The sequence below is a fragment of the Pinus tabuliformis genome, chromosome 5_2 (genome assembly GCF_031772625.1).
Source record: "Pinus tabuliformis cultivar Carrire ecotype Pingquan chromosome 5_2, CPIR1, whole genome shotgun sequence".
NCBI lineage: Eukaryota > Viridiplantae > Streptophyta > Pinopsida > Pinales > Pinaceae > Pinus > Pinus tabuliformis.
The window spans coordinates 449,746,061-449,818,149 of NC_142306.1; positions in this window are offsets into that span (position 1 = coordinate 449,746,061).

Genomic DNA, 72,089 nt, shown 5'->3' on the forward strand with positions numbered 1-72,089 from the left:
GCAGTTTATCTTCAGTAAATGCATCAGGACATTATTAACCATGATAGTAAAACAGATGCAGTATAACAGAACAGATCATCACACAAAAACCACACACATGAACACCAAGATATAAGGTGGAAACCCAATGTGGGTGAAAACCACCTGCTGCAAGTTGTCTCTATCTTTCTTTAATATGAAACTTCAGTTTACAATCTTTTTGTACTGGTGCAGCCTTATACCAGTACGCAGGCTACAACCTGCAGAAGGCTACAACCTTCTCTCGTTCTCCAAACTTCCTTGGAAGGGAGCTCCAACCCCCTTTGCTCTTGTACTAGCTAAGATACTAGTACGTAGGTGCTGACCTACAATCTTCTTTCTTTCAGGTACCACCTTTCATACATTTTCAGACTGGATATTCCTGAAGCACAACATTACAATCTGAAGACCACAATTCATTCAACTTTCACAACAGATCATTGAAGCACAAAACAACCAATACTAGCATCATCAATCTTTGAATCACTGAACCACTGAAAACCCTGTCAACACCAGTCACAAGAACACAGAGCAGATTACAGAACTCTGCAATAGCAGTCAGATCCAACTGCAACCCCAAAATCAAACTTCAAAAGATATACGCTACTTCAATGAGAGAAACCCGCGTATACACGCGCTTTTACCGAAGGCAAACAGCGTACAGATCTAAAAATAAATTCTCTTAACTTGCAGCTGTACCAGACATCAGTTAGACCCAGAACATAACATTGCGTCAGTATGCAGATCTAGAAATACGCATGATCAACCATATCATAATAGTGCATTTCAAACCAATAGACCTCGATCTATCCTTAGATCTAGACTTCCATCAACCGATGTGATCTCTCCTTAGCTTAGATCAAGCAACCCAGAACCTGCATACCAGATCTCTTTCTTTTTCAGATATTCAAGCCTTTTCAAGATGTTCTTGCCTAATGATCTTCTTCTCCTTATATAGCCTTAGGCCTTGCTCAATACCAAGAGCCAAAACCATAGAAATCCAAAACCATCAACTTCAAAACTAGAGATCTACACGTCTGTCGAGGTACTTTGGTCCAAAGACATGGGCACAAGTACCGAGGACTAACTACCATGGACCAAAAGGAAACTTCCCGACATATACGCCCTTTTCTGTTCATGCATCTGCGTGTATACGCGCCTTCGTATATAGATCTCCTGCGTATACGCGACTTAGTATGCATATCACCAGCGTGTATACGCAACTTTGACTTAATTAACCTGCGTATATGAGATGAACGGAGATCTGTCATCAAAGAGAGTTGCCATCAAGGACAACACCTGTATCATAGCGCCACACCTGAGCCAAAATGCCAACATCATTATTACATGATTTCTTGATTAAGAAAAGTTACGAAATGGTATAATTTCTCTCACATTGATTCACACCCCTCTCAGTGAGACCTTTGGGCCAACAAGTGGTTTTAGAGTAGGTTACCTTCAGAATAATTAACTACTAGAAGGTTGAATTCAAAGGAAAATGGCCATGACTAGAGTAGTTAGTAATTCCCCTATGTTTGATGGGTCCAACTATGCAATTGGAAGATAAGGATTGAGATATGTCTCATCCCAAGTTTGAGAAATTGCAGAGAGTAATTATAAAGTTCCCAATTCCATTCCAATGGATGTAGCAGAAAAGGTAGTCTACACTTTTAATGCACAAGATAAATATGTTATGTTAAGTGGTTTGGCATAATCAAATTTTTTTAAGGTAATGCAATGCAAGTCAGCCCATGAGGTATGGAATAAGTTCAAAACTTATTATGAAGGGGATGCAAAATTTAAAGAAGTCAAGTAACAAGATCTTAGGGTCCAATTCAAAAGTTTGAAGATGGAGGAAGATGAAAATGTTTCTTTATATTTTCTTTGAGTAAACTTTGTCAATATTGTGAATTCCATTGAAAGTATCTATGGAGATGTTAAGGAAAAATTTATTGTTCAAAAATATTTAAGACCACTCTTGTCAAGATTCAATCCCAAAGTATCAGCCTTTTAGGAATTATCAAAAGTAGACAAGATGTCGATGGATATAATTCATGGAACTCTCTTTGCATATGAGCTAAGAATCAAGGAAGAAAAATCAAGATTCAAGGAAGAAAAAGAAGAGAGAAAGAAAAAGTATCAAGAAAAATATAACCCTGATGAAGAAGAAGCCAAGTTTTTATGAAAGTTGAAGAGATGAATTGGAAAGTTCAAAGGTAAGATTCTTTTCAAATGTTTTGAATGTGGAAGAATAAGCTATTATGAATCTAAATGTCCTTGTGCCACGATAAATGATAGTGATGATGAGTCAATATTAAAATCCAAGCATCAAAAGAAGAAGTAGGCCAGCAAGAAAAATAATTTTGAATCAAAGAAACAAAATGATAGTGAAAGCAATGAAAGTGTGACCGATGAAAAAATGAATGAATTATTATTCATTGTTGAGGCCGAAAAACCTCAAACAAAAGTTGATTATGAGGGAGAACTAAGGAGTGTAATAAGATAAATAAAGATCCTTAGAAAGAAGGAAGGTCAGCTAATGCACCGATTTCAAGACAAAAACCTGAATGAAGACATCGCTCTTGCTCTCAAAGTTGAACTATAAGAAGAAAAAAGGGTAAAGTAATTTATATTTGAAAAACTAAATGAGAAAGATCAAATTTGTGAAAGAATAGATGAAGAGGTGGTTCTCTTGAGAGAATAATATGAAAAAATCAATTCAAAGTTCCATAAAGGGATTGAATCCCTAGATAACATACTTAGCTTGCAGAGGTCCCCACTTATTATGATAGGACATCGTTATCAAGGAAATTATGAAGAATTGAATAAAAATGACCCTCCAAGATCATCTAATGAATATCATCTCAAAGGGATTGATTATACATTTGTAAAATCTAGTAATAACTTTCTTAAGTATGGACTTAGGCAGTCTCTAAGGCCTAACAACTCCATGGAACTCACTCTAGTGTGAAAAGGGGTCCTTTCCTTTATTAAGAGTAATAAGAAAAGGTAGAATGGGAGAAATCCTTAATATATACATTCGAACAACTGTTGGTCGTACTCGTTTCAATCAAGAAATGGAAGAAGCCATACAAGGCCATCCGAGGTATAGCCATCCGAGGGAATGGGAGCCAAAGCCAGGGGAATGGGATATAAAGCCAGCCAGAACAAGAAATCTATACTCCCAGGATCCAAAGCAAGTGATGAACCAATCCAAGTGTTGGGCCGTACAATGGGTACAAGTTTACTCTTGATTACACTGTTTTTTTCCTCCTATTTATGAATTTGTGCTCTGATATAGTAAGATGTTGATAAAAATTCGATGAGAAATGAATAAAATTGCTTTTGATACGGTTCACCTAAGTAAATCTAACTTTCATTTTTTTTTTTTTTTTTTTTTTTTTTTTTTTTTTTTTTTTTTATGCAGAAATTGGCAAAGGGAACAACTGTTGTTCAAAAGATTGAACAACAAATGCTCAACAAGGGAAAAGGAGTGCATCTTATGTGGACGAATCAAGGAGTGAATCAAGAGGATCAACACAAGTTGGAATGTTGTTTGATAATATCATTTAGTTGTGAATTCCTCAGGATCAGGAGATCCTGAGGAATCACTTTTATCTCTTTTACTTCTTGATTATAAAAGGGAACTTCTCACCCTTTTGAAGGGGGTTGTAATTTTAATATACGAAGTGTAATTTGGAAGAAGACAGCGCGTTGTAATGACATTTGAATTTGATGATTAATACATGAATTGAGTTGCTGTTCACTCATGATATTCTGAAGTAGTTAAGCAGTATTCGCTAACAGCTTGGGCCTGGTCACTAGTGGATTCCACTGCTATTCCCTGTGTTTTTACTTTTCCTTTACTGCAAGTTTAATTATTCTGCTTTACAGTTTTACAGACGATTTACTTTCATTGGTGTGGAATTCATGTATGTATTTCATTACTTCTTAATTCTGCCAATTGATTTCATTTATTTATGTTGTGGATTGAATTAATCATTAGAAGAGAGTTATTTCCAGTTCATTAAAAGATAGAGTGTTATTGATTGGATTGGATGCTTTATTCTTTTGCAGTAGTTTAGATTCAACTGGAAGAGCTCTGTTATTGCTACGGTGCACTCAGTTGATGTGATTGCAATTAGAATATCTTGATTAAGATTGAGTCTTGGTTTTGATTAAGGTTGAGTTTTGATGCTTAGATAGATTATTTTCCTTTAAGTTACAAGCTTGAGATTTATGATTTGATCTATTTACTCTTGTATTGAATTTAATAAATTATCTCAAATCATTACTCTCCGTAGATATAGTGTTTTCACATATTGTGTACACTCTTGGAACAGAAAGACGTACCTACATTGATGATTAATGTGAGGCAATTAGGAGTTTTTAAAGACACATTATAGCACCCAACACCAAGCATGTACATTTCTATGTATCTCAAGGAAATGTGAGAAATGAGGAAAATACAAGAAATTGGAATTGAGGAAAATGATCCATAAGTAAGAATAATAAAGGTATTGGTAATTAGCCAATGAATATGGTTCATTACAAAAAATCCACAAGAAATAATGAAGCAGATATTGGAAATCAACCAATGAATATGACTCATCATAAAGCATCCACACGAAAAATTGAAGCTAGTGTTGAAAATCAACAAATAAGTATGGGTCCTCAATGAAATAACTTCAGAAGGTTAAGGTCTACTCTATGTTTAGGTATCAAAATAATTTTTTTGGTTATTGTTTCTCATGCACATGGTTTGGCCACAAAGCACAAGATTCTAGGAGCTATGATATTATGAGATAGAGGATATTATCAAATACCTAGATGGAAACTTTTGGACTAAATTAGAAGAATACCTAAACAATTTACACAAGTATTGAATCTTGATGTTGAATGTCACGTATGTCACAATGAAGGTCATATAACACGAGACGATAGACTCAACTTGCAGGTCAGAGGTTGCATGTGAGGAGGAAATTGAAGGAAAATAATGGAAAATTAAATAAATTAGAGGCATGAATAATAAAAAGACCTCAGAGCATTAGTTGGTATCTTTTGTCAGCCTTTCTTCAATTCATTTTTAAAATTAATCTCAGAGAGGATAAGAGCACCTGTTAGAAAATTATATATTACGGAGCAATGGAACACATAAAATATTGCAGAAATATAAACACAGAAAACGCGCAAAACAAGAGAGACACAGATATACGTGGTTCACCCAGTTTGGGCTACGTCCACCCCGAATAATCAGTCCTTCCTTTCTATTATCCAGCAAAATGAAGAGATACAACCTATAGCAAAACCGCTGTAATATCCTCTGTTTTCTCTCACAGTCTCACCTCTATGTTTCTCGCTCACCGAATACACATCTATCTCACAGCCTCAAATACAATGCCCTCATATAAAGAGAGGGGTTGCCTTCTAGGGCAAAAAACCCTAAACTAAACATAAGTTCTACCGTCAGATCATCCGCCTAATGAATGGCCCAGATTGACTAGAAATTACTATACTTTTACAAGGCAATTTTACAGCTGTTTTTAGCTTCGGGGGCACTGCCCCCCGAAACCCCCCGCCAGGGGGGGCTCCCAAAAGTCGCTGCCGCCCCCCCTGGACCCCCCACGGCAGCGATTATTTTACGGGCAGCATTGCCGCCCCATTTTGAACTGGGGTCCAATATGTCGGTACTATAGAAGATAATCAGGCTCCACACCCAACAGCACCAATAGGAGAAGAAGATCAAGCAAGAAAAGGAAGGAAATCAAGCAAATAAAGGACAAGGAAAGGAATGGAAAGAAAACATCAAGCAAGGAAAGGTTGGCTCAAGTAGCTTCAATAGGAATACTTGCAGGTAAAAGATTGCATGTATGATTTCATAGCTAGTTTTGACATGCATGGTATGTGCATGTTGGTATTTTGTTCTCTTGTTATTGGTGGCATGGTTTTGCTAGGTTTTGACAGTGGTTCTCATCCTTTCCTTGCCATTTCTGGATAGCCATGGTGTGATGGGATTGTTATCGATTTTAAGCTCTAGAATAGCCTGATGGTTTTGAAATCCGAGGAAGAGGTGGTCTCAAGAAAATTCCCAAAGGCCTAGGAATCCCTTGACCGGTAATAGTGAGATACACGGTAAAGCCTGAAAGTGGAGATAGGAAAATTCCTCAATGATGGTGAAGGAATCCGGAATCATTCCAAGCTCTGTTTGGTTTGTTGATCTCAGGACTGGTTTAGATGATATCACGGTATGGTGAGGGTGGAGGTGGTTTAACCTATGGATTCCCTTGGTTGTCTTTGGATTGGTTTATCCATGAGATCCCACAATGATGGTTGCAATATGGCATAAGGGTGACTGGAAAAAAGAAATATTTGGTTCATCCATGTCTATGGTCAGGTGGTACGTGGAAGTCCCAAACCTGGTTGGCTCTTGCCTATGTTTAATGAAAGCTAAGTTCTCATGCTTTTGATTGCTAAATGTACTTGCTATTATGTGGCTTTAATGGTTGTTCTCTTATTGATATTTATATGGTTATATGTTGGTTATAAGCATGGTTATGTGATAGTTCACAATCATGTCTCTTTTCATGTTTTTACTTGTAATTGAAAGAATAATGGATGCAAGACCTAATTGATGTTAATATGGGGAATGTGAGAAGGTGGTGACCCTTCTTGTTAAGTCTCAAATGAGTTTTCAGTCCCTTATATTCATACTTGCATTCATGACTTGTAGGTTGCATATCTACCAAGTGTTTGAAGGAACGTCAGTCCCAGTTGGGGATGGTCAGGTCTAGTCCTAGTGTCGTCTTTTGGTTTACAAGAATTTTCCTTATGTATTTTATGAATTATGCAAGTCACATGCATTTAAGGTCTGAGGCTTCACCACAGCCCTCGAAAATAGCCTTAAATTCTGCAGTCACTGGCATAGAATTGGAAGGAAAATTCTATAGTTGTTGGGTGCAGGAATTACACTTAAGTAAAATCCTCAACACTTAAATTGTCAACTCGGGGGATTTGTAAACTTAGAGATGAATCATAGGTAATTCCAGAGATGGTATGAATGTTTCTAATATCAATTCCTACTTTCTTTAAAGGAAAGATTGCAGAATCAAACTATAGAGAAAAAGGCAACTTGAACCATCAAAATAATCTAAGGCTGGAACAAGAAGAAATGTACTTGCAAAAGAGATTCAGAAATAAAAGGGGAAATTACTCTAGCTGACTATTGATTAACTATTGAGAGTGTGTTTTCTTTAGCAAAGACACTTTAGCAGTCTTCAACAGATGGGCCCTTCAAACCTGCTTATGTAAAGATTTCCTTCTCGCAAGAATCGATCTTGCACTAGTGCAGTCTGCTTGCACTAGTGCAGGAACAACGATTTATGCAGAGGGTGTAAAATGATGTCTGTACTAAAAGTGCTTTTTTTTCGTGCAAGGGCTTGAACTTTCTCAAGTCTAGAGCACTCAGATCTAGTAACAAGAAACTGGTTCTTGTACCTGATCAGAGCTTCTTACACTTTAACTTTTAATTCTTGAAATCAATGCTTAATTACTGCAAGTGTTATGAAGCCAAATTGCATACCAAAAAGATGAATGTTTCTGAGTTTATCAAAGTGCAGAAATAGAGAAACAATCGTTTTAATTTGTCCCATTATGAAATATTAGTGAAAGCAATAAAGATGTTAGAAGTAAACTAAAAAGGCTTACTGCATCACACCATCTAGCATTGGTGCAGGAACAGTTCTTTTGCTTGGAGTAGGTGAGGAAAACCAAACAAAATGTGCTGAAAGTGAATAGCACACCAACATGCGCTAGTGCAGGTAATTTCTCCTGCTCGAACCAGGTGGGGAAAAACCAAACAAAACGTGCAAAAGGTGAATAGCACACCAACGTGCACTAGTGCAGGTAATTTCTCCTGCTCAAACCAGGTAGGGAAAAACCAGTCCAAAATCAGATGCAGGGAAAGGAAATTTAACTACTTCATGCTGTAGATCTGCTTTCACTCAAACATAAATTTAGATGCTATAAATTAAATCACACTTGGCAGTTTAAAACATAAATTACAAGAACAGAAAAGAGGGAGAACGTGCTGGGTTGGTTGGGCCCTAGCCAACTAGCGCGCTTCCCTTTCAAATAAAAACACTACTCAGTAATTTATCAATTCATTAGCATTCAAAACATAAAAAGATACATTTTTTGAACATAAGGCGGAGCTCCCTTTCTTATTAAATCATAAAGGCAAATACATGCGTGATTACATATCTAGCCTAGATTCGGGTGATAACAAAAGACAAGCCTATTACCGCCTTCCTGGTTCTATCTCTGTTCTATACAATTCTATTAATCATTAACCATTTCATCCTATTTACATTTCTCCTTATATAGATCCTTGGCTGAAGGCCAAAAGGATCATTTAACTCGTTACATAGCTGATTGCAGAATTTAGATCGTTACAACAAATTACATGACCGATTGCAGAATTTAGATCGTTACAACAAATTACATGACCGATTGCAGATCCTTCAACTAATTACAAAACGATTGCAAAATAAGCTTTTGGCCTTCAAAATTAGGCATTTTAACAGAATAGGTCGTGGCTATCTCTAGTTGTTTGTTCCTCCTAAATCTGATCTTAGCTACTCTAGATTGCCTTACTGTCATAACTGGGACTCGGATGCCTTCAGATATGTTCTGTTGTCGTGGGTAAGGAGGTGCAAAATTAGGCGGCAATCAAGGAGATCCGGATTTGCTGCCAAGATTAGCGGTGTTGGCATTGGTGCGAGATCCGATCTACACTAAGATTAGCGGTCAAGGTAAGCTCTTAACTATTAAATAACATAGGAGGTATCGATAAGTTACGGAAGTAATTATAAGCAAGAAATCACGTAATAAATAATTAATAAATGCTAAGTTAAGTTAGAAAATGTAAAATATGAAGTTAATGCAAAATGTCTCATCATTCTTTCACTAGTGCAAGATGAGTGCATATAAGATAGGTAAAATAGGGGTAAATGGTTATGATTTGGGAAGGGAAAAATGGTCAAAAAGGGTGAAACTTAGGGGACTAACATCCTCCCATCCCTAAACTGTTGTGTGTCCTCACACAACTCTTTACCTCTGCAAAAAGCTTCAAAACTTTAAGCACTCCAGTCAATCTTGCCCTAGCATGTTGTCCTCTGGATGCACTGTTTCAACCTTCTTCTTCTTGATGTGCCTTAACTTCTTTGCTACCTTTTTCAACCGCCTGAAACAGCGTCCAGCCCAATATTTCCAAACTCTGACCTCACTTTTCTTTTGTTTGAGCTCTGCCATCAATTCTCCTCTGCTTTGTTCTTTCTCCTCCTGTGCTTCGGCCACAAGTTGCTCCAAGTTTTGCACTTGGAGCTCTAACTCAGCTATCTGAGCAGCAGGAGTCACCAATTCTTTTCCTCCCTCTATCTCAGCAGGGGCTGTAACTTTCTCAGGGACTTCCATATCTACCATGGTCACATCAGGGAATTCTTCTCCCTGTGGTCCCTCTTTTTCTGGGTCTTCTTCCTTCTGCTCTTCTTCCTCCGGTTCCTCTTCATCTAGTTTTGCCTTTTCTTTTTCAGGTTCTTCCACCTCTTCTTCTTCTTCTTCTTCTGTTTCTTCGTCGTTTGGTTCCTCCTCTCCTATCTCTTCTTCTTCTGGTTCTTTTTCCTCTGGGGATTCCTCTGCAGATTCTTCTCCTCCTGCATCTTCTTCTTCTTCTGCTTTTTCTTCTATTTCCGGTTCCTCCTCTCGCATTGGTGCTTCTTCTTGTACTAGTGCAGGATGGGGTTCCACACCCTGTGGGGGCTGTGGTTCTTCACCTACATCAGATATTTTACTCTTCTTATGGGGCCTTTTGATAAAATCAGCCAACAGAGTATCGTCCTCGACCTCTGCAATCTTTGCCACGTCTGCAAGGACCGATAGATTTTCGTGCTCAGAGGCCTGTGCCTGTGTAGAAGGGGTTTCTTCAGTGGGTGCACTAGCTATTTCCTTAGTGGAAGACGAGGCCTTCTCTTTTGTCGATTTCTCTGACCACTTCCTTTTCACACTAGTGCGAGAAGGACTTCCCTTTTCGCTTTTTCTTGGGCCCTTGCTTGTGCTAGCGGGGGCCTCTGTCTTCTTTTCCTCGGCTGACCCTTCGTGCAACTGTTTCAACAACTCTTCCCATGACATACCTTTCCTCTCCAATTGTTTTAGGACCAAGATTTTGATTAGGCCGTGATGGTATAACCTTGTATCAACCTGATCCTCCCTTCCATCCTGTATGCTTTTAGCCATTTTCTCCAGGCTTTTGAGCAAAAAGTAGGGGAAGTTCATCCTCCAACGAATGTGTCAGCCTGCTTCAAAATGTTGCAGCATTCTAAAATGATACACCAGGGTGCGAGTGTATCTCCCTTCGCAGGTCAAGAACTTCTGCAAAATAAACAAGAGGTCTTGCCATTAACCCAGCAGGGCTTTGCGTGGGACTCTGAGTTTCCAGTCCACCTCTATCTTTTTATCAACAACGAAACGCTGCTAGCGTTTCCTCTCCAGCTTTTGATTCTTGAACCATTGTTCTCCCATGTTCTCCAAGCCCGTTGCTACTGCTATGAATTCCTCCGTGACTTTAAATTTGAGCGGCCCAATTCTCACTTGGCCGTTCTTAAAACTTCTTGCAAATCGTAGGGTGACTTCTCTATCATACCTGTCGAACTTCTGCAGGAACTGTAGAAATCCTGACTCTCGCAACAGTGAAAGACTATTGCGATATTCGGCAGTTTCCTCAATTTTGCTGAGAGACAGGGGCTCAATTTGGACAGGCGGCATCACTGTTGGCGGTTATGAACAGTCGAGCTTTGAGACTTTGCATGCAATACCGGGAAATCGGCCTTCATAAATAAAAAATCTAACCGTTCATCCATCATATCTCTGATTCATCTCCATAGATACTCATCATCTCTGGTCAGGCCTAATTGGTACGCGTGGCGGTGGTTTAACGGTTAAGTGCAATAATAATTACGGTGAAGGGACATTTAGGATAAATGGAGGAGCGGGGGAATTATGAGTGAAAGACGTTTAAGATCATGGCGGAGCGGGGTAGATTACATGCAAGCAACGGTTAACACATTTTTACATTTCTTCATAATTAAAAAGAGGAACTTAGCATTCATTAAAAAGATCATTATTTCCACTTAAAAAAGCTTTGTACTTTTAATTAATTTCCTCCTAGGTAGTATAATAGCATAAATACTTGTTGATGAAATGAAAAGACTTCATATAACTTTCCATAATGACCACTTTCTTATGCCATATGATAACTTGTACTATGCTGCTGATGAGGTGCATGCTCGTACTGATCTTGCACCGCTTAAATCATCTGCTGGTACTTTTCTGCTTATCTTTATCACATAGGACAACATGCTTGCACTAGTGCAAGCATAATATTAAGACAGAGAATTAAAATATAGGCTGGATTTTCACATGATTTCCTCAACTTTATGCTGAAATTTTTCTTCGCCCTTTCTGATGTTTCAGAGCACATCCTTTTGCTCTTTGTATGCAAGATCCTGTAATAAATTCATGAGGGAATAAAGAAGTGGGAAAGGGGAATGTTTAGAATGGGAAGGAATTCTATTACAGGGATTCCAGGAAAGTAACAAAAGAGGGAATAAATAGAAGTGGGATAGGGAAAAAATTCAGGGATAAAGTGGGATTTCTTCGAAGCGGACAGGGTAAATTTAGAAGAATGTGGGAAGGTCAATATTCTAGGATCAAAGAAGAAAACTGAGGGAGTATTACGAAAGTGGAATATGAAGAAAGACAGAAAATTTTCTGGAAAGTCTGCCTGCACTGGTGCAAGAAAAATAACTGTAGCGAAAATTAAGTGTTACTTGAATAAAAAATATCCATGCTAATTACCCCAACTGTATAAAGGTTGGTTCTGCTGAACCTGCTTCTACTTGGTGGTAGCTTAGCACATCTAAAGATCAAGCAACATTTTCTTTTTATTAGAAATTTTTGATCTTCCTGCCAGCAAGTTGGTTTTCAGGTTGATCCTTCTGCAATCATGTCAGCAAATTGATTTTCATAATTACAGGAAAATATTTTTCTTTACTTATATATATATATATATATATATATATATATATATATATATATTGAGAAGAAGAAGAATTCATGTTTCCAAAAGGTTGGTATTACCATTCTCCACTACCGTCCCAAATTGCTATTGGACTTGTTGTGTAAAATCTTTCTTGGTAAGTGGCTGAAATTACTTCTTTAGCCTGTGTCCATTTACCAAGAATATTGAATCTTGTCCATCAATAGTTTTAACTTCGACTGCTCCATTCTCAAATACTCAGATCACTTCATAAGGTCCCATCCAACGTGTATGGAACTTCCCTTTAAAAATTTTAAATGTAGAATCATAAAGGAGCACCCAATCACCTGGTTGGAACTGCTTTTTCTGAATAAACTTGTCATGCCACCTTTTACGTTGCTCCTGAATCCGTATGTTCTATTGAACAACATCTCTTCGAAATTCATCTAACTCATTTAATTGGAGAAGACGCTGTTGCTATGCCTCAGAGAGATCTAGTCCTAACTAAACTGTAGTCCTGAAAGTTTTGATCTGGAATTCAATTGGTAACAGAACCTGTTTGCCATATACCAGCTCATATGGTGTATGTCCCGTGCTATTTCTCCAAGTGGTTCTGTATGCCCACAAAGCTTCTGGTAATCTTTCAGCCCAGTCTTTTCAATGCATATTGACTGTCTTTGTAAGAATGGACTCGATCACTTTGTTTGTAGATTCCACCTGGCCATTTGCTTGTGGGTGATATGGTGTGGACTTCCTGTGTCGGATCTTGTATTGCTCCATTACACCCTGTACTAGATTAGAAATAAACTATGGACCATTGTTAGAAACAATTTCTCTAGGCACACCAAATCTAGTAAAGATTTCAGTAAAAAGAAAATCAACAACAACTTTTTCTGTAGCAAAAGAAACAACTTTAGCTTCTACCCATTTCATAACAAAATCTGTACAAACCAAGATATGCTTTTTACTTAATGATGTTGGATTTATTGGTCCTATAAAATCAATAGCCCATTTTTCAAATGGTTTAATCATAACTTGAGGACATAAAGGCATTTCATTGGTTTGATTAGGTTGGCCGATTCGTTGACAGCTATCAAAGTGCTTGACATACTGTCTGACATCCTTAAACAAGGAAGGCCAATAGTAACCAGCGTGTAATACTTTATATGCATTTTAGATAGAGGAGGAATGACCTGTTACAGAGTTTTGTGAACCCAACGTTTCAGACTGCCATGTGAGTCCATAATCAGGGGATGCGACAATAGATATTCTTCAACCTTAATGATGAATCCATGAGCTATGTTTAGGGTATATATATAGGTTATTAAGGAATGAAGTGAGAAATTAGGTCGGCCATTTATATGCAGTCCGCTTATCAGCGAAGTGGCCTCCACATGGTTCATCATGAGCAGATTTCAATATTTCAAACACTTCTTCCTCTCTTACACACCTACAAATAATCAGATCTGGGCCTGTGTAAAAGAGATCTCCTTGAATCCAGGAGTATGCAACACTTTTATGAATAATATTCTACTTTTCATGAGCGGACAAGTGGGGTGGTGTTTTCCAAGTAACCAACTAATTAGTAATGTCAGCAAACCACAGAGAATCTGTTGACATAGAAAAAAGATTTTCATATGGAAAATCATCATTAACAGGAGTAGTTTCACTAGGATTATCTAATCTAGAAAGAAAATCTGCTACAACATTAGATTTTCCTGGTCTATCTACAATAGTAATATTAAAATCCTGCAAGAATAGTAACCACCTAGTCACTCTACCACTAGTTAATGGTTTGTTCATCAAATATTTAATCACGGAATGATCAGTATGTAAAAATACTTCATATCTTGTAATGTAGTGTCTGAACTTATTAATTGCAAAAATCACAGCTAAAAAATCCTTCTCTATAACTGTATAATTTAATTCAATAGAAGACAATTTTTTACTAATATAATAAATAGGATAGGATTTCTTATTTTCCTCTTGTCCTATAGCTGCGCTAATTGCCAAATCTGAAGCATCAGAGGAAATATGAAAAGGCAGAGACCAGTTAGGACCTCTCAAAACTGGTGCCTGTACTAACTTTTCCTTCAATGTTTCAAAGGACTATTGGTAAGCTGTAGTCCAAGAAAATTCACTATCCTTAGCTAGAAGTCTGAAAAGAGGAGCAGCTATTTTAGAAAAAATTTCAATGAATCTTCTATAGTAACCAGCATGTCCTAAGAAACCTCTTACTTCCCTTTGAGTTTTTGGTGTAGGAAGATGCAGAATGATTTCAATCTTTGCTGGATCAACCTGGATACCTTTACTAGAAATCAAATGGCCAAGTACCACTCCCGCTTTTCACATCAATCTACATTTCTTGTCACTCAAAGCGAGATGAGCTTCCTCACAACGAAGAAGTACTTTTTCCAAGTTTTCAAGAGCTTCTTGAAAAGAATCACCAAACACAGAAAAGTCATCCATATAAATTTCCACAAATTCCAGATCAGCAAAAATAGCCAAGACTACCCTTTGAAAGGTAGCCGGGGCATTACATAAGCCAAAGGGGAGCACTCTATAAGCAAATGTACCCCATGGACATGTAAAAGTAGTCTTATCTTGATCTTCGGGTGCAATCTGTATCTGGTTATAGCCACTGAAGCCATCCAAAAAGGAAAAGTATTCCTTTCCTGCAAGGGTATCAAGCACCTGGTCAATGAATGGGAGTGGCTTTGTTTAATTCTCGATAATCAATACAAATATGCCATCTTCCATCTTTCTTAGGTACTAGCACTAATGGAGAGACCCACTGACTATCAGAAATAGGATAGATAAAACCAACATCCAAGAGTTTCTATACTTCTTCTTTCACAATATCTCTTAGAGTTGGATTCATTCGCCTTTGGGGTTTTCAGACAGGTCAGGATCCTTCCTGAATATAGATATGATGTGTGCAAGTTTCAGGAGGGATACCCTTCATATCTTCATAACCCCATGCAAAGGCACTAAGATGGTTTTGCAACAAATTCACAAGCTGCTCTCGCTGAGATGAGTCCAAATATGAACTAATATACAAGGATTTACCAGGGCTAATCTCAACAAGAGTAGTATCAGGCTCAGGAGTACTCAAGGGAGTGGTCAAATGCAGTGGTACAGAAGAATGGGGATCATGATCATCTTGAAAATCTAGGCTGAAAATTTGGCTCAATGGCTCAAAATTAGGCATAGTGTCTAGATTATTCAGGAAGTCTTGAATCTCATCTTCTTGTGAAGACCCAGTATAATGATGGATAAGGGAGATGGGCTAAGTCTCGTCATCACTACTTTGATCCAACCACAAAGTATCTCGAAGGTCCTGAATGGATCTGGCAGGGGGATATAAGGTAACTTTCTTCCTAGAGTCTCCATGTGAAATATACATATCACCAGAACGACATCCAATATATGCATCGACGGTAGCAAGCCATGGTTGACCCAAGATCAAGGGATGTCCTCCTACTGGGTTCTTTGGATGAAGCACAATGAAATCAGCAGGATATTCCCAAGAATCTAATGAGATGATCACATCATCCAATACTCCTTCTAGCTTAATTTTAGATCTATTTGCTAATTCAAGCACAGTGGGAGTAGGGCGAAGATGGGATAACTGAAGTTGATCCATGGTTTGCTTAGTCATGACATTAATGCCTGCCCCCAGGTCTATAAGAAAATTAGAGACAAGGACATTACCAATCTGAATTGAGACAATAGGGTTTCCAGGATCAATATATTTTTCCATATATACACATCCTATCATCAACTTTGTCGCCCTACCAACAAAATGAATGGTTTGGGGTTCCAATGTCTTCCTTCCGGGTTTCTTGAGACAAAGTTCCTTAATAATCTTAGTGCAAATATGGATCTCTTTGATGGCTTGAAGCAAAGGTATCTTAATGAAAAGATTTTGAAGCTTTGATGCCAAGCTAGTCCCAGAAATAGGCTCACTTCTTTCCATCACTAGTCTCTTTGGGAAGGGAGGCTGGTTGGAAGAGGGTGGCAAGGATCCAGAGGGTAAGGGCCGCTTGGTGACTGCTTTCGGAGAATGGTTAGGAGCTTCCTCCTCTCCTTTCTCTTCAACAATCACTGTGGGTTGGTTTTGATTTTCTAATGTTACAGTCCTTCCCGATCTTAACTGAATATCACGAACCCCAACTGGAATAGACTGGTACTCAAATGGTAAAGGTGGCTTTGTTACATAAATCATTTTCACTACTTTTTTATTGTTAGGATTAGACTTAGGTTGAGCAGGAAATTAAGGAGGTCAAAAGGGTAGAGGTAAAGGAAATGGTGGATTAGAGTGACTCGGAAGTTGCAACATTGAATTTTGTGTATGAGGATATGACTGCTTAGGTGGCTGGTAGGAATATGGGGAATGAGTTGGCCCTCTCCAACCTTGCTGCCATGGTTGAGAAGGTTGCCCATGCTGATATTGATTTCCAAACTGCCACTGCTGATTAGTGTTAAGATAAGAATATGCATGTGAATTATAACCAAAATAGTGTGGAGAAAATTTAGGAGCCATACTTGCACCTACCTGAGGCCAACTTCTTCTTTCTCCCATAGCATTCAAGTATTCAGCTTCAGGTTGTCCCCCTATAAATACAGCTTTAAGTCCTGGTATAGAGGGACATTTCTCTGTGATATGGTCTTCTGCACAAATAGCACACTTATTAGTTTCTTTTAAATTAAGAGGAAACTCTTTAGGCGGATGCTTATCTCTACATTTAGGATAGAAAATACATAGTGACTCTTGTTCTTTATACATTTTTGCTGAAATTTTAAAGAGTCCAACTGTTTAGAAACAACATTCATTATATCGATTTTCATGTTTTCCATTTTATTCTCTAGTCAAATAATCATAGCATCAGTAGATTCAGTTTTTCTATTTCTATTTCGAGTTCCTCTACCAGATCTATACTAATTTCTTGAAAATTTCCTGCGTAATTCACAGATTTGATCAAAAGTTTGTTGGGAGATATCACCTTGTCCTAGCATATTTAGATTATTTCTAGCATTATCAGTAAGTCCTCCTAAGAACAAGGTTCTAATAGTGCTGGGATCCAGCTTAAGTTTCGACCTTTGTAAAATATACAGAAATCTTTCTAAGTAATCTTCAAGAGTTTCATCATCATCCTGTATGATCATAAAAATTTCATCTTGCATGTCCCGAGTTTTGCAATATTCCTGATATTTAGACAAAAACACTTTCTTCATCTGTTCCCAAGAGGTTATAGAGTTTCCTCTTAGCCCCATGAACCAACACAAGGCTGAGTCCTTTAGAGTAGCAGGAAATAATCTTAACTTCTGAGCGTCAGTTGAATAATCATAACTTCTACACAAATATCAAACTCGAATAGAAAAGATTCAGGGTCTTCATGAACTTTACCATGGGAATGGGGGAGAGCTGATGGTGGAATATTATTCATTTGTGTCACAGTATCATGATCCACAATTGGAAACACAAAAGTGGATTGTTCTCCACTTACCTGGTTTTCACCAGACCCTTCCACGTAATCTTCATGATCTGCCATTGTTTCTCTCCTACTCTTAACAAGTTGAACCACGCCTGAGTTGTTGTCACCAGAATCCAGGTGGATTGTTCCTGCGTGATGGGTTTGAATTGGATTGGGCTTCTTGCTCATAGAAGGAGACCCAATATGAGAATTATTTCCAGAATTCTTTTGGCCCTTAGTGGGCTTTGAACCCTTACCTTTCCTAGGCATTCATTTCAGAAAAAAAGAAGAAAGAAAAACAATAAGTAATTTCTAATAGTAAAAAATGCTGTCAGTAATCAATTAACACCAGTAAAATTCCTTCAAAAGAAAAATCTTTCCCAAACAATACTGAAAGAAAAAATTACCTCTATTGTACAATCAGAAAATTCTTACCAATTCAAATTGCCTCCCCGGAAACAGCGCCAAAATTTTGGGTATAGGAGTTACACTTAAGTAAACTCCTCAACACTTAAATTGTCAACCCGAGGGATTCGTAAACTTAGAGACGAAGCGCAGGCAATGCCAGAGATGGTATGAATGTTTCTAATGTCAATTCATACTTTCTTTAAAGGAAACATTGTAGAATCAAACTATAGAGAAAAAGTAAACTTGAACCATCAAAATAATCTAAGGCTGGAACAAGAAGAAATGTACTTGCAAAAGAGATTCAAAAATAAAAGGGGAAATTATTCTAGCTGACTATTGATTAACTACTGAGGGTGTGTTTTCTTTAGCAAAGACACTTTAGCAGTCTTCAATAGATGGGCCCTCCAAACTTGCTTATGTAAATATTTCCTTCTCGCAAGAATCGATCTTTCACTAGTGCAGTCTGCTTGCACTAGTGCAGGAACAATGATTTATGTAGAGGGTGTAAAATGATGTCTGTACTAAAAGTGCTTTTCTTCATGCAAGGGGTTGAACTCTCTCAAGTCCAGAGCACTCAGATCTAGTAACAAGAAACTGGTTTTTGTACCCGATTAGAGCTTCTTACACTTTAACTTTTAATTCTTGAAATCAATGCTTAATTACTGCAAGTGTTATGAAGCCAAATTGCATACCAAAAAGATGAATGTTTCTGAGTTTATCAAAGTGTAGAAATAGAGAAACAATCTTTTTAATTTGTCCTGTTATGAAATATTAGTGAAAGCAAGAAAGTTGTTAGAAGTAAACTAAAAAGGCTTGCTGCATCACACCATCTAGCACTGGTGCAGGAATAGTTCTTCTGCTCGGACCAGGCGGGGAAAACCAAGCAAAACGTCCAGAAAGTGAATAGCACACCAATGTGCGTTGGTGTAGGTAATTTCTCCTGCTCGAACCAGGCGGGGAAAAACTGAACAAAACGTGCAGAAAGTGAATAGCACACCAACGTGCGTGCACTGGTGTAGGTAATTTCTCTTGCTTGAACCAGGCGGGGAAAAACCAATCCAAAATCAGATGGAGGGAAAGGAAATTTAACAACTTCACGTTGTAGATCTGCTTTCACTCAAACAGAAATTCAGATGCTGTAAATTAAATCAAACTTGGCAGTTTAAAACATAAATTACAAGAACAAAAAAGAGGGAGTACGTGCCTGGTTGGTTGGGCCCTAGCCAACCAGTGCATTTCCCTTTCAAATAAAAACGCTGCTTAGTACTTGATTAATTCATCGGCATTCAAAACATAAAAAGATACAGTTTTTGGAACATAAGGCGGAGCTCCCTTTCTTATTGAATCATAAAGGAAAATACATGCGTGATTACATATCCAGCCCAGATTCGAGCGATAACAAAAGATAGACCTATTACCGCCTTCCTAGTTCTATCTTTGTTCTATACAATTCTATTAATCATTAACCATTTTGTCCTATTTACATTTCTACTTATATAGATCCTTGGCCGAAGGCCAAAAGGATCGTTTAACTCATTACATAGCTGATTGCAGAATTTAGATCGTTACAACAAATTACATGACCGATTGCAGATCGTTCAACTAATTACACACCGATTGCAAAATAAACTTTTGGCCTTCAAAATTAGGCATTTTAATAGAATAGGCCGTGGCTATCTCTAGTTGTTCGTTCCTCCTAAATCCAATTTTAGATACTCTAGATTGCCTTGCTATCATAACTGGGACTCGGCTGCCTTCAGATATGTTCTGCTATTGTGGCTAAGGCAGTGCAAAATTAGGCGGCAATCAAGGAGATCCAGATTTGCTACCAAGATTCGTGGCGCTGGCACTGGTGCGAGATCTGATCTGCACTAAGATCAGTGGTCAAGGTAAGCATTTAACTATTAAATAACATAGGAGGTATCGATAAGTTACGAAAGTAATTATAAGCAAGAAATCACGTAATAAATAATTAATAAATGCTAAGTTAAGTTAGAAAATGTAAAATATGAAGTTAATGCAAAATGTGTCATTGTTCTTGCACTAATGCAAGATGAGGGCATATAAGATAGGTAAAACAGGGGTAAATGGTTATGATTTGGGAAGGGAAAAATGGTAAAAAAGGGTGCAAATTAGGGGACTAACAACAGTTGCACTCATACAGGTTCATGGGAACAACTGGGACCCATAGTTGCATGGATGCCTTGGCAAGGGAGCAACTAGGGGTGAAACTCAGGGAAAATTTGATTTTTCTCAAGGGATGGACTGCAGCAGGGGTTGCGATACTCCTGGAGGATCTGTGGCACCTTGGGGAATTTAGTAATGTCCGTTATGTTGACTCCATTTCCTTAAGGTCACCTAGGAGGTTGAGTCTTCTCATAGTAGCACCTCATCTCATGTTTACTTGGGTAAGCCAGTGAAAGTGGGTAGATATGAGGGGAGTTGTCATTACATGGTGGTATTAGAGTAGGTTGCGCTCTCTTTGGGTCATATCTAATACCACAAGGTGGTATCAGAGTACGTTGCACTCTCTTTGGGTCATATCTTATACCAAAGGGTGGTATCAGAGTGAGTTGCGCTCTCTTTCGGAAATATATGATGTTTTGAAGGTTATGGTTGTCATGCATGGGGTCATGGTATACAGTTGGTACGGTCATGCATGATGGTGTATGTTGATATCTTGATTATATGGATATGCTTATGATTATACATGCACATGTTAATGTGGACTGATCTTGAAGATGAGATAAGCATCCCCTGAACATCAATGAGGTATGGATTTGATTTTGGTATCTATTTGGTTTATTTGACATGGTACACTTGCAGGAAAAAGAGAATCAAGGATGACAAGAAAAATGGTAGATTATAGCTCCCGTGACTCCCCTTACAGATCAATTGGGCAGCAAGGAGATGAGAATTCTCCTGGTATGGTAGATACATTGAGGAGCTTGAGGGCAGAAGTAAGAAGTTGTAAGGAAGATAATGACAAGTTGGTTGAGGCTTGGGAAATAATTACAAGGGATTAGGAAAAGAAGATAGAGGTTAATGCAACGATTCTTCAGAGCTTGTCAGAACTGCAGGAACAGGGATAGTTGAGGATCAATCAAGAGAAGAAAGAAAATACTAATGGAGTCTATGGTAGTAGGCCTTGGTTTGGATATAGGTTGGACAGAGGGGACATAGTTAGAGGTGGTAGATCATTGGACACACCTGATAGGAGGACTGGTATGTATGGCTATAATTCTAGTTTCTCTTCCAGGAGACATCATTGTAATAATCACCACCATCATCCTTACAAGACGGGTGAGTACTTTCCTCAGGAGTTTAAGAAATTCAAGCCTCCTACATTTGATGGAGAGATAAAGAAGCCAAAAGATGAAGAGGAATGGTTGCTTGGGATTAAGAAATTCTTTAGATTGCATAGTTATATAGAGAACATGAAAGCTAAGAGAACCACTTTCATTCTTAAAGGGAAGGCATATATCTAGTGGGAGGATGTGAATAATGTCAAAGGTATTCAACAAAAAGACTTGACTTGGGATGAGTTCGAGAAACTCTTCAAGAAGAAGTACTTATCAGAGAGGTACTATGATGATAGAGATAAGGATTTTTTGAGCTACAGATGGGTTCTATGATAGACGATGAGTACACTAGAATATTCTTGGATTTGTTGAGGTATGTGCCATATCTCAAGGAGAAGAAGGTTAAGATTCATAGATTCATCAGTGGATTTCTGGCAGCATATAGAGAATGGATTGAATTTGATGAGCCTAGATTGTTAGAGGAAGCCATCCATAAATTGAAGCATTGTTATGAGAAGTCAAAGTGAAAAGTTGAGCCTAAATGTGACTTGAAAGGAAATCAAAAATTCAAAGGAAAATGGCCACCGAAGCGAGGAAGACCTCAAGATGCATGTGAGAAAGAAAATGTGGTTCCTTACAAGAAGTTCAATACAGTGGACAGGGGACATGGATCACAGTCTGCAGAGCAGCAGACTAGAGGTGATAGTAGAACACCGTTGCAGTGTTGGATATGTGACAAAGATCATCGTAAGAAGGATTTCCCATTGTACGAGGGAGGTAGGCCTCATATCTATAGTTCTCAAGAGGCACATACACTTGGGTATGTTGGCCATAACATTCCTCGGATTTATGTAGTTGTGGAGAACATGCAAGAGGAGCACCAGGCATCTATCATTGAGATGGATGGTAATATTTGTGATCAATTTGTTTCTATTTTGATTGATCATGGATATATTATGGTTACGTTAATCCTAACCTGGTTGATAAGTGTGGCTTAAGAAAAGAAGTGCATGCAGAGTCTTGGTTGGTGCAATTGGCTACAGGTACGAAGAAGAGAGTAGATCACTGGGTAAGAGCTTGTTCATTTGAGTTGAATGGTATGCCTATAGTATCACATTTGAATGTACTTCCATTGGGATTCTAAAGTATGCTTTTGGGTATGGATTGGCTATATCTTAAAAGGACCAAAGTAGATTGCTATGGCAAGGAAATTCAATTCCTAGATGATAATGGAGAGAAGAGAATCTTGTAGGCAAAGAAGAAGCCTACATCAGTGAGGATGGTCACAACTATGTAGGATAAGTGCAATTTCAGGCAAGGGTGTGTGATATTTGCAGTTCATATTTCCAGTGACAAGGGTAAGGATGTTGAGGATGCAAAAATATTCAAGATGGAACCTGTATTGCAGCAGTTTCAGGATGTGTTTCCATCAGAGATGCCAGAGTTGCATCTACATAGGGAAGTAGACTTTTCTATTGAGTTGGTACCAGGGACAACACCAGCATGAAAGGCACATTATAGGACGATCACTCTAGAATTAGTAGAGTTGAAGTTGAAGTTGAAGGAGATGCTTGATAAGGGATACATTAGACAAAGTGTATCACCTTGGGTTGCACCAATATTGTTCATGAAGAAGAAGGATGGTACTCTTAGATTGTGCATTGGTTACAGGCATCCGAACAAGGTGATGATCAAGAACATGTCTCCATTATCGAGGATTGATGACTTATTTGATTAGTTGAAGGGAGCAATAGTGTTTTCAAATATTGATCCGCGATCAGGATATCACCAGGTACACATCAAAGACGAGGACATCTAAAAGACTTCCTTGAGGACTAGGTATGGGCATTATGAGTTTGTTTTAGATCCATTTGGTTTGACTATTGCCCCAGCTACATTTATGTTTGATGAATAGTGTGTTTCATCCTTATTTGGACAAGTTTGTTATTGTATTCATTGATGACCTCTTGATATATTCTAAGAATGAAGAAGAGCATGTTGAGCATTTAATAACAGTGTTGAGGTTACTAAGGGAGCATAAATTGTATTAAAAACTTAGCAAGTGTAGGTACTTTTAGACAAAGGTGCATTACTTGGGACATGTCTCCAAGGAAGGCATATTAGTAGATCCAGATAAGATAAGGGCTATCATGGAGTGGGAAAATCCTAAGAATGTGGAGGAATTCAGGTCATTTATGGGATTAGCAGGATATTATAGGAGGTTACTATCAGAGGTTCATCAGGAAATTCTCACACATTGCATATCTTATTACATCATTGCAGAGGAAAGGTAAGAAGTTTGAATGGATAGAGGAGCATGCAACCAGTTTTGAGTAGTTGAAGCAGTTGTTGACAAATGCTCAAGTCTTAAATATTACAGATCTAAACAAAGAGTTTGTAGTGTGTACAAATGCTTGCAAGATAGGACTTAGTGGAGTCTTGCTGCAAGAGGGACAAGTGATATGCTATGAGTATATGAAACTGAATGAGAATGAGAAGAACTACATGACTCATCATCTTGAGTTGGCAGTTATTATTCATGCCTTGAAGATGTGGAGACATTATCTTCTTGGCAGGAGGTTTTTGTTGATGAGAGATCATAGTGGGTTGAGATATCTATTTAACCAGTTGAATCTAAATTCCAAGAATGCTAGATGGTTGGCCACCCTTAGTGAGTTTGACTTCCAGATCAGATATATTACAGGAAAGGAGAACCGGGTCGCGGATTCTCTTAGCATGAGAGTATAGGTTAATCATTTAGAAGTTATGAGATTTTATAGGATAGACTTATAGGATCAGATCTTACAAGAAGGACAATAGGATGATAGGTATATGGAGCTCATGCACAAGTTACAATAGAGTACAGGTACAAGTGCAAGTAGTGGTATAGGTATAGGTACAAGTGTAGGTGTAGGTACAAGTGATCAGGATGCAGACTATCTTCTCACAATAGATGGTTTGGTGACATTTATGGACAATATCTATGTTCCAGATGACAGAGAACTCAAGAATATTATCTTGAGGGAGTTTCATGTAAAACCATACTCGGGTCACTCAGGATATCAGAAGACATTGACAATGGTGAAGAAGTTCTACTATTGGCTGAATCTAAAGAAGGAAGTGGTAGAGTTCATGGCGAGATGTTTAGATTATCAGTAGATGAAGGTAGAATGTAATCATCTAGGTGGTCTACTATAGCCTATTCGGATTTTGGAATTGAAATGGGAGGTCATTTCCATGGTTTTCATTACAAGTCTTCCGAGGATAGTGAGGCAACATGATTCTATCATGGTTGTCGTAGACAAGTTGAGCAAGTTGGCTCACTTCGTTCTAGTAAAGACTACTTATTCAACTAGTGCGGTGGCACAGGTATTCATTAGGGATATTATGAGACTACATGGTGTTCCGAAAAAGATTCTGTTGGACATGGATGCCAAGTTCACTTCCTAGTTTTGGAAGGAGCTGTTTGTAGGATTGGGGACAAAGTTGGCTTTTGGTACAACCTATCATCTGTAGACAGATGGATAGACAAAGTGGGTCAATAGGATCTTGGAGGACATGCTGAGGATGTATGTGATGCAAAAAAATAGGAGATGGGAGGAGTACCTTCCATTGGTTGAATTTTCATACAACAATGGTTATCAAGAGTCACTGAGGATGAGTCCTTTTGTGCATTTTATGGGCAAAGTTGTAAAACTCCCATCAACTGGAGTGATCCAGTGAAAAGGGTACTTATTGGACTGGATATGTTGGCAGATATGGAACATGAAATGCAGGTTATATAGAGGAATCTAAAGGAAACACATGATAGGAAAAAGATTTATGCAAACTCGCACAAGGCATTTAAGGAGTTTCAGGTTGGGGAGCATGTCTATTTGCACATCAATCCCAAGAGGAGCTCCTTGAGGATTGGATCATGTGCCAAGTTGGAACCACAGTATTGCAGGCCTTTTGAGATACTTGAGAGGATTGGACCAGTGGCCCATTGACTTGCACTACCTCCAATAGTGAAAGACCATGATGTTTTCCATGTTTCATTGCTTAAAAGTTATATAAAATATGTTGATAATGTTATTGATTGGTCTGTATTGCAGGTGGAGTAAGAAGGAGAATTTCAGCTGGAACCTTAGTGCATATTGCAGTGAAACCATCTTGAACTCCGGAATAGAGCACTCGAGCAAGTTAAAGTGTAGTGGAAGCACTTTGGTCCTATTGAAGCTACATGGGAGATGGTAGATTAGATGCAGGCTATGTATCCTTCATTGTTTTTCAGTGAAGGAAAATGAATCTTGGTACTTGTACAAGTTTATGTATGGTTTCTATTGTAATTACCACCACGAGCTAAGTTATAAAGCTCCAATAAGCAGCATGTGTAACAACCCCTGGTTAAAAGTTCATGTAATAAAAGTTAATAAAGGAAAAATAAGACCATAGTTAAGGAACACATATTCCAAGCTGAATGTTGGGCAAAGATATCCTAGTGGGCATCACTAGATGTGTTTATGGCTAAAGAAAATTGGAAAAGGCAATGGAAAAGGATTTGGAAAGTAAAAATGGCATTTGTGGCACATTTATTTATGAAAATAACGGAAAATAGGAGAAAAGGAAGGTGAGATGACATCGGTTGCATGTGAGGAGGAAATTGAAGGAAATTAATGGAAAATGAAGAAAATAGATGCCTCATTCATAAAAAGGCTTATGAGGATCGTTTGGAAAGATTTTTTCTCAAGCTTTTGGCTGAAACAATTTGTCAATTCAGTTTTGGATCTCTCTAATTATTCTCTCTCTCGTACTCTTGGAAACTTAGAGTTTTCATGGAGCATTCTAGCTTTGAAGCAAGGAAGAGAAAAGAAAGAAAAAGAAGGACAAGGAAATGAAAGGAAATAAAATACAAAGAAAGTGGGAGTAGTATCAAGCAGCTTCAACAAGAATACTTGTAGGTAACATTTTGTATGTATGATTTCCTAGCTGGTTTTGACATGCATGGCTTTGCATGTTAGTATATGGTTCTCTTGCTATCAGTGGCATGGTTTTTCTGGGTTATGATAGTTTTTTTTTAGAATTGCCTTGATTTTTTATAGATAGCCATGGTGTGATGGGATTGTTTCTCAGTTTTGAGCTTTGGAATTGCTGGCTGGTTTCATAATTTGAGGCAGAGGTGGTCTCAGGAAAATTCCCAAAGGCCTAGGAATCCCTTGACTGGTTTTGGCGGGATACACAGTAAAGCCTGAGGGTGGTGTCTCGGTTTAGGGCCTAGTGATATAGTGTGGATTGTAGTAAATCCTAAGAGGCAAGGATACGGGAAATTCCTCAAGGATATTTATGAAGTTTGAAGGAATTCCAAGTTTGGTTTGGTTTTCTGATCTCAATGTTGGCTATGGTGAGATCACAGTTTGGTGAGGGTGGTGGTGGTTTAACCTCTGGATTCCCTTGGTTGTTTTTGGATTGTTTTGTCCATGAGATCTGACATTCATGCTTGGAATATGGCACGGGGGTAATTGGCAGAAAGAAAGATTTGGTTCAGCCATGTCTATGGTTGGGTGTTACGTGGAAGTCCTAAACCTGGTCAGCTCTTTCCTATGTTTAATAAAAATAAGTTCTCTTGATTTTGTACTTGTTATTATGTGGCCTTAATGGCTGTTACCTCATGTTTATTTACATAGTTTAACGTTGGTTATAGGCATGGTTATATGGCTGGATATGGTCATGTTTATTTCATTATTTACTCGTAACTAAAAGGATAATAGATGCAAGACCTAATTGATGTCAAAAAAATTAAGGGAAGAGGGTGGTGATCCTTCTTGTCAAGTCTCATATGAGTTAATAGTCATTTATACTCTCTTGTATTCATTTACTATAGATTGCATTGATGCCAAGTGTTTTAAAGAAAGTTAGTCCCGGTTGGGGATGGTCAGGCCTAGTCTTGGAGCCAGTTTTGGCTTGAAAGTCTTGTTCTCATGTGCATTATGGATTCAGAAGGCTATAGGGGTTTTTGGGCAATGACTTAGATTCTTGGCTTGAAAAGTGGCACAAATCTCGGAGTCTCAAGCATAGGTCTAAGGAGAAAGGTCCCCAGATGCATGCATGCCTTGTTGTGCGAGCATTTAGAGTCTCCCAGATGCACCCTGGTCCATATCAAGGGAGTGTCTAGGGGTTTAATGGTCTAAAATTCAGTGGGACCCAGGGACTAGTCATGGGGATGACTGGGAAGGCTTCTGGGAGTCCTGTAGTAGGTATAAAAGGTATGTGTTGTAGGTTTATGTTGATTCCACTTCCTTAACTGACACATAAAGAGTCGAATCACATTATAGTATCTTATCATCACATGTTTACCTTGGTTGGCCTGTTACTTGGGTAGATGTGGGAGGAGCGTGTTATATTATGATTGTTATATTTTCATATTGTCATGATGGTTTTTGATTTTGAGCATGTTATTCATTGTAAATATTGCAACGAGCTAAGTTCTAAAGCTCTGTGGGTAGTATTTTTTCTTTTTAGCGATTTTGCTAGATCTAGGTGTGGTTTAACATAGAGGAAAATGTTCCCCTAAGGGGGAGGGGTCTATAACAACTCTGAGTTAAAAATTAATGTAATAAAAGTTAATAAAGGAAAAATAAGACCACAGTTAAGGGACACTTATTCCAAGCTTAATGTTGAGAAAAATATCCTAGTGGGCATCACTTGATGTGTTTATGGCTAAGGGAAATTGGCAAAGGAAATGACTAAGGCATTAAAAAGGAAAAAAGGTATTTTTGGCATTTTATTTATGAAAATAAAGGAAAATAGGAGAAAAGGGAGGTGAAAGGTCACAGGTTGCATGTGAGGAGGAAATTGAAGGAAAATAATGGAAAATTGAAGAAATTAGAGGCATGAATAATAAAAAGACCTCAGAGCATTAGTTGGTAGCCTTTTGTCAATTCATTTTCAGAATTAGTCTCAGAGAGGAGAAGAGCACCAAGAGGAGAAGAAGATCAAGCAAGAAAAGGAAGGAAATCAAGCAAAGAAAGGACAAGGAAAGGAAAGGAAATCAAATATCAAGCAAGGAAAGGTTGGCTCAAGCAACTTCAACAGGAATACTTGCAGGTAACAGATTGAATATATGATTTCCTAACTAGTTTTGACATGCATGGTATGTGCATGTTGGTATTTTTTTCTCTTGCTGTTAGTGGCATGGGTTTTCCAGGTTTTGACAATGGTTATTTATCCTTGCCTTTCCATTTTCAGATAGCCATGGTGTGATGAGATTGTTTTAGGTTTTGAGCTATGGAATTGTTGAATGGTTTCAGAATCTGGGGCAGAGTTGGTCCCAAGAAAATTCGCAAAGTCCTAGGAATCCCTTAACCTGTAATGGAGGGATATACGGTAAATCCTGTGGGTGGAGACCAAAAAATTCCTCAAGGATGGTGAAGGAATCTGGAGGTATTCCAAGCTCGATTTGGTTTTGGGATATCAAGACTGGTTTAGGTGATATCACGACGAGGGTGGAGCTGGTTTAACCTTTGGATTCCCTTGGTTTTCTTTGGATTGGTTTATCCATGAGATCCCACATTCATGCTTGGAATATGATATGGGGGTGACTAGCTGAAAGAAATATTTGGTTCAACCATGTCTATGGTCAGGTGCTACATGGAAGTCTAGAACCTAGTTGGCTCTTGCCTATTTTTAATGAAACTTAAGTTCTCATTCTTTTGATTGGTAAATGTACTTGCTATTATGTAACTTTAATGGTTGTTATCTTATTGTTATTTATATGGTTATATGTTGGTTATAAGAATGGTTATGTGATAGTTCTCAATCATGGCTCTTTTTATGTTTTTACTTGTAACTAAAAGAATAATTGATGCAAGACCTAATTGATGTTAAGACAGGTAATGTGAGAAGATGGTGACCCTTCTTGTTAAGTCTCGGATGAATTTTCAATTCCTTAGATTTAGACAACATTCATGACCTGTAGGTTTCATATCTACCAAGTGTTTGACAAAATTTTAGTCCCGGTTGGGGATGGTCAGGTATAGTCCTAGTGTCATTTTTTGGTTTACAAGCATTCTCGTTATGTACTTATTGAATTCTAGAAGTCACATGGATTTTTAGGTAGAGTATTAACCCTAGCACTTATTGGTACGGGGTCCCCTGGGTCAATTTTGTTAAAATATTGCAAGTCTCTGCATTTTGAGGAGTAGAGCGTGAATAGCATAGGTCAAATAGGATTCAAGGGGTTTAGGAATGTCAAAACCCCTTATATTTTGGTATTGTTGTGAGATCCACCCATGGTTTGTGGACCATGGTATTTTAATAGAAAAGAGTATAAAAGGTGTCTTAGCGGGTCTAAGGGAATGAATCAATTCATGATGAGCTAATTTTGAGTCTGTAATTGTAGATATTTCTGTATTCAGGTGAAGGGGAAGGCTCCTGTAGCTAAGTTCACAAAGACCTTGGTAAGTTCGCAGCTGAGTGCGCGGGCCCTTGCAGCTGTGCGCAGGGTCTAGAAAGATGTATAAGAAGAATCTGAATTAATAAAGATGATTTGAAGAAATTTTGTGTCTATTTTTATGCACTTGTGTATTTATGCATTTACATGCAACCGAATAACATTTATCGATATTTTATCCTAAGAACTCTGTGAAGATATGGATCTATTGTTATATGTTATTTTATGCATGATTATATGTTTACACGAATTTTATAACTTTCTTTAACAAAAAATCACTTAAGGTAATGAATAAGGGATCGTGAAGGTCAGATCATATCTAAAACTATAGGAAACACCTTAACCACATCACATAGACTTTTGGATGCAGAATCTTGGTTCTAGCATCCCCCAATACTGCCTCGGGTGAGACTGCAACCTACGCTACATGGGTTGCTACTGAAAGGGCAGGTAGCATAGGGTTTTGTTGGTTAGCGTAGCTAACTCTAAACCTAAGTCCAAGCCCCGTCAAGCCAAAAAATGGTTTTGTTGTCAGGACTGGGATCTATCTGAGGGATGTGTGATGTGGCATAAGTGGATACCAACTAAGAAGGAAATCAAGAAGTGGATAGATCAAAAGTTGCACGAGTTTGCAGGCCAGGAGAATAGGAATCCACACTTATCAAAAGAAAAGTGGTTACAGAGGTATCTCTACATAGAAGTACACAGATTTTTATTTTCATCATTCCCCTGTGAATGATATGAGTGGATGTCCAAACTAGCAGACAATGAACCTACGTGGAAGCATGACGATCCTATTGTATGGACTGTCACACGGAATTTGTCAAGGGTGCGGACACGACTGACCTTCCTAGAAGTCTAAGACATTCTAATGACAAACAAGACAAAATGGAGTGATCTTTCTCTAAATACACCTTTTACAACATGAAAACTACAAGTGTTTAGGCTTACCTTATTCCAAAACGCTGTTGTTGAAGTCCGTTCTTGACGATCCGGATGAGCTCCTCCTTCAAGTCAATTCCTGCAACCACAAACAATCAAACAATTACCAAGCACTTGCATTTCATATAATAAAACATATATTCAACATGCAGACCAAGGAACACATGAAATAACTCATTAACACAAGCTATTGAGAAAAATAAACCAGTTTGTATTAATAACGAAACAAAGAAACTCTTACAACCTGGCCTTGGTGTTGTGCAAGTTCCTCCCAGGGTCCATCAAGGGTTTTCCTCTACTTTGACAAAGCTCACCCTCTCCCAAGTAGAATCAAGTGAAGACAATCTCTCCTCACAAAGGCTCTAATGGAAGACCTAAATCCTGCAGCATTTACCCAAAGAAAATGTATAGCTCCAACCTCCTCTCCTTCTGGCTCAATGCCTTTATTTATAGTGCTGTAAAGAGGTTATTCAGGTCCACTATCAATGGGATCATCCCCCTCTTTGGGTGGGATAGCTCCCTTATTGATGGGATAAGTTCCCCCTTAATAGAGATACATGAACCAACTGGAGGCGCATCCATTTCATCAAACCGACCTCTAGAATGTTCTAGAAGTAACCACAAGTAACTTTTTCAAGATAAAACTCGCGCATTTTGCCTTTTACAGAGGGACGCACCTGTCCCTTAACATACAGAGCGTCCATGGACGCAGATTTTGTGAACATGGTCAGCGTCCCCGCAGGTAAGGCTAGAGAGAACCTGCGACCCCAGAGATAAACATAGTTTTTACAAGACTTTCTCTCTTCTTTGAGTTTGAGATGGATAACAGAGGCATGAGACTTGCCTAAGAGGGTAGCATGACTGTTGATTTGAGCCATACTAACTGTAAGTAGTCAAGGTGACATTTTTTAGTGTAACAGATTGCCCCCTAAAGTGCGAAGCCTGGAATAGAATAGGGTTTTGTAATTCTAGGAAGGGTGAAGCGCTTTATCATTTCAAGGATTGCCTTGTGGATGGCCTGGTTGGAACCTGCAATTTTCAACACAAAATACATGGATAAGATTATATCATCACTGAGGTAGGCATTCCCATACTCAGATTCAAAACTTTAACTAATGGACTAACTATTCTGATACAGGAATGATCTTGCAGTACATCATTTTTATAGACTTTTGTAGACACAGTATGGACGCAGCCATCTGTTTATGATTAGTCTACATAGATAATGAATACAAAACTCCTCGCAGCCTGGATGGTAGAAACTAGATCCAGGGTCTTCACTTCTACTTCCCGAATTGGTACGATTCTAGCCATGTGATTAAATGATTCGATGTCGAACATGGTAGAAACCACTTGATTACCAGTCAATGATGTAAACTGTTAACAAGCGTGAGAGAAACCACCAGTAATGTCAATGGTTCTCAAAGTACCAAGCACAACCCGTGAAATGTGAATAGATGTTTTGATGTCGAACACTTCACGGAATCCTTTGATCGAAAGTCAATGATGTAAACTGACGTCAAAGGCGAGAAACCTGCCATTGATGCATGCAGACTTCAAGGTACTGTCGATTCCTAAGTCATCTTTCTAGATAATGTGTCGATGTCGATAGAAAGCGACCCGTTGCAGGCAAGCCCGCAACACGAAATCATTGTTCAAGTTGAAGAAATGTTGCTGTAAGGACTGACTCAGGGATGGTCAAATGGATGACAAGTATTTTGCAGATGAAAGTTTTGCTTGCAGACCTCTTGAACACATAACGACACAACAGATGGCTTGGTGACGAATAACTCAAAGTTAATCCCCGAAACCCGGTTAAAGACTTTCAAAGTGATTTGGTCAACTGTGAGGTAAAAGATTTCCCAACCCAGGTGAATGAAAAGTGTCGTGTTCAAGAGTGGTAATAAAGTTTCTTCTGAGACAAAAGGTGACAAACAGGTTCATTCTTCTCTCTTTTCCCCCACCATTTCTGGCAAGTACCTCTTTATTTTTAACAAGCTTGAGGAGGATAACATATGCTTGATTATAAGCTCATCCTTCGGACGAGTCCAACCTAGTTTAAATTCGAACCCTAGGAAGGAGTGGTTCGTTCCTGTTTGTAATTGAACAGGTCCTCTACTGTAAAAGTTTAACGAGCCCAGTATAGGAGAAACTCGGCGTTTTTCAATTTTAGAGAGTCTGAAAAAACTAAAGGAGACTCCACGTTGAACTTTTTCGTATATTTGTGTCCCTCAAGCCCGAAAAAGTATAAAATAATACCTGGGGGAACCGCTTGATCTTGCGACCAAGGAGTACTTTCATAATAGTGTCGTTGACCTGAAAAGTAAAAAGCGATCAAGGACACGTCGTTTTATTTCCTTATCGAGTTCGAAACGACAAAAACCCGGCAATCTTTTCCTGATTTTGCGGTCAGAAAAGAGCTAAAAGGGGACCGTCTTTTAATTCCGTTTTAACGAGTGAAAAAGAAACACTCGGCGATCTTTTCATGTTTTAGGAGTCAGAAAAGGGCTTAAAAGATGACTCTGATATTTTTGTTTGTGAAAAATTACAATTTCCCTCGAAATCCCTTTGTCCTGCACAAAAGCAACACATTACTCATACCTGTTTAAAATAGGCAAAAATACATTCAAAAACATCTTTTCATGGTAAAAAATGAACTAATTCATCCAAAAAACCTATAAAAAGACCTTTTACCATGTCATTTTTACCGTTTCACTGTTGAGGTTGAAAAAGGAGCTTTTGACAAGAAACTTCCCGTGGTCGCTGCGGAAAATCTGACCGTCGGAATCGAACGCCGTCTCATCCAGGTATTTTACACATCCTACTCTGCATTTCTATCCGTTTAGAATCAATTTTTAGGTTTTAGTTTCATTTTTTGGGGGGGTTTTGGTTTTGGAATGCGCCTCTCGGCGGACGCAGGTGCCCTTCGGGTGACCTGCGTCCCCCGACTTTTTCTCATACGGGAAAACGGTCGGAAGACGCAGCCCGCCTTCAGGCCAGCTGCGTCCGGGCGCCCTGTGCTACAAAGCCGGGGTGCGTCCTCCGAGAAACGCGCATTTCAAAACCCCAACTCTCTCAAAAAACCACCAAAAATTCCCAAATCAATTTCTAATTGCTATTTTTGATATGCAGGGCATTAATCATGTTAGACTGGAGAGAAAGAGAGCATGTAGAGGAAGATGAAGCTGCAATAAATCATCAACCTTCCCTGGATGCCCTAAGAGCATGCGGATTATACAAATATTGGACCATACCGGGCATGAGGGGCCAGGTAAGATTCTTGGAATGGCTGGTTGAGCGATGGAACGTACAAGAACAATGCTTTTACATAGGAGGGCACCAGCTCGAGATAGAGCCCTCGGATGTATACTTTCTCACTGGCTTGCCAAACAGAGGTGAGCAACTCAGTCTTGCGGGGACTAGGCCGGGTGGCCAATCCCTTGATAGTCTCCGCGAGGATTGGTGCACACGTGGGGCTCACCATTCAAAAGGCATAGAGATAAAACACATCACTCTACCGGAACTCAAAGTCATAGCGTTCACGGTTACCAGAATTTGCGGCGCGGCCGCTTTACACATTGCTTCCGGATCCCAAATGCGGATGGCAATTGACTGTTACCAAGGCACCATTTTCAACTGGTGTGAAGCTGTGTCGGCTCATATGAAGAGCCAACTGACCAAGGCAAAGAACGGACGACTAAAGACTTTTGGATATGGGCCTATAGTCGTGAGCTTTGCCTTGGAGAGAATTCCAATGCTGATCCCTCAGCAACTCACTGTTGATATCTTGGGTCCTCAGCAGCCAAAGCTGATACGATGGGTTGCGGTGATGGCCCGGCATCCTGACGAGGGCGCGACAGTAGTTCGATTCTCAGATAGTTATTTTGACTGGTTAGAGGGCCAGCTTTTTGTGATACAGGACTTTCCGTATGCCGGAATGGATTTCAGAGGTGATCCGGACATGGTTCTTCCACAGGGAGAACAATGGGACGACAGAGGTACTTTTTATTTTCACAAGTTTTCTAGTTATGTATTTTTTGTATTTTTTATATATATCGTCTCAAAACTAATAGTAAATTTTTTCAAAATGCAGATGTTGGTCCACAGCGTCCAGCCAACCTCCGGCCTTATGATAGACTACATCCAGCTGCACCGGTACCGGCCCCACAGGATGCGACAGCAGAAGTACTAGCTGAGTTGGAGCATGATCTAGAGCGTCTCACGGCAGATATACCTGAGACTACTATGGACGACATTCCTATCAGGCTTCAGCGCTTCGTAGTCGCGGTCCCTGGACCGTTTAGGAGATTTTTGCGTAAGGTAGCCCGCGCAGTGGTGTCGTACAGAGAGCACCACCAGTGATTGACTAGTCACTTTTGTAGTCACATGTGACATTTTTGACTTTTTGTACTATCATTTTGCCGATCATAAGGTGTTTTAAACCTATGATCGAAGACGATGTATATATTTTTTGACACACTTCTATCTATATATATCACTATTACCGGCTTATCTTGTTTAACATATGTGATGAAATGTTTTTAAATTTACTTGCATGATTATCGTAAATGTCTGTCCAACATTCGAGAAGCAATTGCATCTGCTAATGTATTCAAAGACCTTGGAATATGTTGATATTCAATGTAATCAAATTCACGTTCCAAGAGACGCACTCTCAAAAACAACCTTAATAACACAGGATTTCTAATGGCATAAACTCTATTAAGCTGTAATACAACAAGTTCAGAATCTAACCTCACTATCAAACGTCGAATTCCAAATGAAATAGATTCGGATAATAATTCAACCACTGCACTGTATTCTGCAATGTTATTCGTTGTTTGACCGAGGCTTACCCCATGCATAGAAACTAACTCGTCAGAGGGCGAATAGATAACCCAAGCTGCGGAAGAGATATTCCGTGTACTACGACAAGCACCATCAGCAAATCCAATGTATGTTTGGAGAGGCGTCGACATCTACAATATCAAGAGTAAAACCAAGATAAGCCAGAATAATGACGAAAAACCACACTCGCTAAGCTAAGCACACTGACTAAACTAACACACTTGCTAGCTAGAAAGAAAATCTAACCTATCTAAAAATTTCTCCATACCCATCATTTTAAGCATAATACCTCTTTAGGTAAAGTCCATTTCTGGGTTTACCCAAAGAGTCCCCATCAAAATCAACTAACTCATAAGCCCCTTTTGCTAGCTTTCGCTTTACAATGTAGGGCCCATGCCACATGGGAACGAATTTTCCGGCACCTAGCTTATCGTTAGCTTGATCATATAATAGTACTAGGTCTCCTTCCGAAAAACTTCGAGGGGTTACATTTTTATCGTACTGAGCTTTCATTCGTTTCGCGTGAGTCTCGATAGCTAAAGTAGCGTCACGTCGAGTCTCATCTAATTTAGCCAAGTATAATAACCGTTTCTCCTCTTCGGAAGTAGCTGGAAGTAATTCGACAGCCATTTGAAGTGATGGGATTTCGCATTCAATAGGTAACACAGCTTCTAAGCCATAAACTAGCTGGAAAGGGGTGAAACCTGTTGAATTTTTCACTGAAGTTCGATATGCCCATAGCGCCGAAAATAACATGTTATGCCAATTCGTTCGATGGATACCAATGATCCGTCGAATCATGATGACTAGAACTTTGTTGATTGACTCAACCAAACCGTTGGCTTGCGGATAATAAGGAGTAGAGCTATCGTGGCGCAAACCAAGCTGGCTTGTAAGCTCAGTCATCATGACGTTTCGAAAATGGCTCCCATGGTCAGTAATGATTGCTTGTGGGACACCAAACCTAGTTATGATATGATTGAATACGAAAACTGCAGCTGTCTTGCCGCTTGCGTCGAATGTAGGCATCGCCTCGGCCCATTTTGTAAAATAATCAACCGCGAGGATGATATACGCATGCCCCCCGGCCGAGTGAGGGTTACAAGTAATAAAGTCAATGCCCCATTTGGCGAATGGACCAGCGGCAATTATAGGGTGGAGAGGAGCAGGTGGAGCGCGCATCTTTCGATCAAACACTTGACAGTTGTGGCATGTTCTGACAGCAAGGATACAATCTTTAAACATAGACGGCCAGAAATAGCCAGCGCGCAACACCTTCTGAGCTGTGGCATACCCAGACATATGACCGCCACATGCTCCAGAGTGACAATCATTCAAAACTCTCTCAGCCTCTTCGTGAGTTAAACAACGTCGAAAAACTAAGTCTGCCCCCCGGCGATAAAGTGTATCTCCAATAATTCTGTATTGCTGGGATCGAAACCGAATTTTTCGACGGTCTTCCTTGGAAGCTTCAGGCCGAAAGGTTTGGGTTTGGAGATAGATGATTATATCCCCATACCACGGATCTAAAGTGCTAATAAGAAACAAAGATTCGTCCGCAATGGACTCCTCTGCCACAGTCTCTGTGTCAGCACTCGGGAAATCACACATCAATTCCGCAAAAACTAAAGATTTCTTAGACTTGGACTTCTCGAACTCCAAGTCGAACTCTTGCAGGATAACAATCCATTTAGAGTACTTGCCCCCTAGCAGTTGTTTTGTCAAAATATAAATCATAGGGTTGCAATCCGAAATAACTGTAGTTTTGCGGAGAAGAATGTAGTGACGAAAACGCTGGACAGCTTGAACGGCTGCCAGGGCCAATTTCTCCACATGCGAATATTTTAACTCAGTGGGATTTAAGGTTCTACTAAGATAATATATCACATGCTCTGCTTTGAATTCATCTTCTTGAACTAACACCATTCCAATGGTGGAATGCGAAGCTGCGAGGTATAAGAAGTAGTCCTGGTTGTAGTTGGGAGGATGCAATAACGGTGCATGGGTCAACGCGTGTTTTAGTGCATCAAAAGATTGTTGGGCAATCTCGTCCCAAAAGAATTGTGCGTTCTGTTTCAACAACCGTGTAAAACCTTTAGTGACCTCGGCGTAGTTTGGGATGAATCGGCGTAAAAAGTTCGCTTTCCCTTGCAAACTTTGGAGTTGGCGCAAACTCGAAGGAGGAGGCAATTTGATGATAGCCTCGACTTTCGAGGGATCGACGCGAATGCCGGCTTTTGAAACAACAAATCCCAGCAATCGACCTGTTTCTATACAGAAAACACACTTGTGGGGATTCAACCGAATTCGATAATGCCTACACCTCATAAAGATTGCTCGTAGGTGGACAAGGTGATCAGCTCGTTGTAAAGAATGAGCAGGCAAATCATCGAGATAGGGTTGCACAATGTGCTTGATGTCATGAAATGCATAAGACATCGCCCGTTGAAAAGTGGCCCCGGCATTCTTAAGTCCAAAAGGTAATTTGCAATAAGCAAATGTCCCCCATGGACAAATGAATGCCGTTTTTGGTTGATCGGCAGGTAGAATATTGATTTGATTATAGCCTGAGAAACCATCCATGAAGGAAAACATCTCACTTCCGGCACAATCATCAATAATTTGATCGATATAAGGCGTAGGATAGTTGTCTTTTGGACAAGCTCGATTGATATCCCTATAGTCGATACAGATTCTTATTGTTCCTTGTTTTTTATTGACGGGAACAATATTCGATACCCAATCCGTTAACGGGATCGGATAAATGAAACCTGCTTTCAACAGCTTTTCGACTTCTGCTTTAATCGCAGCCGCTTTTCGAGGGTGAATCTGACGCAACCGTTGCCGAATGGGTTTAGCATCCGGGTAGGTTTTGATTTCATGAACAACAATGGCAGGATCAATTCCCGGCATTTCCTCGTAAGACCAGGCAAACACGTCGCGGAATTCTTGGAATAGGGCCTTGTAAGTTTGGATTTCTTCTTCAGTACATGCGGCACCTATATGAATGTTCTCCTCGATTCCGGGCTTCACTGAAATATCAATGGGAATAGTACGAGAAATATTCCCTAAATTCAGCTCTGAATCAGAATGTTTCGTTGGATCCTGAGCGTCTTTGACATATTCAGCGGTAAAGATAGATGAAAAATCATTTTCAAATGCATCATCCTTAGGTAAAAACGAAGATCTGTGATGGAGATCTTCCCATGGTAGATCATCTACACTTAGGATTTCGCGAAGTTGTTCGTCAGATGACACTTCTTCGGGAAACGTTATCCGTTCTAAGGGTGAGGTGAAAAGTGACTCTTCACTGACCACATTCATTTGGTCGGTTTCGGTTGAATGAAAGTCGGTAAAAGACATAAGAGCTTCATAAGCAATCTCATACGGACTCAACGGCATAACATCACCGAGTGAGTCTAGCTCAGAGTCAGAGGGAACATACCAAGGATCATCATAAATAATGTTTTCTGACGTGATCATATGAATTGTTGCAAACGAAGGGTCTGCATTGAGTGGAGGGAGAGGAAAAGTTCCCAGTAAACCGGAATCCTTAACTAAACCTACACCAATGTCCCTATAAGGGATTGTCGTTTTACCAACATGCTGGATAGTTTCTGAAGAGGTTGGGTCGGATGAAAAGTATGTCAGCTGATCAATAGTCACGATCTTACCGTTATGTGGAAACTTAATGACTCTGAAGACCGATGAAACGACCGCTGTCATAGCATATGACCAACTTCGACCCAAAAGAAGGTTGTAGTCTAGAGGGGCATCAACCACTTCCACATCCAGACTAACGGTTTTACCTTCGACCCCTATAGGCAATTCTTGTAGAATACCAAACGGACGGAACCCACGGCCATCAAAGGCCTTAAGGATGGTGGGGGATTGGTTCAACGAAGGAGAACCAAGCGATCTCCAACATTGAATCGACATAATACACGTAGAAGCTCCCTCATCAATCACAGTCCGATGAATAGGCCTGTTTTTGACTATCACTGGAATTTGGAAAGCCATTTGATGGGGGAGACGCGGTGTACTACTTTCTAGATCAAAGATCATTAGGTTCGGGTCCTGAACATCGACAGCTCCAATAGCCGACAAAAGCAATTTTCGTTGCGCTGGACATGATTGCAGCACTTCGAGTGCCGACATTGCTGAAGGTGAAACAGCTAAGTCTTCAACAATGTTGTAATTCTGGGCTGCTCTCGCATGTGGATTGAAAGCAGACCTTCGAAGTACACCCTTGGCGGGCGGCTTAATCACTAAGTCTGGGTTAGGTTTTTCGATCTGTAGTGGATCGGAACCAGGAGCTGAGGTTGATGGGTTAGAGTGAGAAGATTCTGCTTCCTTACCATCAACAGGAGCCTTACTACCATAATCTTGCGATCGAGTCGCAATCCTGACATGAGACATCATCAAAATGGGTTCTTCACTGGCATTCGAAGAAGAACCTATCATCTTATTCTCCTGCTCTGGAAATGGATTTTTTAACACAGCAGGAGTGGGAGAACCTTTGACTATTTTCACTACCTCGGCCCGATGAGGGCAGTCTCTCGTAAAATGATCTTCTTCACAAATAAGACAAGGATATCGAGGTTTGCGTTTTTCGTCATTGGTTTCCGACTTTTCCGTTTTCTCCTTTGGAGCCTTGTCTGCTTTAGCCTTCTTCTTTCCTTTCTTCTTTCCACCGTTTTTTGATTTGGCCGTAGATGACTCTACAGCGTGAATGTCGGCGGTAAGTTCAGGAGGAGAAGACTCTCCTGTCGGAGAATCAGGCAAAGTGATAATTGGAGTATTGGAGGTCTTGGAAGACTTCTTCTTACTCTTCGTAGTCACGATACCAATCATACCATCAGCGGCATGAGATCCCGAAGGAGCAGCAGCGATTTGGTTTGACTTTGGAAGATCCGGAATTTTCTCGTGTAACGTACCCGACTGAGTGTAAACTAAGTCAAGGTATTGTGCCTGAGCAATGACTTGCTCCTCAGTAACTACTCCGGCCTTAGCTACATCTTCAGTAATTCTTGGTAATAATGATTTGACAAACCATTCAGCTAAGATTTGGTCCGGGATAAAAACTTTCACTAATCTTCTTCGACGTCTCCACTCATGGATGTGATCAGAAATGTACGTGGATGTCGATTGTTTTAGCGAAGTTAATAATTCTGTACCATTATCGTATCTGACTGGTAACTGAAAATGAGTTAAGAACGAGGTAGCTAACTGGCTAAAGTTGTAAAAAGAGGCCCGTGGTAACTCAATGTACCACTTGGCTGCGAGACCAATGAGTGTACGCTGGAAAAGACGTAAGCGGATGGAATCATCTGAGATGGAATTTGATGCACACCAGAGGTGGTAAGTCATCACGTGATTAGACGGATCCTCTCCAGACTTACCTTCGAACTTGGGTATATCGCTGGGCAACTTATTTGGCATTGGCGGCCAGAACTGAAGATATTGAATTGGATCGTTCGTTAGGCGCGTCAAGTCGGGTAAATCTAAAGTCGCAATAAACGGTAACTGCCGGTTAGGATCTCTAAAACTCTGAGTCACAATACCAGCCCCAGGAGGAGGATATCCAGGATAACTAGGAACAGGAGTCGCATTTGGGATATTATATCCTCCTGGAAAACCAGGATTAACCGGACCGTACTGGGGTTGCTGAGGTGGTTGATAAGTGTACCCAGGATACGGTTGATACTGGTAAACCGGTTGTTGGGCAGCTTGCCCAGGTTGATACTGTCCCTGGTACGGAGGTTGAACAAATTGAGGTTGAGTAGTAACAACCGTACTTGTACCAGGTTGGCCTGCAGGCATCTGGACTGTGGTTTGAACCGTGGGTCCAGACAACGGTACAGATGTCTGAGGAGTGGTTACAGGGACAGTAGAAACCGGAGCTGCCGATACTCCAGAAGTAAGCATGGTAGATGAAGCGGTAGTTGCTGCAGCCGTGTGAGGTGGAGTACCAGGTGCAATTGGCGGCTGAGTAACTACAGAAGTTACAGGGGTCTGAACACTTGACTGGACAGGTTGCGGTTGCTGGGGTGGACCAGGAACTGCAGGTTGTCCTGCTTGAGGTACCGACTGTATACTTGGTTGCGACATCTGTTGACCCTGTGACGGATCCCATGTTAACATTCCAGGGTATTGACTCGTAACAGGTTGAGGATACTGAGATCCATAGCCGTATTGAGGATAGGGTTGATAACTGTAAGGTGCAGTCCCATATGATTGCCCTTGAGGTGGTTGATAACCTTGACCAGGGTATTGACCCGTAGGTTGATAACCTTGAGGTAAATACGAATACTGGGGTTGACCTTGACCTTGAGGTTGGTATCCTTGAGGTTGATACCCTTGGGGTTGATACCCTTGGGGTTGCCATCCTTGAGGTTGCCATCCTTGAGGTTGATATTGATACTGAGGTTGACTTTGGGGTACATATTGAGGCTGGGGTTGATACCCTTGGGGTTGATACCCTTGAGGTTGCCCCCCAGTCACGAATGAAGTACCTTGAGGTTGCCCCCCAGGCATTAACGAAGGTTGCCCCCCAGGCGGTAATTGGCCACCTTGAGGTTGGTTAATGGGAGTTGAACCTGACATCATATAAACGTCACCTATACTCAATGGTACATTACCACTGTTTCCAACTAATAACCCATGATCAACAGGTTGAGGAGATGCTCCCGCAAAGGTACCAGAAAGTGATTGATACCCAGTAGGAACAGAAGGACCGCCATGTAAAAATGATTCAGGACTTTGTGAAAACACAGATGACTGACCAGACATATTTACAGGAGAATGAATTCCTCTAGGTGGAACCGGAGTACGAGGTGTAGAAAAACCTACTGAGTTGTCTAAAAAATTGGTTAATGCAAGGTACCAAGATTCACTTCTAGGAGGACTGTAAAAGATGGATTCACGCTCCCTTAGATCAAGGGTAATTAGATCTTCAGAATCAGAAACGCCTATTTCTTCCTCTGGAACAAGTTCTTCTATAGCAATTAATCCAACAGGAAGATTTTCGGTGATAATTCTTTCTATTCTTGGTGAATCAGGAACACTAGGAGTTGGAGTAACAGGTTCGGAAATTTCAGGTTCTTCGCCTGTTTCACTGGCAGATGAAAAACTACCAGCAAGCTCGGAAACTGTAACAGCTTCGGGATTGTAACCTGTTTCTAAACTTTGGTAATCTGGATGGACTACCAAGGAAAATTCTCCTTCTTCAGGTGATCCTACTCTACTGCCACTAGGAGGAGTTACAAGGACCTTTAACCCTTCTAAATGACCCGGAATGTCTTCAGGAGATTCACCCCGCGATTTACGGAGTTTTCTTAACAAATCTATTCCGGTAACAATCTCAGGAGACTTGCCCCGAAGTCTACGGGACTGTCTCGGTAATTCCGCCACAATTAAAGATTTTAACTACAACACACGAAAACAAAGTAAAAATTTCAAATCAAACCACCTAAAGTCTTCTAAAGAAGCAAACAAATTTGAAGCACACGCCTAAATAATCTAGAGCGTCAAACCACACACAAACAGTAGTCTTCCGGACCAAAAGCGCTAGTTGGTGATTAGGCCCAACCTCGCAGGATTCAGTACAGAAATGGTGGGTGGAACAGTTACCCCGGCAACCTGCTTAATGAATAGACTGGACCAAGTTCCTCCACTTTAACCGTCTCGAAGTGAAGCGAACCCCCCAGAAAATCCAAGTGAGTATAACCGACGTCTGCTCCAGGTACAGTGGGACCTTCCCTCCACCGTCACCTTGGGTAGAATCCTAGATATTATGGCCACTAAGGTTACCAATCACAACAATTACACCTGGGGGAACAGTCTAAACTCCGACAGCACGCAAGGGCAGAGTAGCAAGCTCCAATCCCCTTACCGGCTCCTTGACAACAATCCAAGGTTTACCGATAAGTGACCCCTGGCTCCTCGACAATGGTTAATCCGAGGTTTACCGTTTGTAATACGTACTGCCTGGCGTCGTTCCCAACGAGGGAGGAATGATCCCCTCACTGGTTCGGACACGAGCTCGTGCTTCTCCTTTAAGAGGAGCTTTCCCAGAATGTAACTGAAACAATTGGATTTGTTCTACTCAAGATAGACTATCTGTTTGGTTTTGTAGTCTTGGAGAGTTAAGTACTCACCTACTCCAAGACCCTAGCCTAAGCTATGTTGGTGCTTCAGAGCCCTAGAAAAATAAAGATTACTAGATTGATTTTAATTTAAGCGTTACTTTTAAGGTTGTTTCTTAAGTCAAAAGGTGATGGAAGTGAAACCAGTGGTGTGTTGACTCGACTCGAAACCACTACAAAATGCACCTAGAATGATTTATCCACTACTTTACTTTTTCGATGAATTGCTTAACTAAAAAGTTGAGAGAATGCAATCTTTATAAAAGCAACTTCTTAATTGAAGACAATCAAAGAAACAATTCGTTTGTCTTTTCCAAGCATAAAAACATAACCTCTCTTTACATGCACGAAAAAACTCTTTTCTTCTTTCGAAAACAAAAAGCTACTTGAAACAAGACTTTTTAAGAAGATGTTTTTGTATTTTTCTTTTAATAAAGCAAATAAATCTAATATAACCAAAAATCAATCTTAACAACTCTTAAAATCTATGAAAATGCACTCATAAGCAAACTAAAGGCAAATTTACTCTAAGCAATCTTAACGAGGCCAAAACTAACAATGATTATTTCTAAGGTGTTTTACTTGATCACAATCAAATCAAGGACTAGCTTATTGCAGAACCAAAAACTAGCCAAAACAAAACTCTAATCTTTTTGTTCTTTTTGTAAAATGGAAATCAATACTTTATAAACAAGCAATTCGAAATTTGACCCAAAACAACTCAAATGGCAAGTTGCTCACAAAAGGAGACTTTACGACAGGCCCGACTTCTAAGAAGGTTGACTAACCAGAGAGATCTAAGGCTGGACAACTTTCTACTATCAAAGTCACTACAAAGCCTTTCCAAAAATCAAACCCTAGGTCTAAACTTCGTTGAAAACCACTAAAACACTCAAAGCTCACAAAACTAGTTCAGGTGAAAATTCTTGACAGGGTACTAAAGGATCTGGGCAGAAAACACTAAGGAAAAACAAAATCTAAAAGCAATTTAAAGCAAAAATGGAATTTTCTTAAAGTTTACAGGAAGACGCAGGCAACCCGTTGTCACAGGTGCGGCCCCGCTCTGTGCAGACGGCAACAGCGCGTCCAAAGACGCACTGTGCAGTACTCAGAGGGTGCGTCCTTCTGGAAAAATGAAGAAAAACCAAATCTAACTAAATCTAAAGCTAAGCCACCCAAATACTAATTCTCACAGTCAAAAACCAGAAAATAAAAATGATTTTCTCAAAGCAAAGTTCATATAAAGGAAAAGACTCTCTCATTAATGGATTCCCCAGCGGAGTCGCCAATTTGTCACACGGAATTTGTCAAGGGTGCGGACACGACTGACCTTCCTAGAAGTCTAAGACATTCTAATGACAAACAAGACAAAATGGAGTGATCTTTCTCTAAATACACCTTTTACAACATGAAAACTACAAGTGTTTAGGCTTACCTTATTCCAAAACGCTGTTGTTGAAGTCCGTTCTTGACGATCCGGATGAGCTCCTCCTTCAAGTCAATTCCTGCAACCACAAACAATCAAACAATTACCAAGCACTTGCATTTCATATAATAAAACATATATTCAACATGCAGACCAAGGAACACATGAAATAACTCATTAACACAAGCTATTGAGAAAAATAAACCAGTTTGTATTAATAACGAAACAAAGAAACTCTTACAACCTGGCCTTGGTGTTGTGCAAGTTCCTCCCAGGGTCCATCAAGGGTTTTCCTCTACTTTGACAAAGCTCACCCTCTCCCAAGTAGAATCAAGTGAAGACAATCTCTCCTCACAAAGGCTCTAATGGAAGACCTAAATCCTGCAGCATTTACCCAAAGAAAATGTATAGCTCCAACCTCCTCTCCTTCTGGCTCAATGCCTTTATTTATAGTGCTGTAAAGAGGTTATTCAGGTCCACTATCAATGGGATCATCCCCCTCTTTGGGTGGGATAGCTCCCTTATTGATGGGATAAGTTCCCCCTTAATAGAGATACATGAACCAACTGGAGGCGCATCCATTTCATCAAACCGACCTCTAGAATGTTCTAGAAGTAACCACAAGTAACTTTTTCAAGATAAAACTCGCGCATTTTGCCTTTTACAGAGGGACGCACCTGTCCCTTAACATACAGAGCGTCCATGGACGCAGATTTTGTGAACATGGTCAGCGTCCCCGCAGGTAAGGCTAGAGAGAACCTGCGACCCCAGAGATAAACATAGTTTTTACAAGACTTTCTCTCTTCTTTGAGTTTGAGATGGATAACAGAGGCATAAGACTTGCCTAAGAGGGTAGCATGACTGTTGATTTGAGCCATACTAACTGTAAGTAGTCAAGGTGACATTTTTTAGTGTAACATGGACTCCAGAATTAGTCAAATGACTTCAAATATTTGATTATAAGGTTGTGAGGGCCATTGATCATAGGATTGATAGTATTATGGGCAGCTTCATCGCTGAGTTTGTAATAGATACATCTGTGCCTTATAGTCAAGCTGAACGATGATTCTTCAAGGGTCCGAGGGGTAAGTACCTGAAATCATTAAAAACCTGGATTAAAATGTTTTTTTTTTTTGTGAAAAGAGGGTTATGACTTTAACTTATTGTTTAAGAGGGGTCCTATTGGATCTACGCGAAGTGGAAAGTGATTCAGAGTAGATCAAGACAATTTTTTTGAAAGTGAATACAATCCCTTATTGGGAGAATCTCAAAGCGAAGAATAAGGAAGTAGGCCTAGTACACCCAGAGGTGCAGCAAAAATTGTAGATCAGGGTACTTCTGGAATTTAACATCCAACCACTCCACCTCCACCTTCATCCCGCCTCATAGAGCTACACCTCCACCTCCACTGCTGCTGTTCAGTATGGAAAATATAGTGAAAATGCATGTATTCAGGGGTCAGGGATTAGAGGATCCTAAACAATTTTGGTTCATCGTAGAGGCTATGTGGAAAGCATAGCAGATTAACGATGATGATATGAAGAAATAACAATTGTTTACAGTGCTACAGGACAGAGAACTTACCTAGTACATTAGATACAACACAACTCATTCAGCTACTTCATTAGCTAACACAAAGGATGCATTGAATGCGGAACTTACAAATCCGAAGTCAAAATCTCAGTGTGTGACTGAGATCAAGGAGATCAAGCAGGGGGTTAATGAGTCTACATTGGATATATATCAATGAATAAAGTTCTTGGTGAGTCAAGCTAACCTTCAGATTTTAGATTAACAACATAGGGACTGGTATATAGCTTCGCTATTACCTCACTTAAGATTGTCTTTATCTTAGCAAAAGATTGGGTCTCAGGCTGAAGCGTTGGAAATCGTGATGAAACTAGAAGCCTCACCGATTGAAGATACAAATGTAGGAGTTCATCAGACCCAAGCATTGCTAGCAAGCCTACACATGGAGTAACATGATATGAAGAAGGGAAAGGAGGTTAAGTCAGAGACACATTCTAAAGTTTGGTGCATAAAATGCAAGGCCGAAGGTCACCATAAGGATCAATTCCCTGTATTCTGGGATTATATAGCTATGGGAGGTCCTAACCTGATAAAGCCAAAATCTTCCATGGGATCAAGAACCGATACAAGTACCTGGTGTGGTATCTCCCAAGTATGAGGACAAAATTCAACATATAATTGTTCCCTATTACAAAAGTTTATATAATCTCCAAAGAATTTTTTTTTAACTTTTGTAAATTAGTTGGTCATGATGAGATGAATTGTCAAATCTATGAACTCATGATGGAAAAAAATCCGTTGTATAGGGTGTAGGTTGAAAACCATGCGTAGAATGACCAAGGCTCACCTACAGCTCACGAAGGATTCTAAGGATGGGGAAGAGGATGAGGAGGAGGAGTTGGAAGAGGTTGGGGCCAGATTATTTGCTACAACTTTGGAGAACTAGGACACTCTGCCCATGACTTTCAGAATTCAATGCACCCTTCGTGTCAGTACTGTCGCCAATTCGATCATGTTATAGAAGATTGCCCGATCTTAATAGTGAAGATGCAGGAGAAGAAGAACTAGAAATTGACACAGAATATTCAAATGATGAGATCTGAGCTACGCGAAGACGATCCTAGTGTCAACATAGTCATGTGAAGCAGTGTAGCCACTGGTGAAGACAAGGTCAAAGGAAAACAACCAAAATCGGATTCATGGTTCCGAAAGGCTAGTGAGAAGAATGTTGGGTTTGATTTACAGAAAGAAAAAGAGACATTCATGGAGGCAAGAAACGTCTCAGAACCAGATACCGATAGTCTAAAAGGAGAAATCTGAAGATGTTACTGCAACACAAGATTCAGATCTGACAGCGTTGAAATCATTCTAAAGACTTGCATGAAGTTACTATGGGATTAAAAGGTAGTAAAGAGACTATAAGAACTGATAGATAACTGCGCCACTAAGGATAAGCCGTTACCAAGATAGAGCGCAGTCAATAAGGTGAACCAAAGCAAGAAAAGAACCGGTAGGGAGATGCAGCTGACTGTGCAAATTAGTGATTTCAAAATGGATAAGGTAATCCTAGACTTGGGATCTGATGCTAACGTACTGCCGAAGCAGACTTGGGAACATATGGGAAAGCCTAAGTTACAGTGGTCACAAATTCAGTTGTGCATGGCGAATCAACAAAAGATATTTCCAATGGGGCACCTGCATGGAGTAACTGTAGATGTTGAAGGAGCAAGAGCAGTGGCTGATTTCGAAGTTATTAAGATCATTGATGATAATAATCCATACCCAGTGTTTCTCAGGATTGATTGGGCCTTTGACATGAATTCAATCATTAACTTAAAGAAGAGAATCATGTTATTTGAAAAGAATGAACTTCGAGTAATTATCTTGTTGGATCCAACAGCTGAAGGTGTGCGGTACACAGAACCAAACCGTGATTATTATGAAGATGACGAAATTGAGCACATCTATAAGCTAACTGCATGAAATGAAGATTGGATCAATCCTACTATGAATGGAAGGATTAGCTGGGAGAAGGACAACTCCTACCAATGAGATTCAAATTAAGAGTTAGAAAACTAGCAGAATTGGTTGCATGAGGTCTCTACGCTGAGATGTAATCAACTTACAAAGTCACTATGTTGTGTATCTACTGAGGTACATAAGTTACCCTATTATGATGGCTTGGGTGATGTAAATATATTTCTTGACCATTTTGAAATGGATGTACCAAAGGAACATCGATTCCAGGCCTTAGATCTAGCATTAAGAGCTACGCCTGCAAGATGGTGGGGTACGCACAGGGATAATTTTCTTGGATAGAAGGAATATCATAGAATGATGTGATTAATATTTGACTACGTGAACACCCGACTCACTGAGAAATACACAGGGAAGGATGATCTGCATGAACATCTAGAGAGATGGACTAAGGTGTGGGGTAAGATACCTCAGCCTGAGTGGGTGCATGTCTTTATTCATACCCTGGATATCATTCCAAATAACTGGTATTTAGAGATTGAGCTGTGGCATGGGACCGCTAATTTGGATGAGATGAAGGAAATCTTATTGCTAACATTCAATTTTGAAGATGGGTTCACATGGATTGATGAAGCGCTTTGAAAAATTAAAGTGGCAATATTCCGAAAACCCATCGAACCTTTCACGTGGGTACAACCTGGCTGGAGTACATAGTTACAACATGATTTGGAATGTTACAATGTTACAATGGAAGAAGCTGATAAGGATCTGTTGAATATTAATATCCATAAATCAGAGGGACAATGCGAGGTTTGTGGACCTACTGCAAAGATCCCTGATATTTCGCAACCAATGCGCACAAAGCAGGTAAACATTGGTTCAGAAGTAGAACGAAAATTCACGAACATTGTCGACTATTGGGATGAAGATACAATGGATAAGGTAGTAGAATTATTACATGAATATCACGATTTATTTCCAACCAAGTCTTATGACTTAAAAGGGATAGTAGGAGATTTGGGGATGATGAAGATCAGCTTAAAACCTGATGCAAATCTAGTTAAGCAATGCCCATATCAGTTGAATCCCAAACACAAGGAGAAGGTACGAGAGGAACTCGATAAGATGCTCGTGACCAGAATAATTGATCCTATAGAATAATTTGAGTGGGTCAGTCTTATGGTGGTCCAAGAGAAGAAAACAAAAGGTGATATCAAGATCTGTGTAGATTTGCGGAAGTTAAATGATGCATGTGTCCATGATCCATTCCCTACGCCGTTTACAAACAAATTTCTCGAGAATGTCGATGGACAGGAAGCTTATCCATTTACAGATGGATTCTTGGGATACCACGTCGGAGGATGGAAGCAAGACTACCTTCGCTACAGAATGGGGGTCGTTCTAGTATACAGTCATGCCTTTCAGACTAAAAAATGCTCCTGTTATTTTCTCTAGGGTGGTTATCGGAGCATTCAAGGAGTTCATTCATAAGTTTTTTGAAGTCTACTTCGATGATTGGATAGTGTTTGGGCTGGTCAAGAAGCACATCTATAGTCTGCGCTTGATGTTGGATACCTGTAGGAAGTATTAGATCTCTCTAAACTTGAAGAAATGCAATTTTTTTGTACCTTATAGAATATTGTTGGGCCATGTTGTCTGTAAGCAGGGATTGACGGTAGAACCTACTAAGATAACTGTAACTATCAATTTGGAACCCCCTAGGAACGTAAAGTAGCTACGTGCAACATTGGGTCATACTAGATACTATAGGAAGTTTATTAAGGCATACATGTAGTTCACTATGCCCATGGAGATGCTATTAAAGAAGGATGTTATGTTTTACTGGGATGATCATTGTCAGAAGAGCTTGGATACTTTGAAGGAGAAGATGGTTACGATGTCAATCCTAGTATCCCCCGATTGGAAGAAGGAATTCCATGTACATGTGGATGCATCTTGCATAGAGTTGGGAGTCGTCTTAACACAACGCGGGGTAGGATATATTGATCACCCAATTGCCTTCGCTAGTCATAAACTATCTAAGGCCGAGAAGAACTACTCAACCACAAAGCATGAAGGTTTGGCCATGGTTTATACACTATAGAAGTTTAGGAATTATCTATTAGGTGTGCACTTTAAGATGTACACAAACCATTCTGCTTTGAAGTACCTGGTCAATAAGCCTGTGTTAGGAGGGGGGAATTTGTATATGGTTTCTGCTTTTCCAAGAATATGATTTTGAAGTGATAGTGAAGCCTGGGAGATTGAACGCTGGACCAGACCACGTTTCTCGAATCGAAAATGGTGAAGAGCCTACAATTATTGAGGAAGGATTACCTGGCGTGCAACTCTTTATTCTCAGGGTTGTGGATGAGCATTTTGTAGACATATTCAATTTCTATCTACTGGCGTAGCTCCTAAAGGTTATACGATGCAACAGAAGAAGGAATTAGTTGTCAGGGTTGCAAATGTTTCTATGATTTCAGGACAATTATATAAGATGGGGTCGGATGAATTTCTACATTGATATGTGCCTACATATGAAAGATAGAGTATTCTTGCTGAAGCACATCGTAGTATCACTGGAGAACACTATGCAAGTAAGGATGTTGCGCAAAAGCTCCTACACGCAGTATTATGGTGGCCAACGGTACATAAAGATTCTAAGGAATACTGTAGTGTGTACAATGTGTGTCAAAGGATTGGGAGACCATCGCTAATGGGTGAACTTTCATTAAATCCATAGGTCACATTACAAGCATTTGATAAATGAGAAATTGAATTTGTTTGACCTATTAAGCCATCGGGTAATAAGACGAGAGAAATTTATATTATCACTGTGACAGAGTACTTAAATAGGTGGGCCGAGGCACAACCTGTGAAGGATTGCAATGCGGATACTACTGCGAAGTTCATATTAGAATTTATTTTGTCAAGGTTTGGTTGCCCAAAGATTTTGGTGAGCGATAGAGGGTCAGAATTCTTGAATGAGACAATTGTCTCTTTAATAGAAGAGTTCTAGATATACCATCAGAAGAGTATGCAATATCACCCCCAGGTGAATGGCATTTTTGAAGCTTTCAACAAGATCTTGGAGAATTCCCTCACAAAGATTTGTAATGTTAATAGGAATGATTGGGATGTGTGCATACCAGCGTTATATGCGAATATAGGATTATCTTTAAGAAATTGACTGGGAAAACACCCTTTCGACTAGTTTATAGACAAGAAGTAGTAATGCTAATGGAATACATAGTGCCCAGCCTAAGGATCGCAAAGGTAACCAAGATGGCAAATTGCAACATCAAGGAGGAACACCAAGTGCAGCTACTGAAATTATAGGAAGACTTCTTTTTGGTTGGATTTCATCAGCAGGTACAGAAAGCTCAAGAAAAGGCATGGCATGATAATCACATCAAGTTGCGCACCTTGAAAAATGACGATTTGGTCTTGATGTATGACAACAAATTTACCAATTTTTTAGGGAAATTTCAGATGCACTGGCTAGGACCGTATGTAATTAAGGACATTTCAGATGGTGGCACAGTTCCGCTCGTGAAGCTGAATGGGGAAGTATTTCCGGGAAGGATTAATGGGAGCAGGTTAAAGGTTTATAGGGACGATCTTGCCCCTGCGCAATGACTACATGGACACAGGAAAGTCTTAGTCCTTCTCATAGATGAAAGAAAGCGTAGGACTCTAAACTACTCTACCAAGGAAAAAAATTATCGAAGAAGGAAGGTTGTATGATGTGTTGGAAGAGATCGCAGATGGAAACTGTGACGAAGTAGCTGTGACATAAGGAGGAATTTCGCACAGCCTGCCTGTTGGGCATGGAATCCCCCCACAGCATGTTTTGGGGTTCAAGGCCCAAGTTTTGGTCAAATATGTTGTAAGACTCCGCGAATTGCGGGCAGGGAGCGCGAAATGTATGTTGAGTCATAGGGTTGTTTGCCCTAAGTTTTGTAATGTAATATAATGTCATGTCGGCCTACCCATGGTCTGCGGACCATGGGATTGTATAAATAGAGCAAGGCTCTAAGCTGTAAAGAAAAGTAGAGATAGATAAGAATGAATGATCTAGTAGCGGATAGAGAAGAGGTGTAAGTGTCTTGGGTCGTAGTAGTAGGAAGAGGCTCTACAGCTGAGTGCGCAGAGGCCTAGTAGAGTTCACAGCTGAGTGCGTCGACCCCTGCAGCTGAGTGCACAGGGAGTAGTCGAGTCTATAACCCAAGAAGAATAAACATAAAGAGAAGTTTGATTCTAAATACTGTGTATCTGCTTTTGTACTACTTTCTATGCAATTATACTGTTTTGTTTATCGCGGGCACTTATATGAATATTGAACACTGTTAAGTATAATTGAGCTCATACAAATAAGTTAAGTAATCAGATAATATCGAGTTAATAGTAAGGAACTTGGGTAATAACACAGATCGTGCCTCGAGCAGGACTGTGCGAAGGTAGCATTGTAGGCTACGAGGTACTGATAGGTGCACATAGGGCCAAATCGCGGACCACCGAAAAACCATCAAACATCTCTAGGGTGCGGAAACCTAGTTCTAGCACCCTCCCATACTACTTCGGGTGAGACCTCAGTCCGCGCTCCGTGGACTGTTGCTGAAAGGGCCAGTAGTACTAGGATTTGTTTGGCTAAATCATCTCTGAACCTGGGTCAGGCCCCCATAAGCCAACAAATGGTTCCGTTGTTGGGACCGGGATCTGCATAAGGGATGTCTGATGTCATGTCACTAAAATCCAACAAAGAAAGAAATTGAAGGGTGGTTGGACAAGAAGATTCACGAGTTCACGGTGCAGGAAAACAAGAATCTGTGAGTATCTAAGGAACAATGGTTGGAGCGCTACTTATATATGAAAATCCACAAAATTTTCTTTGCATCCTTTCCTTCTGAGCTGTATGAGTGGATCGCGAAGCTAGCAGACAGTCAGGGAAGGTGTAGGCTCAACAAACCAATCGTGTGGACTCCAGAATTAGTGCGCAGACTAGAAGTGTCAGGAGATAAGATCGTGTGAGCTGTGGACCATTGGCTCGATCAAATTATATGAGGATTTATCACTGAGTTCGCGGTAGATATGACCATCAACTATAGTGAGGTGAAACGACGCTTCCTCAAAGGACCGTGAGGTAAGTATATTAAATCTTTGAACACTTGGATTAAGATGTTATTGTGTGAAAAGCAGGTTATGCAAATAAATTAATGTTTGGGACTACACAAAGTGGGAAGATCTATAGAAGTGGAGGTAGTGAAGAATTAGAAGCCAGTCCCTTAATTTCACCCTCACGGGAAAGCGAGGAAGAGATTGCGAAAGTTTCTCTGAGAAGCGTGGTCAGTCTGATAAGGCAGCAAATTTTGCGCTTACCACCTCCACCTACACCACCACCTGTCTCACCCTCCTCACCTCCATCTCCACCCACCCCACCTCCGCCACCACCATAGTTCAGTATGGCAAGTGCAATCAAACTACCGGTATTCAGAGGAGTAGGGAATGAAGATCCAGACCAATTCTGGTTCATGGTAAGGGTAGTATGGGAAGCACAAGGCATCGTGGATGAAAATATCAAGAAGGCTACGTTGGTAAGCACGTTGCAGGATCGCGCACTAACATGGTACATCAAGCATTCTAATGACCATCCAAACGCAGGAATCGTAGAAATCCAGACCACGCTAAACAGGGAATTTAGCAGGCCAAATTCAGAAACACAATCAATTATCGGGTTTAAGGAGATCGCGATGCTCCCGGGCGAGACCCCCTGGGATCTGGACCAAAGACTGAAGAGTATGATTCACGAGGCCAACATGACTTTGACGGATGGACAGCACTGCGCATGGTTTGTAGTGTCACTAACATCGCATCTAAGGATGACACTGTCACATCAAAAGCTTTCCACCCAGGTCGAAGCTTTGGAGATGGCATTGAGATTGCATGAGACCCCTATACAAGACCCCGGTCTGGGAGTCCAACAAATCCACGTGCAACTACAAAATCTATGTCTAGAGATGCAGAGTTTGAAACAGGACAGGACACCTCAGCCAGAGGCATGCGAGGAGGTATGGTGCATAAAATGCAAAGGTCAGGGGCATGACAAGGACCACTGTCCAGTGTTTGCGAATTACTTGGCAAGAGGAGGGTCGATGTCGTTAAGGCCTAAGGCACAAGTAGGACCAAGCATAGTGCCTACTCTATGGTGTGCGATCTGTTAGATAGGAGGAAAACACTCTACATATAATTTTCATCTATTGCAGAAGTATATGCAGACGTCCCAAAAATTGTTTTGTAATTTCTGCAGGTCAGTAGGCCATGATGAACGCACCTGCAGAAGCTACGAACTAATGATGGATCAGACTCCTGCCTATAGGGTTCAGACCAAAACGTGAGCCCACGACCCAAATATAGGAATGGCGTGCACTGGATTTCAGGGGCGCGGATGAGGTTGAGGTGGAATGGGACTGGGAAGGGGTCGCGGACAACTAATTTGATACAATTGTGGAGGGCTAGGGCAATATGCCCGCAATTGTACAAACCCAACAAGGACATCATGTTTGTACTGTACTCAGTTTGATCATGAGGTAGAAGACTGACCTACATTGATAGTGAGGCTGCGTGAAAAAGGTGTACTCCAACCTCCTGCGACTTAAAATTTACAGATGATGAGGTCTGAGCCATGTGAAGAAGACCTGAATGTAAACATAGTGCTTGGGAGTGGTATGAACACTGGCGATGATAAAGGTAAGCAGTCAGAAGAAAGTGCATGGGTTCGTAAGGCTCCTACAAAGGAACCCAAATTTGATTTAGAATGCGCAAAGGAGACATTCATGGAAGCTAAGAAGAGCTTCACAGAGGCCTCCACTTCAGGTGCCTCCACTTTAGGTAGTAAGGATTAACTAGAACCAGGGATGGATCCTTCAATGCTCAATACCTTTCTAGAGACATGCATGAAACTGCTACGCGACAGCAAGGCAGTAAAAGGACTATAGGAACTTATCACTAGGTGCGCAGGGTCAGGAGAACCACGCGTGGTTTGGAAACTTGGAAAGCATGCATTGCGCATAAGAAGGGAAATGAGGTTGACTGCACAAATCGACGAGTATGAAATGGATCAGGTAATCCTAGATCTCGGATCAGATGTGAATGTATTACCAAAACAAACATGGGAATGCATGGGCAGACCCACACTACAATGGTCTCCTATTTAGTTGTGAATGGCGAACCAACAGAAGATCTTGCCCATGGGAAGATTGCAAGGGGTAACGGTGGATATTGAAGGTGCGAGTGCGCAGGTGGATTTTGAAGTGATAGAGATTGTTGATGATAGTAATCCCTATCCCATGCTACTAGGAATAGACTGGGCCACCGAAATGAATGGAGTCATAAATTTGAAGAAGCACAAAATGATCTTTGAGAAAAAATCACTACGCGTAGTAGTACCACTAGATCTAGCCGAAGTAGTGTGATACACTGAATCGGTGCGCAACGATGATAACGATTAAGATCTTGATTGCATCTACAAGATAACTGCGTGAGAACAGGATTGGGTGAATCCAACTGTAGATGGAAGGATTTCGTGGGAGCACGAAAGCTCCTGCACTTCGGATTCAGACGAAGAAATAGAGCGCTGGCAGAATTGGCTGCACGAAGTAACAATGCTTAATTGCAACATGATGGTTAGATCACTACGCTGCATGACAACAGAGGTAAGGGACCTGCCTATGTATGACGGGTTGACAGTGGTGGATGAATTCCTGAACAAATTTGAAAGCACAATACCAGAACCGTAGCGGTTTGATGCTCTAAAATGGGCATGACGCACGACGCCCGCAAGGTGGTGGGGTACACATCAGGGAAGTTTTGAGGACTGGTGCGGATGCAGAAGAATGATGCACCTACGATTTGGGAAACCGTAGATATGACTAGTAGACAAATATGATGGACGGGATGATCCACATACACACCTCGTGAAATGGACCAAGGTCTACGGGGAAGAGCCATAGCTTGAATGGGTACATTTATTCTATCATACCCTGGATGTCATACCCATGAATTGGTATACTGAGACGGAGCTCCGCCATGGTACGAGCGAATGGGATGTCTTGTGTGAGGGATTTCTGTTAACTTTCATGTTTGAAGATCATTGGTGGGATATTGTTGACGATGCACTACAAGCAGTAAAAGCAACTATCTTCAAAATACCCCAGGAGCCAATGGAAGTACTTCAACCAGAATGGGCGACATAGCGCTAGAGTGTTACAATGTAGATGTTGAGGAGGATGATGAGGACCCACAAAATATTAACGTTCTAGAAACAGAAGGTGGTCATGAGATTCGAGGACCATCACTTGAGGATCTCGACATCACTGCAAAGCTAAAAACAAAGCAGGTAAATGTTGGAATGGAGGCGGAGCCAAAGTAGGCAATGCTTGGGGACTATTGGGACGATGCCATGGTGGATAAGGTCACTGAGTTACTCCACGAATACCAAGACTTGTTCCCAACCAAAATTATGGACTTAAAAGGGATCGTTGGCGACTTAGGGATGATGAAGATCACCCTGAAACCCAACGCGAAGCCAGTTAAGCAGTGGCCTTACCACTTGAATCCGAAATATAAAGAAAAGGTCCGCAAAGAATTAGACAAAATGCTCATAGCCAGAATTATTGAGCCAGTGGAAGAATCTGACTGGGTGAGTCCTATGGTAGTACAGGAGAAAAAATATAAGGGTGAAATAAGAATATGCGTGGACCTCAGGAAGCTGAATGACGCCTGTGTACACGATCCATTCCCAACACCGTTCACAGATGAAGTACTGGAGAATGTTGGCGGTTAGGAAGCATACTCATTCATGGATGGGTTCTCAGGGTACCATCAGATCAAGATCACACCAGAAGATAGGAGCAAAACGACCTTCGCAACAGAATGGGGTTGTTTTCAATACACCGTTATGCCGTTTGGACTGAAGAACGTGCCAACCATCTTTTCGCGCATTGTTGTGGCTGCATTCAAAGAATACATCCACAAGTTCTTGGAGGTCTATCTAGATGATTGGATTGTCTTTGGATTAGTTAAGCACCATGTAGCAAGCTTACGCTTGATGCTGGATACTTTCTGCCGACACCAGATTGCGCTGAACCTTAAAAAGTGCACATTCCTCATCCCCTTTGGAAACCTACTAGGACATGTGGTCTTCAAACAAGGACTAATGGTGGATCCTGCAAAGATTTATGTTATTCTAAATTTGAAAGCACCGCGAAGTGTTAAACAACTGCGCGCTACCTTGGGACACACCGGATACTATAGGAATTTCATCAAAAGTTATGCCCAAATAACAGTGCCGATGGAAAAGCTAAGCTATTGAAGAAGGATTTTACATATTGTTGGAATGATGATTGCATGTGTTATCACTTGGTTTGACCTCAGGCTGAAGGAAGGCTATTCCCAGGGTAACCACAAACCAAGCTTAACCTGGTAGCTAGCCCTACCAGGCCGGGAGAGGGCTCTCTCCTTATGGATCTCAGTCAAAATGACTGGATCAGATAGGGATTTTAGGCTAGGTATAGTAGCTTAGAAGATTTTGATTGAATTTGTTGGTGTTTGTGGATCAGATGGAGCTAGGCAGTTTTAGGTCTGGGAAATTAGGTCAGAATGCAGGGTGTTCTATGGGGCAAGGTAGGTATAGACTTTAGCACTTTAAATTTATTTAGGTGAGATGTCTAAGATCGGTGAGGAGCTAAGGAGGGCATGTGACAATCATGGATCCTACTCAAACAACAGAAAACATAGAGTACTGAATGATTTCCCAAGGTAGAGCACTGCAAATAATGGATTCTACCTATCTATCTTGATATCATTCAATTAGAAGCAGTGAAATAGATGATGGCATACATAAAACACATAAACCACTGATAAAAAAGAAGAAACTATGCTAAAACACCATACCACAGGAATCTCATAAAAATAGTTGCAAGTCTTATTAATTTCCTTGATAAACTGCTTACAATGATGTACAATCTAGCTCAGAGCATCCAAGTGAGTCCAACCTTTGAAAATGAGAAAGAAAATACATAATATAGACATTACAATCCCTCATCCTAACCATCAGGGGTCGAAACCATGAGAAGAGGAGCTGCTTCAACCATTTCCAAACAAGGACCAGGAATATAGGCAGTTGAACAACTTGCCTCTAAAAGTAGGGAAATTGATTCATTTGCCTCAAAACCACTTCTAACTAATGAATCTACCATATAAAACTATTTTTCCATTACATTTACATTCCATTTCATCAATTACATCAATGAAATCATCCATGAGGAGAGAGAAATCAAATTCACAGTCAAAACAGGCGAATTTTGATTTTCTGAGCAAAATGGTCAAAAGCGCAGTGCCACTAGTCCTAAGCATAGCGCCACTTTCCACCTGATTTTGGAGGCCTTCCCCTTAGCAATATTGAGCCCATAATAGCTCATTGGAAAGGTCTTCAAATCTAGTTTCTGGAACACCTATAATTTTTGAATTTGGAGGTCATTTGCCTCCTCAAAACTTGAATATCCCAAGACTACTTCTGTGTGTCCAAAAAGAGGCAGAGAGGTTATTTTTTGGTAGTTTTTAGACCTTTTGGTGACCCAAATTTTCTCCAAAACTTTTGAAAATTTTCAAGGTGCATGTCCTCATCATCCCGAATCCAAAAATTCCAACCTTTTCTCCATCTAATGCTCTAGGAAAAAGCGCAGCACCTTCTAGGCAAAATTTCTGTGTTAAGAATTTCAAATTTCCAAAAATGCAAAAACTCCTCAAAATTTGCCCAAATTTGGCATGGAGCACCACCATCAAGTGCTTTAGTTGTCCAAGGAGGCTTCAACAAACATTTTGAATCTATCTTGCTCTTTCTTTCCCTCTAAGGCTCTCCTCAACCTAGCTTTCATCCTCTTCATTCTCATGTTGCAAATTTTGTTCCATGTCCTGTAGCGATAGGTCATGTGCCTCATCATTTGGTTATATTTGTTGGCTCTCTGAAATAATAGTTGGTGATATTTTGAAGGCTACCTTGGCAAGTGTCACCTCATTGTTATGCAAATGAGCCACAAAAATTCTGGCCAACTCATGGTGAAACTAAACTCTTTCCACTAGTTCACAAAATTCAAAACATGCTTGGTGTCTAAAACAAGAAACTGCAAGTGGGCAAGCCTGTAATTCTCTTAGACTAGTGGGCTCTTCTCTGATGATTTTTCCTCCTTTATGAGGCTTCCTCTATTTCCTATGCCTCTCCACAGAACTGTCACTGAATGTCTCCTCCTCATATTCAAAGTCATTGTCTCTGTCCATGTTTCCCTTAGTTTGCACAGTGTGATAATGTATGGATGGTGCTATGGGCAATGGCTTGGAGGAATGGGTGCAAATGAAGGTGTGGGAAAAATGTATGAGGGAGGGGGTTTGGGGAGTGATAAGTGAGTGATAGAGTGTGATAGAAATAGTGGGGATGAGGGTTTTAGCTTATGAAGTGAGTGGTAGGAAAACTAGGGTTTATAATAGAAATTAGGGTTTTAATTTTAAGGATGAAAGACCAAGAAAATTTTCACATGAGCACCCTAAACAACAAGAGAGATGACAATACTTACTTTCCAAGAGGAAATTTGGTGAAAAATCTGAATTTTGGAGATTTTTTTGGGTTGGCTGGCCTAAGTGCAGCGCCAGTTATTATTTACATTGTGAATTTTTTCCAGGAGCGCAGCGCCACTTTCCAGAAGCGCAGCGCCACTTCCCAGAAGCGCAACACCACTTCAGGACGAGTTTTGACTACCTTCTTGATGTAAAAATTGGGCGTGTGATAGCTCGTTGGAAATATTATCAAGTCTACTTTCCATAACATCTTTAATTTTTCAATTTGGAGTTCATTTTCCCTGTCAAAAGCTCTATCTCCCAAGACTGGTAAAAATGTGCAGAATGAGGCTGCCAAAATGAATAGTGCTGTTGCAGTCAAATTTTGACGGTCTTCCTAAACTTAAAATTGAGCTCATGATAGCTCATTGGAAATATCTTTGTGCCTAATTATCTGTTGACTCATCAAGAAAGTCATTTGGTCATTCCATCTAGGAGAAAAATTGATTTTACCAAGGTCACTCCAGAGGTGCATCAACTCTCTTGTAGCAACTGTATTTTTGACATTTCTCTAAAACCATGAGACCGGTGTACAAACTGAAGGAGTTTTTCTTCTTGGGCCTATGATGAACAAAAACCTCTCTCACTTTTGTCAAATTCATCGTTTCTTGCTCAGAAATACACTTTGAAGAAAAATCATCCCTTATGTGTGGTGAATGGCTTGTTCCTTGGAATGACTTCTCGACAAATGATGGAGACCTGATGTTTGATGATATGAAATGGCCTCATACCTTCTAATATCCATTATGCCTCTTCTGCTCAGATATCTCTGATCCCATAGCCAACCCTAGCTCAGTGGGAGGGGAAATTAGGGTTTAGTGCTTATTTCTCTTTCGCTTTTGCAGGTGAATTGGTGCTCATGATGACTTGATTTTTGCAATGGCAGGTGCTTGGAAACATCATTAGATTCTTAGGAGCAGTTGGGAACCAATATTACATATGGAAACATAAAATTACATAAGAAATGAAGATAAAAACAGAATACTTTATTTTCACCTGAAAACTACATTAGGCTTTCGAAATAATAACTTATAACTTGCTGATCATTTTTGGCATCCACGTGTCTTTGCTGATCATTATTGGTATGTAATTATTGGATTTGACCATGGTGGGACCCTAAAATCTAATGAGACTAAACCATAAGACCTAATGAAGTGAATTGCAAAGTGAACATGAGCCATGACTGAAATATATGAAAGAGGATCAGCAAGTACAGATCATGAGGGAAAAATTTGAAGAAAACCCTACCATTAGTGAATCCATGACCTAATGGAATGCAAACTAACGAGTATGGGACTCCTACTATGAAATGCAAAAGAGCAGATTTTGATCACTGATGGCAGTGTGAAGACACTGACACTAACAACAAGAAGAGTTTGGACGTCTTGAAGGGGAAACTAGCCTCCGCTCCAATCCTAGTCTTTCCAAAATGGGATGTGGAATTTCATGTACATGTTGATGCGTCGTGTATTGCATTGGGAGCCATACTCACACAGGAGGGTGTGGAGGGCATGGATCACCCGATCGCGTTTGCAAGTTAGAGATTGTCCAAAGCAGAAAAGAACTATTCCACCACCAAGCGCGAGGGGTTAGCGATGGTGTACGCGCTCCAAAAATACCGACACTATTTACTCGAAGGACATTTCAAGATGTATACTGACCATTCTGTGTTGAAATACCTGGTGAATAAGCCTGTGTTGGGGGGCGCATATGCAGATGGCTCTTACTGTTCCAAGAATATGATTTTGAGGTCATAGTCAAGCCGGGACGCCTAAACGCAGGACCAGATCACTTGTCACGAATTGAGACGGGCGAGGAACCCACGAATTTGGAGGAGGGACTACCTGATGCACAACTCTTTGCAGTGCGCGTCACAGACAGACACTTCGAAGATATAATCCATTTTCTGACAATAGGGACTGTGCTAAAGGAATACTCAGTCCAACAGAAAAAGGAATTGGTGGTGTGCGTGGCGGACTTTTCTGTCATCGCGGGGCAACTATACAAAAAACAATGTAAACTTTGAAACGGGAACTATAAACTCAAAACGGGAACTCTAGCAAAAAAACCCCGAAAAAACATCAAAAACAGTGCTAAAAGTGAAAGGTGTTGATGCTGGAATAACACCTTTTCTTTTCTTGGGTAAATTTTCAACATGTTTTAAAAATGGCGGTGAAAACCAATTTTTTGCGCAAAAATTATCCAGAAAACACCCTCAAAACGAAAAGGGTTAATTCTGGAAGAACACTTTTTTTTTTTTTCCAACGTAAAATTTCAACATTTCGAAATAATGGCATGAAATATTTTATCATGACCTCGAAAAAACATTAAATTTAAAAAAATAATGAAAACATAAAATTTAAAAAAAATTTAAAAATTAAAACAATGAAAAAACACAAAAAAAACAAAAAAAAACAAAAAAAAACAAAAAAAACAAAACATAGATTAAAATATATATTAAAATAAAAACATAAAATAAAAATAAAAAACGAAAAAAAAAAAAAAATCAATCATAAAATGTAAAAAGAACGAAATTAATGATAAGAATTAAAAAAAAAAAAATTATAAACAATTAAATAGTAAAAAAAATATTTTAAAAAAATGGGGAAAAAAGTAGTTATCTTGTAAATAAAAAAAAATTGGCAAAAAAAAATATATATGGAAAAGAAAAAAAAAACATTTAAAAGAAACAAAAAATTAAGTAGGTGAAAAAAAAAAATTAAAATTAAAAACAAACTAGATTTAAAAAAATAGAAAATTAAAAAAATCAAATAAAAGCTACTAAAATTAAAATTAAAATGTTGATTACTTAAAAAACAAATATAAAAAAATATATATAAAAGAAAAAAAAAAAAAAAAAAAATGTTCAAAAAATAAAAATTTGGAAAACAAAAAAAAAAATTATATCTATATATAATATATATATATATATATATATATTAAGTAAGTAAGTAAAAATAGAGAAATTAAAAAAAAACATTAGAAAAAACTGGGAAAAAAAAAATTAAAAACAAACTAGTTTAAAAAAAAAAAAAATAGAAATTAACGAATTTTTTTTTAAAAACTAATAAAAATTAATATTAAAAAAAACAAAAAAAAATTCAAATTATAAAAAATAAAAACAAAAAAAATGTGTATTTTTTATTAAAAAAAAATGTAATTATTTTTTATTAAACATAGATATTTTATTTAAAAAAAAAATCATTTTTTTTTTTAAACAAACTTTTTTATTATTAAAAACAATTTTTTTTTTTATTTTTTTTTTTTATTTAAAAATAAAATTATTCAACATATCTTTTATATTTAAAAAAATAAAAAAAAAATTAAACCTATATTTTATATTTAAAAAAAAATAATTAATTTACATTTTTTTTATTAAAAAAAAATGAATTTTTTTTTTTTTTTAAACAATTATTTTTTACAACAATTTTTTTTTGTTATAATAAAAAATAGTTTTTTTTTTTTAAACCAATTTAATTTTTTTAATTTAAAATTTAAAAAATTATTAAAAAACAATTAAAAATTTAAAAAATTAACATTGATTTGTTATTTATTAATAATAATAAAAAAAATTGCCTGGCCCTCCCACCCGCGGTCGCCCGTGGTGGCGCTGCCTTGGGCGGAGGGGTCTGCGCGCAGGCCCTCCTCCCACGGTAGCACCACCACGGGCGGCCGCGGGTGGGAGGGCCACGAAATTTTTTTTTTATTAATAAATAACAAATCGATCTTAATTTTTTAATTTTTTTTTTTTTTTTTTATAATTTTTTAAATTTTAAATTAAAAAAATTAAATTGGTTAAAAAAAAAAACCTATTTTTTATTATAACAAAAATAAAAAATAATTGTTTAAAAAAAAAAAATTTTCATTTTTTTTAATTAAAAAACATTGTTTAAAAAAAAATGTAAATTAAATTTATTTTTTTAAATATAAAATATAGGTTTAATTTTTTTATTTTTATTTTTTTTAAATATAAAAGATAGGTTGAATAATTTTATTTTTAAATAAAAAATAAAAGTAAAAATAAAATTTGTTTTTAATAATAAAAAAGATTGTTTAAAAAAAAAAAATTAAATTTTGATTTTTTTTAAATAAAATATCTATGTTTAATAAAAAATAATTATTTTTTTTTTTAATAAAAAATACACATTTTTTTTATTTTTTTAATTTTTTTTTAATTTAAATTTTTCTTTGTTTTTTTTTTAATATTAATTTTATTAGTTTTTTAAATTTTTTTCGTTAATTTCTATTTTTTTTTTAAACTAGTTTGTTTTTAATTTTTTTTTTTTTTCCCAGTTTTTTCTAATGTTTTTTTTTTAATTTCTCTATTTTTACTTACTTAATAATATATATATATATATATATATATATATATATATATATATATTTTAATTTTGTTTTTTTTGTTTTCCAAATTCTTTTATGGTATGAAAGATAATTTTTTTTTATTTTTTTATTTTTTTTTTAATTTGAATTTTTCTTTGTTTTTTTTTTAATATTAATTTTATTAGTTTTTTAAATTTTTTTTGTTAATTTCTATTTTTTTTTTTAATTTTTTTAACATTTTTTGTTTTTGTTTTTTTTTTATATTAATTTTACTAGTTTTTTTAATTTTTTTCATTAATTTTTTTTCCTAGTTTTTGCTAATGTTTTTTTTTTCCTCAATTTTTACTGACTTATATATATATATATATATATATATATATATATATATATTGTTTTTTTTTTCCAAATTGTTTTTATGGTTTATAAGATATTTTTTTTAACATTTTTTATTGTTTAGTTTTGTCTTTTTTATATATAATTTTATATTTGTTTTTTAGAGACAATTATTTCATTTGGATTGAAAATTTAATTAAGGATGTATAAATATGTAAAATATCGAAAATGAAAAATATCGACCTTCTTCTTTAAATATGCAAATCAATAAAAACCTCACTACAAAAAAAATAAAAGCAAGAAAATATGAAGAGGAAGACCACTTCCAAAATTATTAAATTTACAAAATAATTATTTACATTTCATACATTAGAAAAGTTAAAGTCAAAAGAATAGGTCTTTTAAAAAAAGGGTCTGATGCAGAATAACCACTTTTTTAAATCAGCATGAAAATCACTACCATTCTAAAACGCAATGTATATAAAAAGAATTTAAAAAAATTAAAGTGTCAAAAACTATGCTCTAAAAAAAACATGTGTGTTCTGCATCACCCCTTTTCAAAATCGGGTCACTTTTTTGCTATCTCTACAAAACGGGTAACAGTATCAATTCCCGTTTCAAAGTTTACATTGTTAAAATGGGAAATGATGAGATATTGTGAAGATATGTACTTGAATTTGAATGAGGTCAGATCCTCGAGGAAGCACATGGGGGCACTGCAGGAGGACACTATGCAGGACGCGTGACTGTACAGAAGATTCTTCGTGCAGGGTTATGGTGGCCAACCCTACACCAGGATTCAAAAACGCACTATAAGGTCTGCGATATCTGTCAAAGGACTGGAAAACCATCACGGAGGGACGAGATGCCCTTAAATCCACAAATGACACTGTAGCCGTTTGAAAAATGGCAATTGACTTTGTGGGACCGATCAAACCTCAGGAAAAGATGGGTGCGTGCTACATCATCACCACGACGGAGTATTTGAGATGATGGGCAGAAGCGCAGTCGGTCAAAGATTGCACGGCCGCTACGGTTGTGAAGTTTTTGTTCAAAAACGTGTTAACCCGATTTGGCTATCCAAAAATCTTAATGAGTGATCGTGGAACACATTTCCTAAATGAAACCATCAACGTGTTCACAGAAGAGTTCCAGGTGTATCATCAAAAAATTACACCATAGAACCCACAAGCTAATGGGACAATAGAGGAATTCAACAAAATACTGGAGACTACTCTGACAAAAGTGTGCAACGTGCAGCGAAATGACTGGGACCTGCGTGTACCTGTCGTACTATGGGCTTACAGGACAATGTGCAAGAAATTGACAGGACAGACACCTTTTCGGTTAGTCTATGGCACGGAAGCTGTCATGTTGATGGAATACATCGTACCTAGCTTGCGAATAGCAGTGCTCACAAGCATGACTTACTATGAAGCTCTGGAAGAAAGGCTTGCACAATTAGAAGAACTCGAGGAAGAATGGTTTCTGGTTGGATTTCATCAGTAGGTACAAAAGTAGCGTGAAAAGGCCTAGCACGACTGCCATATCAAGTTGTGCACCTTCAAGGTAAATGACTTAGTGCTGTTGTATGACAGTAAGTTTGAAAAATTTCCAGGAAAATTCAGAATGCACTGGCTGGGACCATATGTGGTTAAGGAGGTCACAAACGGAGGCATGATCCAGCTAGTCAAACTAAATGGAGAACCCTTCCTAGGCAAAGTAAACGGCAGTCGCTTGAAGCCCTACATGGGTGGGCCGACTATCTGACTAACCGGCCAAAGCACAGTCTTCGCAACTCGAGGAGTTGGACAAGGGCGTGGGACTATAAACATACACAACAGATGCTAGTATAGAGGTATAGACACAATTCAGACATAGAGGGTTCAGAAGCATGAATGCAGTAGGTTCAGCAGGCAACAGCACAGTGCATTGCCGACATTCAGGTCATTCGAGACCAGTTGGAGGGACTCCGTACCAAGATCACTGTGCCGATAGAGTGACTCGAGGGTGAGTGACAATGTTTGTGTTGGGGGCCTGTTGGGCATGGAATCCCCCCCACAACATGTTTTGGGGCTCAACGCCCGAGTTTTGGTCAAATATGTTGTAAGACTCCGCGAATTGCGGGCGTGGAGCGCGAAATGTATGTTGAGTCATAGGGTTGTCTGCCCTAAGCTTTTTAATGTAATATAATGTAATGTCAGCCTAACAATGGTCTGCAGACCATGGGATTGTATAAATAGAGCAAGGCTCTAAGCTGTAAATAAAAGTAGAGATAGATAAGAATGAATGATCTAGTAGTGGATAGAGAAGAAGTGTAAGTGTCTTGGGTCATAGTAGTAGGAAGAGGCTCTGCAGCTGAGTGTGCAGAGGCCTAGTAGAGTCCGAAGCTGAGTGCACGGACCCCTGTAGCTGAGTGCGTAGGGCAGAGTTGAGTCTGTAACCCAATAAGAAGAATAATAAAGAGAAGTTTGATTCCAAATACTGTGTATATGATTTTGTACTATTTTCTATGAAATTATACTATGTTGTTTATCGCGTGCACTTATATGAATACCGAAAACTGTTAAGTATAATTGGGCTCATACAGATACGTTAAGTAATCAGATAATATCGGGTTAATAGTAAGGAACTTAGGTAATAACATGGATCATGCCTCAAGCAGGGATGCGCGAAGGCAACATTGTAGGCTGCGTGGTACTGATAGGTGCACGTACCGACGTGCGCGCAGGGCCAAATCGCGGACCACCGAAAAACCATTAGACATCTCTAGGGTGCGGAAACCTGGTTCTAGCACCCTCCCATACTACTTCGGGTGAGACCTCAGTCCATGCTTCGTGGACTGTTGCCGAAAGGGCCAATAGTACTGGGATTTGTTTGGCTAAATCATCTGTGAACCTAGGTCAGGCCCCCATAAGCCAAAATTGCCCATAAAGTGATTGTTGGAACTGCTACAGTTGATTTGATAACGATTTTTCCATTAAACGGAGCAGGGGAAGTGCATTTAAGGTGAAAATCTGGGAAAATTTGCTGCCAAAATCGCATTTATGAGGAAGATTTACAGGGGAACAGATAGTTTGAATTTGAATCAATTTATAAATATTGCACCCCGCTCCACACTTGGCCACTTTTCTTCTTGAGAAATTATTTTGTGTTGTTGTGCTTAAAGAGCCGAGTGTGTTGTTGCATGTCTGGTTAGTTGAGTTGGGCAGAAGTTGAGAAAGAATTCTTAAAGAGAGGGTTAGGAAACATCATGACTACAACACCTCCAGTACCTACTACAACACCCAAGTTGTCGAGACCAAAGCCTACTACCTTTGCGGCAGGAGAGAAAAAGCATAAAAAGCCACAACAACCCCTGGTTCAACAATCACCACGGAAGATCCCAACTGAGCAGAGAAAGAAGGGTCGAATGGATAAAAACAAGCAGCCTATGGAACCCCAGGACCTAGACGAAGAAGAGATGAATGTGGGGATTGAGGATATCAGTGCAGAAGGCGCGGAGCCAATTTCTCGGCTATCGCCATATATACCACCACAGAAGCCTACCACTAAAGTCACTAGGGACCCCGACTCTGTGAAATTCAAGGTATTCACGTCGTTGCTGCTAGAGGAAGTACCTATTGAGGGCAACTTGTTGGCCTGGGTACCATTTCTAAAGATGGAAGATTGGGATTTGGATGACCATGAAAAATTTCCGCAACTGGAACTTAGTAAATACTTGAAGACAATCTACTATGAGGAGGCATGCATTACAAGACTTGAACCGATGAAGTGGGTGACTGGTTTTGAGTGTGCAAGGTTGCTCAATATGCTATATGTCCCACATTTTAGTTGCAACATTATTAATACCATTTGTGTGCACCAGTTGTTTGCGCTAGTCCACGATGGGTGTCTCTAGTTAGGAGGACTCATCTCAATTGATGACATGCTAATACGAAGGATCACAATGCTGCCATATGAGGGCACGAACCCCGTTGATGATTTTGTGGGGAAGTCATAGGAGAAAAAGATTGCAGACCATATGAAAAGTGACTTTGGGTTGGTGAAGAAGTCACGGGGATATTGCATTAGTTCTATCTTGAATGAAGTTGTACGGTTTGCTGCACAGGTCTTGGTAGGAAAAATGATTATAAAGTGTCGTGCTAATGAAGTGTTGGGACCGGTGGTATCCTTGGCTGCATAGTGCAGCAAGGGGGTCCAATTCAATTAAGAAAAATACCTATGCCAATAATTCTTGGATGATTGTTGCAAAGAATAGGAGGAAGGAAAAGAATGCGTGGTTGCTATTATTGATCATGCTGATAGCTTGGAGGACGTAAGAGGATTCCTAGTTCCCTTCGATAGATCCAAAGCTGTGTGAGGCTGCCAAATTTTCTTCGCTGTCGACAACAAAGGACCCTCCCCGTGTCATTGAAAATAAGAAGTTCTGGGTAATGTTTGAAATGGAATTGCAGATGGTGACTAATTAGAAGCCATAGTTGTCACCAAGTTTGTTCACAAAATATTGATGCATTGCAGATTTTAAGGCCGATTTCCACCATGTCAACATTCGCACGAGGTGCGATCTGATGACGAAATGGACGTGTTGCCATTTTTGGTCATCAAAGATGATATCACGTAGCTAATCATTTAGTGGATGACTGATTGGTTCCTTCCAATAGATAATTTCGAAGGTATAACAAGGACTAGTCATAAAGGCGGAATAGGCACTAGTAAAGAGGTGCAGATGGAAAAGAAGACGATGACCATTGACCTAGGGAAGAATATCATGCAAGAACCAAAGGGTGACCATGATGAAGAGCAGCATACAGAGGAACTTGATTAGGGCACCAAACACCCCTTTGTAGACCCAGAGAATGTTGATTCTCCATTTATTCTTAAACGATGACAAAAGTCAAGTACACGAGGTGCACGCAAGAAGCAGAGATCCGATAAGTCCGTCGGCGCAGAGGCCATGGTCCTCACTTAGGGGGACTTCGATGAAATTGGAGACACAATTAGGTTCACGATAGAAGAAATCTGGGGCCACATTGAAGAATAATACCAGTTCGTTTTGACAAAGGTCTAGACGGGCCTCAAAGAGTTGCAGGATCATGCAAGCCAGGTTCAAGCGAGAGCACAACCAATGACATTGGGTAGTGTGTAATTGGTACTTACTTAAGAGCTCTGCATTGTACCCCTTCCTGATGGATCCTTACACAAGAATGACATTGCAGAAAGGGAGAGTGCCCAGCTACCTAAATAGGTAAGTATTAACCTCATGGTGCTGCCCCTATCCACATTACGTGAGCTACACCAGGGTGTAGCCGATGAGCTTAAGGTATGAGAGAAACAGGATCTCATGGTGATCAAGGATGCACAGATCACTAGTCAACAAATGTGCGATGGAAAGCACAAATCTCTTTAGGATCGTGATGAGATAGCTACGAGAAGGGTGCGGCTGGAGCAGGGCATTTCCAGAGTATGCAGTGAGCTCCCCGAGCTCTAGATTCAATCTAAGGCCACTTCTGAAGAAAAAGTGCAGCAGTTGGTAGATGTGTTTAGAGAATCAAAGGCACAGGTGGATAAAGTTTTCTTCGATCTGCAGCTACAAATTACTGAGCTTCAATTGAAGCTGCAACCCATCACACCATCAGAGATCCAAGAGCAGTGTGAGGTTGCCATCAGAACAAACAAGGAAAAGCTTGACGCTGCAGTCAAAGAATGTAGCTAGTTGTTTGAAGAGACTCTGGAGCTATGGGCCATGCTGCAAGAGGACCCACATGTGAAAAATGTTGAATTCCCCATTTGGGATAAGCAGCTATAGTATGATGATATAAAGGCAATGGCGTGCACCTTATCCCATGTGCAACGGTTCACCCGGTTGAAAGAAGGGACATCCTTGCAAGGACAGATCGAGGAGATGTGGAAGAATATGCATATTATCACTGCACGGATGCCGCCATGGGAAGAATAAGCATGTAAGCTCTCAAAAGCTTTAGAAGTCACACTCCAGAGTATGAAGTAGACAAAACAAACCATCGACTTAGCAGCAGAAGGGCCAACCACGGAAAATTTGGTTGAAGAAGTTCGACTGGCATTAATTCAATGCATGGAGGCACTTCACCCAGTGAAGTCTTTGTTCACTAGCCTAAAAGAAAAGACCCAAAGCGTACTAGCAGAGTGACTCAGGGACGAGTCACATAATTATGTTTGGGGCCTATTGGGATGGGGTCCCCTAGGTCAATTTTGTTAAAATATTGTAAGCCTTCACATTTTGAGGAGCGGAGCGTGAGTAGTACATGTCAAATAGGAGTCAAGGGGTTTTAGGAAGGTGAAAACCCCTTATATTTTTGGTATTGTTTTGAGATCCTCCCATGGTTTGCAAACCATGGTATTGTAATAGAAAAGAGTATTAAAAGGTGACTTAGCGGGTCTAAGGGAAGGAATTAATTCATGATGAGATAATTTTGAGTCTGTAATTGTAGATCTTTCTGTATTCAGGTGAAGGGGAAGGATCCTGCAGCTGAGTGCACGGAGACCTTGGTAAGTCCACAACTGAGTGCGCGGGCCCCTGCAGTTGTGTGCGCAGGGTTTGGAAAGTTGTATAAGAAGGATCTAAAGTAATAAAGAATATTTGAAGCAATTATGTGTCTATTTTTATGCACTTGTGTATTTTCTGTATTTACGTGCAACTGAATGACATTTATATGTATTTTATCTTTAGAACTCTGTGAAGATCTAGATCTACTATTATATGTTATTTTATGCATGATTAGATGTTTACATGAAGTTTATAACTTTATGTAACTATAAATCACTTAATTTCATGAATAAGGGTTCGTGAAGGTCAGATTAGATCTGAAACTATAGGAAACGCCTTAACCACATCACATAGCCTTCTGGATGTAAAATGCTGGTTCTAGCATCCCCCAATACTACCCTGGGCGATACTGCATCCTGCACTACGCGAGTTTTTGTCGAAAGGGATGGTAGTATAAGGTTTTGTTGGTTACGCAACTAACTTTGAACCTGGGTCCAAGCCCCCTCAAGCTAATAGCCCTAGAAAATAGCCTTAAATTCCGCAGTCACTGGCACAACGCTGGTAGGAAAATTCTACAGTCACACTCATACAGGCTCGTGGGAGTGACTGGGATCCACAGTTGCATAGATGCGATGGCAAGGGA